The 50,940-nt window shown below is 39.8% G+C and overlaps 1 protein-coding gene across 3 annotated transcripts; it reads right to left on the reverse strand.

The window, feature by feature from the left end:
• Nucleotides 1–1,499: 1,499 nt before the first annotated feature.
• On the reverse strand, nt 1,500–42,825 carry PRIM1 (DNA primase subunit 1). Of its 3 annotated transcripts, none has more exons than XM_089680859.1 (13): nt 42,612–42,825; nt 34,341–34,498; nt 29,733–29,839; nt 28,149–28,222; nt 27,399–27,535; nt 23,743–23,801; nt 15,710–15,819; nt 15,515–15,603; nt 14,941–15,070; nt 11,782–11,851; nt 10,072–10,163; nt 9,245–9,343; nt 1,500–2,163 (listed from the first exon to the last, which is right to left on the reverse strand). In XM_089680859.1, exons 1-13 carry the CDS (start codon nt 42,718–42,720, stop codon nt 2,144–2,146), a joined length of 1,254 nt encoding a protein of 417 aa, XP_089536985.1. In that variant the 5' UTR covers nt 42,721–42,825; the 3' UTR covers nt 1,500–2,143. The 3 variants fall into 3 exon arrangements, with proteins under 3 accessions (XP_089536985.1, XP_089536976.1, XP_089536994.1); XM_089680850.1 differs by lacking the exon at nt 1,500–2,163 and adding an exon at nt 2,896–3,017; XM_089680868.1 differs by lacking the exons at nt 1,500–2,163; nt 34,341–34,498 and adding an exon at nt 2,896–3,017.
• Between the last annotated feature and the right edge of the window lie 8,115 nt (nt 42,826–50,940).

Below are 50,940 nucleotides of genomic sequence, written 5' to 3' on the forward strand. Positions count from 1 at the left end.
TACAGGGGAAGAAAAAATTCCTTCCTGATCCAACGAGAGGCAAATATTCCCTGGATCAACTTTACCTATAAATGTTAGTAACCAGTTATATTCTGTGTATCCAAGAAAGAATCCAGGCCTTTTTTAAAACAATCCAGTGAGCTGGCCAGAACCAACTCTTGAGGGAATCTATTCCACATTTTCACAGCTCTCACTGTAAAGAAACCTTTCCATGTTTGGAGATTAAATTTTTTTTCCTCCTGACGTAGAGTGCCCCCTTGTCCTCTGTAATGACCTATATGAACCACTGATGTATTTATACTGTTGATCATATCCCCCCTTAATCTCTTCTCAAGAGAATAAATTCAGTTCCTCTAATCTTTCCTCATAGCCAAGCTTCTCCATGCCTCTTATCAGTTTGGTTGCCCTTCTCTGTATTTTCTCCAGTTCCCCAATGTTCTTTTTGTGAATTGTTGCCCAAAACTGAACTGCATATTCCAGATGAGGTATTACTAATGATTTGTACCGGGGTAATATATCTCTCTCTCTGGAGTCTATGAAGACATCCTGTAAGGACGTTATTCCACTGCACAGCTTGGTGTCATCTGCAAAGACTGAAATGGTACTTTTAATCCCAGACCCTATATCAATTATAAATATATTAAAAATAAGGGTCCCAACACTGAACCTTGGGGTACACCACTGACAACCCTAGACCATTCAGAGTATGAAACATTAACTACTACTCTTTGAATAAAATCTTTTAGCCAGGTTTCTATCCATTTACATATGGATTTTTCCAAGCCCATATACTTTACCTTACACATTAGCTGTGTGGGGAACTGTGTCAAACGCTTTTGCAAAATCAAAGTATACCACGTCCACCGCCACCCCTCTGTCCAAGGTTTTGCTCTCCTCCTCATAGAAAGAAATCAGATTTGTTTGACAACTTCTGTCTTTCATGAATCCATGCTGTCTGTTGCTTAAATTATTTTTTCCAGTGGTCTTTTATTAAACTCTCCAGTATTTTCCCAATTATAGAAGTCAAAGTAACATGTCTATAATTACATGGTAAAGATTTTTACCCCTATTTAAACATTGGCACCACATTGGACTTACGCTAATCCAGTGGAACTATGCCAGTCATTAAAGAGTCCCTAAAAATTAGAAACAATGGCTTTGAAATGACAGAGCAATTCTTTAATAACCCGTGGGTGTATGCCATCCAGTCCTGGTGCTTTATTCACCTTTAATCTATCCAAATATTTTTGGATCATATCAATTGTGAGCCAATGTGGATCATTTGGAGCTGTGTCAAGACCGTGCCCCTTAGTGTACACAGAGCTGAAGAAGGTATTTAATACATTTGCCTTCAGTTTGTCCCCAGTCACCCACTCTAGATTATTTATACAATACAAAATCGGAACCTTTCCAAATCACTTTAAAACTAATGTAACTGCTGAAGTTTCTATTAGCATGAAATTAACTCCATGAAAGTATGTATGTAATGCACACACATGTACCAAACTATATGACAATTTATTTGTAAAACATACAACTTGACAGAATTTTTATTTTACAGGGTACAATTTTCAACATAAATTGTGAATCTCCTTTAGTAACACTGGAATCTCAGATTCTTAATGCACTTTCAGTTCTTCGGCAGCTGGTGATGGATGAATCAGATACAGAACAATATTTTTTAAATTTCAGACTGGCATCTAAAGCTGGCTGTTGACGCCAACGATGTGCAGGCACAATCCAGTCATGAGAGGATATTTTGCAGGTGCTTACACATTTGAATTGCCCTGGCATGCATGCTTATAACACGGGGAGTGCATCTGCGCAGCTCTTGCTATAACAACACTGGGGCAAATAAAACAGTCAAGAAAAACGTTATCATTTCACGCATGTGGCCATGCCAACATGAATTTTTAATGTACTTTTAATGTACATATGAAGCTTTGCAAAGATCCTTGGAGAAGATAAGTAGGCTTATTATAAAATGCAGTAACCCATAGCAATCAGTTTTCACCATTTACTAATCTAGCTGGTATGGGTTATTGAACTCTGCACTCTCCTAATAAAGTCCAAACGCACACAGAATATTATTTTGCTGTAAATCAGACACAGAAATGCAATCCGATGATCATGCCAGAAAAGCTTAAAATTCCCGCTTTTGATCTAAAATGGAAAAGCTTTATTTTAGTATGGTATATTCATAAACATCTGATTTCCAAATACAGAACTTACCAAAGTATGATTTGAAAAGTTAAACATAAATCAAACAAAACCATAGGAAATTTATGAATAAGTACATTGTGTGAAAGTTGAAGGGCCCAGCCATACTAGAAATAGGAACATTCACCATCATAAATTTATTTGAGCCTTGACAATAGAAAAAAAAACAAAAAAAAAAAACAAAAAAAAAAAAAACTATAGAAAACCAGAGATGTAACCCATAAATTGATGATGTGCCGACTGTGGGGATCAGTCGCGGAGAACCATTTTGTTAAAGATCCACCATCTTGTATCATACTCTGCAAATATCATTCTCTCTCCCTCCAGCCCCCTCCCTTTTTTGAATGGCATGTGGTGTGTGTGTATGCTGAGTTGTATGTGCGGGGTGCCACAACTGTAACATATCAATTTAAATCACTATTAAATCCAAAAGCATACATTTATATATTACAGCTTACTGATTCTTAGATGTGGTGGCTGCTATTAAGCTTTTCCCTACATTTTACCCCTGATGATCTGGCTGTTAGTGGCTCCACCACTAACAGGGGTGCTTATAATGGTCAACTTTTATTCATTTATTTACAGTATGAAAACCTTATCCCAAAATGAAAAAAAAACAAAAAAAACCCTTGCTGTAACTCCTAAAAGGTGTTTGCTGGACTTTAGCTTTATTTTTTTTTTTAGTCAATTTCACCTAACTCTACTTGTGCAACTAACATTACCTTCTTCTCCCCAAGATGAACAATGGTGCAGTGCAAAAAAGGTTTCCACTGCCATTCCAGTGGAATGTAGCCACCCTAAGACAGGAATTGTGTTACTGACTGAATCACCAGGTGAAAATAATGGAAAAGCTTAAATAAAAAGGAAAACAAATGCAGTCGCTGCATTTAAAGACACGGAATACAGTATATTCATTTTTTTTGTTTGTTTTGGGTGCAATACCACTTTAACCACTTTCCATCCGCCCTATAGCAGAAATACTGCTACAGGGCGGCACAGGTGCACAAAATCGTGACTATACACGCGATTTTGCAGTTCCGGGTAGAGGGCACGCCGCCATTCGCAGTCTAGGCTGTCAATCACCAGATCCCGCCTGGTTATCGCAGAGCATCTCAGATGGGGGAGAGAACTGTATATAAAAACAGTTCTCTCCCCTTTCAGCTCCTGCACATTGCTTTGTATGACTCTGCATAGCAAAGCCATACAAAGCCATGTGCTTACAGTTGAAAGCGCACACACACAGCATACTGTGAAACAGCACACAGTTAACCCTTTGATCACCCCACATATTAACCCCTTCCTGCCCAGTGCCATTAGTACAGTGTCAGTGCTTTTTTTTTGTAGCACTGATCACTGTATCGGCGTCACTGGGGATGTCAGTGACAAGTCAGTTCCCTCCAGTGTCAGAATGCTCGCCACAATCCTGCTATAAGTTGCTGATAGCCACCATTACTGGCAAAAAAAATTCCAGTATACATACACCGCCATTTGTAAATGCTATAACTTTCATGTAAACCAGTTAATTTACACGTATTTGGATTTTTTTTTTTATAGCAAAGACAAGTAGCAGAATACATTTTGCCCTAAATTTATGACAAAATTTTATTTTAAATTTTTCTTACTGGACATGTATAATAGCAAAAAGTAAAAAATTGGGTTTTTTTTCCCTCTAAATTTTTTTTTTGTTTATAGCACAAAAAATAAAAACCACAGAGGCAAATACCACTGAAAGAAAGCTCTATTTGTGGGAAAAATAGGACGTAAATTTCATTTGGGTGCAGCATTGCATGACCGTACAATTGTCAGTTAAAGTAAAGCACTGCCGTAATGGCCAAAATGGCCTGGTCAGGAAGGGTGTTAAATCCTTTGGAGGGCAAATGGTTAATGTTATTCACCATCTGTTTTTCTGCAGTAATTTGCCATAAAATGTGATCTGATCCTCATCCAAGTCACAACTATAGATAAACACAATATGCTTAAGCTGATAACACACAAACAATTCTAATTTCTTGTGTCTTTATTGAACACATTCAATAAACATTCACAGTACTTGAGAAAACAGTAAGTAAACCCATTGACTAATTACTACAAAAAAAAGGTAATTGAAGTCAATAGTTTGCACACCTGGAGTCCAAATAATGAAATGAGTTTGAACATTATCAAAGTAGATCTAAACCACACCTCCAAACATTTTAAGATTGCTGTTCATAAAAAGCTGATGCGAGGTATGCCAAGCAAAAAGCTTTCAGTTATACGATTAGGGCTGCAACTAATGATTGTTTTCATAACCAATTAGATGGCAGATTATGGTTTTTATTAATCGGAAAAATCCTCAGAAAAAGTGTGCTGTATAATTTAGTTAATATGTAAAAAGACAATTTATTCTATATGCAATGGTAAATATAAATGACCAGCTATATGGTTAGGGAACAAAATATCTAATCCACTCTGAGATTAACAGAACAGGAGATATTTATACTATTAAAAGGTTGAATATGGTACTTCGACTTTGAGATCAAAATTTTTATGCAAAGAAAAAAAAAATAAAATAAAAGATGACCTAAAACACATTTGCAGATTTTCAGACAGGATTGTAATATACTATTATGCATTACAGACTCCCTTGTCAAAGGCAGGAAGGTCGATACAAGCTACGTGTGCCTGCTGTGACTAAGACATTTAGTAGCAGCAACATGCTTTTCGTACCATCATAATGGGGTTCAAAAACAAAACATCCTTTATAGTACTAAAAGAGCAGATAATCTCTAATATAAGGGGTTAACTTATACTGTGAAAATAAAAATTATATATAGTAATAATACCAGAAAGAGGATATAAACCCATGGTGGCGAACCTATGGCACACGTGCTGCAGCGGGCACGCGAGCCAAGTCGCCCCACTACTGCCCTGCAGCCGAGCATCAGGTCCTGCACATGCGCGGTGCCTGCCAATGAAGTCACGAGCCACGACTACCTCCCTAGCCACTCCTTGGAGCTTTCAGCGTGCCTTCAGCCAGTCAGCATTGCCCCTCTGTGCCGGTGGTCAGCAAATTCAAGAGGTACTCCAGCTGTGAATGTACGATGTTAATGTACAAGTTGTTTTTCCTAAACTAAAACCTCACTATTCAGGTTTAATTGCAGCGTTGGCACTTTGCGAAAAATAAGTGGGTTTTGGGTCGCAGTTTGGGCACTCGGGCTCCAAAAGGTTTGCCATCATTGATATATAGGGTATTTTAACTAGGAGTCAGAAGGGTGGAGGGGGATATAAATCTTTTAGATTAAGGTAGTACTAAAGGCTGAGAATTGTTTGCATTGGATAATCATTTTAAATATGATGCACAATGCTGGTAAACTTACTTGAAATGTTATTGTAATGTCTTATATTGCCTCCAGTCTATCAGCCTCCAGCTTCTCTGGGTTCAGATGATCTTCCCTGCACAGAGCCTTAAAGTGATTGTAAACACTGGAATTTTTATTTTTTTTTTTAAACAACAAACATGTCATACTTACCTGTTCTGTACAATGGTTTTGCACAGAACAGCCCCAATCCTCCTCTTCTGGGGTCCTCCGCTGATGCTTCTGGTTCTTCCTGCCTTCAGAGTGCCCCTATAGCAAGCCACAAAGTATAGTATAGCGTAATCCTATAGCAAGGTAAGAAAACCGTCAGCCTTTAGAATCACTTTAACCACTTGCCCTCCTGAGGATTTATCCCTCCTTCCTGACCAGGTAATCCTTTGCTTTACGGTACTGAGTTACTTTAACTGACAATTGCCTTTTTCCCCACAAATTGAGCTTTCTTTCTGTGGTATTTGATCGCCTCTGTGGTTTTTATTGTTTGCGTTATAAAAAAGAAAGGCCAACAATTTTGAGAAATAAACATTTTTGGCTTACTGCCATTTAACATGTCCAGTAAAAAGATAAAAGAAAAAAAAAAAATCAAATTTCGTCAAAATTAGGCCAAAATGTATTCTGCAACATGTCTTTGCTAAAAAAAAAAAAAAAAAATCTCAATACATGTAAATTTAATGATTTATGTGAAAGTTTTTAAAAATGATGGTATAGATACCGGATTTTCTTTTTTTTTATTACTAGTAATGGCGGCGATCAGTGACTTATAACGGCACTGCGGCAGGCATTCTGACACTGGGGGGGAACTGACTTGGTGCCACTGACATCCCCAGTGACACAAACACAGTGATCAGTGCTATAAAAAGCACCGACACTGTAATAATGGCACTGGGCAGGAAGGGGTTAACATGAGGAGCGATCAAAGGGTTAACTGTGTATTGTTTTACTTGTGTCTGGACTTCACTGTAATCACACTGCTTTGGATGGCTGTGCTGTGCAAAGCAGTGTGCACGAGCAGACAGGGAGGAGAACTGTATTGTTTACATACAGTTCTTTTCCACGTTGGTGATGCTCAGCAATCACCGGGCGCCGGCGAGTAATCACCGGCTGGGACCCGGTGATTGACAGCCGTGGTGCAGGTAAGGCGCGCACCCCCTACCCGGAAATGCAAAATCATGTATATATACACACACGTGATTTTGCACACCCATGCCGCCCTGTAGCAGTACATCTGCTATAGGGTGGTCGGGAAGCAGTTAAATCACTTTCTTCTCCTGCCCAGGAATACATGTCCCATGAGGCATTGCTTCTCTCACATTCACAAGTTCTCAGGCACATACTGACAAGTATGAATGGTGTTCTGAGCTGTATGTGTGCTGCATTGTGTATACGGACATGTAAACAAAAAATGTATTGTATATGCAGGCTAACTAATCAGCTAACAAACTAATCGATAATTAACAGTTGACAACTATTTTTATAATTGATTATAATGGATTATGCCGATTAGTTGTTTCAGCCCTATATACGATCAAGAGTAGTTAATCTGTAGAAGGCTGGAAAGGGATACAAAGCAATCTCAAAGTGTTTAGGCATTCATCAGTGAACAGTTAGACAAAATTGTCCATAAATGGAGACAGCTTTGTACTGTAGCTTCCCTTCCTAGAAGTGGGCACCAAGCCAAGATGGCTCCCATGAGCAACAGTTAAAGGCTTGAAGACATCGCTGAAACTGGCAAACCTTATACTGTTCATGAGTCTACCATACGCAAGTGTTTGAACAGGCAGGGTGTCCATGGCAGACCACGGAGAAAGCTGCTGCTTTTAAAAACACATGCACAAAAAAAGAAAACATAAAATTAAAACAACACACACACACCTGAGTGTCTGAAGTATGCAAAAGAACACCTTGCAAAACTGCAGTGATACTGGGAAAATGTTTTGTGGACTGATGAAACAAGTTAAATTGTGCAAAAATACCAAATTATTTGGTAATCAGTGCAACTACGTCTAAATATGTACTTATGCAAATACCAGTGAAAAATGTAAATCACTATGATAATGCAGGCTAAACACTTGTTAGTGAATTTCACCTCACCCTAACATTAATACGATTGAAAGTGTAGCGCAATAAACATATCAATACAATTGTGTGAAAATAAATATTAATGTATCCAAAGTCCAAAATCTAAACATCCAATTAAATCTTCGCAATGCATGCACATCCACAGGTGACTGTGTACACTTCTTCCTTTCTTCCTTGCGCAATTAGTGCACCTCTACCACACCAGGCGAAAAGCCTGCTCACCTCCAACATATCATTAAAAGCTGTAATAAAAAGGTCAACACTTAGCGCTGTTTGAGACTTTATTTTCCCCTCTATTAAAATAACACTTAACACAATTTCATATAAAACCAGCATATCCAAAATTTCAATGCTCACCACTCCGCTAGCAAGATAGCAGCAAGCAATGGTAAAAGAAAGGTCGGCTCCTAGATGCGTTGCACCCACATATGGGCTTCTTCAGTAGCATATGACAGAGAGCACTATATTTTGGCCTATTTATTACATGGTCACATATCCATCAATCTCTGAGTATTAGTGGATAAAGAGTGGGACATCACCTGGATAAGAAACAGATTTCGGGACCAGAAGGGCTGCTGTACTGTGAATGGGATGAGCTTTTAATGATATATTGGAGGTAAGCAGGTTTTTCACCTGGTGTGCTTAAGGTGCACTAATTGCACAAGGTAGAAAGGAAAAAAAGTGTACACAGTCACATGTGGATGTGCATGCATTGCGAAGATTTAATTGGATGTTTAGATTTTGGACTTTGGTTACATTAATATTTATTTTCACACAATTGTATTGATGTTTATTGTGCTGCACTTTCAATCGTATTAAAACTTAAATTGTGTTCAACTTACCTTTATCTACTCATTGAGTATATTTAGCCGATGCCTTCTTTAACTGTATTCTGGAAAAATTCTCGATAAACATATTATGCCAGTTGAATTGTTCGGGAAGAATACTCAGCAATATATATTTGTGCAAAAAAGGGCACAGATTACCAACATCAAAACATCATGCCAACGCTGAAGTAGTTGGAGGGAACAGGATTTGGGCTTGCTTTGGTTCCTTAGGGCCTGGACCACTTGTCATAATCTAGAGGGAAAGGAGTTCCCAAGTTTACCAAAATATCCTACAGGATAATGTCAGGGTGGCTGTCTGCCAGCTGAAGCTTACTAGATGTTGAGTAATCCAGCAGGACAATGACTCTAAGCATTGAAGTAAATCTACCACAGACCGCCTTGAGAAAAGAAAAGGCGCCTTTTGGAGTGGCCCAGTCAGGGCCCAGACCTTAACTCCATAGAGATGGTGTAGAATGAGCCAGTCACACCAGACATACTGCAAATACATCTGAGCATTCCTCCTGAACGTTGTGTAGGTCTGATATAGAGCTAGCGAAAGCACTTGCTTGAAATCATTGCTGCCAAAGGAGGTCCAACCAGGAGGTTTACTCCCCCCCAACACTGAGAATGTTTAATGGAGGTGTTCAACAAAGACACAATATATAAGAATTGTTTGTGTATTGTCAGTCTAAGCACATTAGACTCCAGCAGTCTGAAAAAGTATATTTTCCCTCACATAAGTCTAAATGATCCATTTTCACTTACCACTTTTCAGTAGTAGTTCACCTTTTCGTGACTGATCGAGTTTATCAAGAAACTGTTCAAATATCTTTACATATGGAGCAAGACTTGTTCTTTTATAATCTGATAAAAACAAACAGAACTTGTATTTTACATTTAAACTTGAAGTCTACACAAAAAAAAAAAAACTAACCAATCAAAAGCGAAAAAATACAGTATGGGTAACCTGAGAAACTAGTGTAATTTCCTTGAAAACAGACTAGGGAACAGCAAAGTACTCTGGCCAAGTGTTTATTGTCAGTGGCCCGATTGTCTTTTGAGATTATAGTCCCCTCTTTTTGTCCCTGTAACAGTTCGAACAGGACAAGTAATATTGTTAGAGTATATCTAAACCCTTCCACATTTTACTGAAGCAGATAGGTTTTTAATGCTCTCTTCTAACTAGAGAAATTCCTGCCCCGACAGGAAGTGAGGGTAAAGCTCTCCAAACGGGAATACCAAAATTTATTTGACTCAAACGTCAAGATGACAAACAAATCAAAAAATTATAGCATATGCTTTCTAGACATTTTCTGTGATTGCCAGATGCTTGCATATTTGTTAAATGCAAACTTATAACTACCTACTGTATATTTACAATAATCTTTTAAAACAATGGTCAGTAGACTATGTTGTAATATTCTGCAGATGCAAGCTAATGACTAATACACATGCAACTGAATTAGGATAAAGGAATTACACATGTTTAGAAAGTAATCAAGCAATGGCTCAAAGAGGGTATCTTCAGATTCATAAGGTTCATTTCCTTGTAAAGCTTCAGTATTTTTAATATAAGAATTTCATTAGGTTACCTCTTGTTTTGCGTTTAACTTCTGGGTCTTCATCACCAGATTTTTCTTGATCCTCTTTTACATTTACATTGTCCAACTCACTACATATCAAGCTAGTCAGGAGGAGAGGAGAAAAAAAAAAAGTTAAAAGTTGCTGTACAAGTAAAACCTGTATACCAGAAGCCTGTAATTAACCAAAAAAAAAAACAAGTTAAAAGAGAAGCATCTGTCCTCCATGGCTTCTGCAATGAGAACCGAGTGATCAAACACCACTGATCACTCAGTTCTCCCCTCTGAGCAGAGCACTGTGTCAGTCACCGGCTCTCTGCTCTGCCCCTCTAGCGCTCACTGGGGTGTCTGGCTGGGGAGGGAGTGGCTGGCTGAGTCTACTAGCAGCACATCTGACAGGCTGAGCCAGATTCTGGTCCAGATATCTGGGTAGATCCAAACTGTAAAATCGGGATCTTTCCTGAGCATGGACTGGCTGAGTGATGTCTAAAGCCAACTGTCGGCTCAAAACCAGGCCGGAGAAGTGTAGGAAAGGAAATGCACTCCTGATCCATAGAAGAATAGCCAAAAAAGCTTTGACCATACTTTGTTAAAAGCAGAATTAAACCCAAAAGCAAACATTATACTGTAGCTTACCGATTCTTAGATCTGATGGCTGTATTAGTTTCTATTTTTTTTAAGCACTCTTTCTTTCTCCTATTTTCATCTGGTGATCCAGCCAGTAAGTTTGTTTTTAAGTTCAAGCTCTGCAGCAGAATGCACCAGTTTACAAGGATGAGAAAAACCACCTAACACTGGCAGGGGAGATTAAAAGGATCACCTTTTATTTAATCGTGCAAAACATTTATCACAAAAGAAAAACAAATGGTTTTCTTTACTGGTGTGAGCTGGATTTTGGCTTCAGTTTGTTTGTTTAGTGTATTTAAATACGCTAATACATTTAACACTCCCCTCCCCCCAGGCGGACAATGCTGCTGCCTGCTGTGCCTTCTGTGCTCATTCATCCAGAGTTGTGTCTCATTAATACGGGTGGCTTGTTACTGGCCAGATCACCAGGTGAAAACAGAAGAAAGCCAGAGAAAAAGAAAACTGATGCAACCACCCTATTAAATTATTGGTAAGCTGAAACATAATACATTTTTGGCTTTGTGTTTAGATTTAATATTACTTAAGTAGCATTTGTTTTTTTCTCTCCAATCTCCCCAACAAATTGCATATAGTCATACAAAATTCAAGTCAAGGTTAAGACGTCTGCCTCTGCCCCGAGACCAGCAGCTGGCTTGTGCTCCAGGGATGGTATGTGACGTAAGCAGTGTTCCCCAGCCAATACGTCACCACCTATCCCTGCAGCGCAAAGGATGTCGATACTGAATGACTCGGCCATGTTGGCGAAGCCCTGCATGGCAGTGTCAGCGGGCACAGGGACCTTCTCCCCATACTGCTGTCACAGCAGTATAGGGGGTGGTAGTGGATCGCAGAGTGGCTGCAGGAGCAGGAACATGTTATACATATTCCACCCTAAAAACATGTAACATATTCCCAAAGGTGAACTTATCCTTTAACATAAAATGTTTACATTAAAGGTATATTTAGACTTTTGTGATGTGTATAGCTTGCTTACTCCACATAGCATTAAAGACCATAAAGAGTTGAGACAAGAGGAGCACATCATGCAAGGGAAGAGTTTGGAATGCCAATTTCAATGCCTCAGCTGTTGCCTACCTTATTGTTGGAACTGCAAATGGATCAAACTGATCCAGCTTCTTAAAATCTATTGGTACAGAAATTCTTCCTGAAAGACAGATATGATGCAAAATAAAAAAAAAAAAAAATAAATAAAACGTGCTGCCATTCATCAACAATAAAGAAAATCAAATATTTCACATTGGTTTTACAACAGTCCACCCAAACTGGAAATACTGTATCAGTGCTTGTAAGTCACTTCATGACAGTTTTAGTATCTCTTGGGGACTCTGTTGGCAAGATCCTGTGAACACAAGTTCCTTTGTCTGCACACCTACTACAGCCAAGAGGTTCCCACTTTCCCTGTTGTATTTAATTTTTTTCCAATTTTAAATGCAGGGATGCATGATTTGTATCGCCCGACGCCTGAACACCGGGCAGGTGTTTCTTCTCCTTGTTTACCCTGCTGCAGGCAAGCAGTAGGTTTCCTTTTTTTTTTTTTGGCCCCAAGTGCGACCCCCCTTCCCTCATGTACTCCGGGACCCCTTGCACTTCTGCGGACCCAAGATCGGTATTGTAAGTGCCGGCAGTAGGGGGAAGGAGTTGAGCGGACACACGTCAGCTCTCCTCTCCCTCTTGACCTGACCTGGGACTGACATGTATGATGTCACTTTCTGGGTCCCCATAGACCGAATGGCCAGGAAAGAATTAATGCAGTGCTATGTGCACCGCATTACATTTCGTGGAGCACAGAGGAGACATGCAGGGTCTTTTAGGCCCCGCATGTCTCAATATAGAGAATCTGTTACCAAAATGAATCACATAGTGGTGGACTTTTATCCCCTATGTGACAACAGAAAGTAAAAAAAACCATTAAAATTCCACCTAAGCACATAAACCCATATATACACACGTACGAATGTAAACGCACACATCGGGGTGCCTACGCATTAAAACGTTGATTGCAATACACGTGTTCGATATTGCAGTGCATGACAGAATGAGAGCAATAGTTCTAGCACCAGGCTTCCGTACCATTAAACTGATGAGCTATAGGCGGCTTTAAAAGTGTCGCCTATAAAAAAAAAAAAAAATAGGGTACTAAAGTTTGTTGCTGTTTCATGAGCGCGCACAAATTTAGAATTCACATGTTTGGTATCTATTTACTCAGTACAACCTCATCTCTTATTTACCAAAAAATGGGCAATGTATTGGCTTTTGTGCTGTAAAATGAACTCGTGTGCTTTTTACTGAAATTTTGCGTTTCCTAGACTTTTGCTGTAATATCGTGTGACGTAAAATATTTGTACCACCACTATTTTATTCTCTGGGGAGTCTGCTTTCAGAAAAAATATGTTTTTGTAAGATTATGTAATCTTCAGGCATAAAATGATTGTTTATATGTGTGCACAAAACATAAAAGGGCTCTGGCAGCAAAAGGGATAAAGGATGAATTCCCCTTCAGGAACAGGTTACATCGGTTTTAGGGTAGAGCATGCAACATGTACCTGTTCCTGCATTTGGCGATCCTCTGCCTCTGTGTGACAGCAGTACGGGAGATGTTCCCCATACAAGCTGTCACTTTTTTAAAGAGTGTGGCTGTTCAGGGCACTGCCCACATGGCCGCATCATCCATTCACAGAGTTCTGTGAATGAATCAACTGAGTACCAACATCCTTTGTGGATGTCAGCTTCTCCGTTCTCAATGAACTACCATGGCACTGTTGAGCACTGTGGTAGTTCATTGATTCTTCCTGTCAGTGTGAAACTGCCTCCACAATGTACAGGCAAACAGAATACACTGACAGTCCGCAGGAGACCTGCCGATATTGCCGATATAATGCTTTACAGGCTCCAAGTATTTTTTAAAATTACCGTATTTTTCGCTCCATAAGACCATAAAAAATTGGTGAAAATGTCTGTGCATCTTATGGAGCGAATATGGAGCGGCCAGTCTGGAATTCCCACCGCGTTAGAATACCGGGCCGGCCACTCGGCTCTACTGTGCAGAAGAACCTGCTCCTCCATCCTACCTGTTTCTCAGTCCAGCGGTGTCCTGCTTCCATCAGCTGTCTTCTCTCCCTGGTGCCAGCATCTTCAGTGTGGGCACCCGGCTGTGACAGCTTGCGGCTTCATAGCCAGGTGACCACTGCGCATGCGCGAGAAGAGCTGCGCTTTGTGAATGGCCCCGTAGTCTTGTGGGACCTGTCAAGTATCCCACAAGACTACGGGGAGGGAGGACAACTCCACAGAAGTGGGAGCAGGTACCTTTGAAATTCTGGTACCCCTCCCTGCCCAAAGGTCCGCAGTCTCTGGTCCTCTCCTGTACTATGTCTGCAGTCTCTGGTTATCTCCTGTACTATGTCTGCAGTCCATTGGTTCAGAATTTCTTTTTTCTTGTTTTCCTCCTCTAAAATCTAGGTGCGTCTTATGGACCGAAAAATACAGTAAATGCGCATTTTTTTACCTGCAAAAAATGTCCATTTATTTTGTTAAAAAAAGGTGAACTCATCCTTTAATGGAGTGGACACTAGAGGCTACTTTGGCAAGTGTTTCTGTGCAAGCACCCAAGTGTTTGCATGTGCAAAGATAAACTGAGGGAAAACTTTTTTTTTTCCTCTCATTGGGGCCGTCACCTTGTTTACTTGCTTAGCAGATATGCTCAGGTCTTAGCGTTAAGAGAGCCCAACACTCCCCTTTCCTGATGAGCACCCGATCGGAGCTCGTCACACTGCAAGGTCTCTCCCCTCCCTGCTAGTCCCAGGGTGTGGTGCTGGAGATAAACAGAGCAATGTTAAAAACATTAAAAGTTTAAGTTGCCATAAAGCCCCTTTCATTTTTTAAAAGCCTATACATTCATAAAAGCACCTCAGACTTAACTGCGGTTTTGGTTAGAAATTTATTTATTTTTTTTAACCAGGACAAGTAGATTGGGACCCCGATTTAGTCCTTGGACAAAAATTTCCACACCCCTGATATAGTGAATCCAACAGCCAATGAAACATGCAAAAAGTATACAACAGAATCAGCAGTTAAAAAAAATGGAGGAGATCTCACTCCTTTGAGTTTCTAAGACATATTTGAAGCCAGGGCTGAGTCCACTGAGCCCCATATATAAACAAAAGGTCACTTTTTTTATGTGGACAGACCAGTTAATATATCCGGGAGAACCATATAGTTTGCACCATGTTTAATTACCTGTTTTAGGATGAACACTGAAAGGGCTCTTTAATAAGTGATTAACACCTTTGCTGACATTCACATCCAATCGAGGATAGCAGTACTGTAACATAACTTCCTTAGCAGCATATATACCTTTTTTAAGATCCTGTAAGATAGAAGATGAGCAGATAAATGTGTCAGTATTTTCAATTACAATTCGTTGTATACATTGCAGCCCAAAAAGGACCCTTATACCAACTTACTTTAAATACCCATTAGTTCCAGCATATGAGCCTTACCCACTACCCTGCTTCCATTAACTGTCCTTGGGGAAATGTAAAAGTTTAAGTTGTCATTATTCAGGTGTCCCCCTATAAAAGATTTTCTCCCACCTCCTGTTCTAGTGACAACTATCAAAGTAGGATGTCCTAACTTTCACTTTTTTTCCAGCAAATCACTGGAAAAATCCCTAAAAGGGAATACAATACACAGAATCTACAAAACAGCAAACTTTACAAGCCTTATTGTTATAACAAGGCCTCACAGCAGTACTAAATAAAAGTGTAGATTTAAAAAACATGTGCATTTTCCAATACATATATACACACACCGGCAAGTTCACACTTTTTTTTAGTTTCTCCCATCGCTCAACTGAAGTACGTGCTTTCTGGAAATCTTTCTGCAAAGCCTCTCGGACTGGTGATCCCATAGGTTAAGGATTTCAATTATTTATTTATTTTTTAAACAAACAATCAACACACATTGTACAATAAAGAAACGGTCAATTAAAAGAAAAAAAGGATATCTTCTGGAACAAGTGCCAACACTTTATCCCAGTTCTGCTTATTTTCCAGAATGTCTTGCCCCACCAAAGCATATTGTTCAAAATATTTCTCCACCACTGTAATGGATTTCCTAAAAAGACATAACTAGCATTAATTCATAAAGTGAAACATTGTGTCCAGTTTCTAGTGACTCTTTGCATCATACCATTAAACTAGCTCCTGATACAAAAATCTGATAAATTTCACAATTTTTTTCTTTAAACACTAAAGCACTGGGTTAAAGCATGGGTTCTCGCCCACCCATTTGAACATATATGAAAATCTGAAATGCAAGTTAAAAAAAAAAAAAAAAAGGAAGAAGAAAAAGAAAAGTATGGCTTTAGATATACTTTACTTTAAAGTGGAGATCTGCTATCTTTCAGGGAACATCTAGAAAATGTAACTGTGCGTAACCAGTATATGGTCTTAATTTTCTCAAAAAACACTAATAGAGCTCTTCCGAACATGCCTCTGTGCCTAGGCAAACTCTCTGTTCTGTAGCGCAACAGTGGTATATCTGCAGTGCAAGATCATAGAAGGCCCTATTCGCCCTGCACATTGGCCTCTGGCGTTTAGCTGCAGGCCGAAGGGCCCACTGGCAGTCTGTTAAACTTCAAAAGTCTGAAAGCTGCTGCAGCTGGACGGGATTTTTTTTTTGTGTTAACTTTGCCTAAGTAGAGATCTGTTTGTCCCAGACATGTTTGAATCCACTTACTGTTGACTTACTCTCTACCTCTGCTGGAAGCCTATTTCAAGCATCAACTACCCTTTCAGTAAAATAATACTTTGTAACATTAGTTTTTACTTTCCTTCTGCTTGTTTGAAGTCATATCCCAGTGTTTTTGATCTTAGCTTTATATTTAAAATACTGCCCTCCAGAGCCTTATTTACCTCCTTGATATATTTAAAATAGGGATGCACTGCTACCGATACCAGTATTGGTGCCAATACTAGGCATTTTAAGTGAACAACGTCTGGACTGTGCATATTATATTATGCACGGTCCATATGGTATTCACTTATGATGTTGTGTGTATTAGTTCACAATTAGGACTGCTGCAAATGGTTATTTGTTACTATTGATTATACCCATAAGCGCAGTAGCACTTTTTTCAAATACTAGGCATTTGCACAAGCATCGGTACTCATGCAAATGCACAGATACTGGAAGGGACGTCAGTGTGGAGGCAGAGAGAGCTACGTTCCCCCTCATGTCCCTCGCCGACTGCTGTATTTCTGGCGGCAAGTCCTGTGACTTGATGTACTTCTGTTGGCGAGCCCTCAGTGCTGTTACATGTCCCTTGCTGAACTTCTGATGGTGAGTCCTGTTACAGGTCTCCTGCTGTACGTCTGTTGGTGAGTCCTGTAACATGTCCCTAAAAATAGGTATCAGTAATTGGAATTGGCAAGTACTTGGAGGAAAAGTATCGGTACTCGTACTCTGCCTTAAAAAAGGGATATTGATGCATCCCTAATTTAAATGTTTCAGTCATATATCCCTTTCCACCACCCTGTACATATAAAGTTCCTGAAGTCTCTCTTGATAGGTTTTATCCCTCAGACCTTTCACCAATTTGTTACCCATCTCTGGACTTGTTCTAGCTTATCGTTCTGTAAGTGATGTCTCCAGAACTGGATCCAGTATTCTAAAGAAGGTCTAACTAAAGATCTGTAGAGGTGAATCCTTCCTCCTGCTGATGACCCCTCTAGTGATGTATCCTAGAATTCTAATCGCCTTTTCCCACTGCCTGGCCACACTATTTGCTCATTTTGCAATTACCTGAAATAAGTACTCCCAAATCTTTTTCTTCTTTAGCGCTGGCCAACACTATACAGTCCTGGCCAAAAGTTTTGAGAATGACAATTATTATTTTACCTGCAAGGAAACACGTGCAGTCATTGCTTTGCACAAAAAAGGGATTCACAAGCAAGGCTGTTGCTGCTTCTAAGACTGCACCTAAATCGACCATTTATTGGATCATCAGGAACTTCAAGGAGAAAGGTTCAATTGTTGTGAAGAAAGCTTCAGGGCGCCAAAGAAAGCTTCAGGGCGCCAAAGAAAGCTTCAGGGCGCCAAAGAAAGCTTCAGGGTGCCAAAGAAAGTCCAGCAAGCACCAGGACCACCTCCTAAAGGTCAATTCATCTGTGGGATCGGAGCCCCACCAGTGCAGAGCTTGTTCCGGAATGGCAGCAGGCAGGGGTGAGTGCATTTGTACGCACAGTGAGGCGACTGTGTCTTTCTTAGAACTTTTGGCCAGGGCTGTAGACCCAATATTGTGCTCTATCAAGGGATTCTCTTTCACTAGATGCACTATTTTACATTTAGAAACACTGAACTGCAGTTTCCTGTTTGACTAAATCTTCCAGCAATGCTAAATCATGTTGTCTGTTACAGACACCTCCAGGGATATCAACTATTTGTACACCTTTGTATCATCTGCAAAAAGGTATACCTTACTCACCAACCCTTTAATTTCACCTACATATTGATTAAAAAGAGAACAGGAGATTAGTGACTGGTCTCAGTTCTGAATGATCCTCACTTACATCCACACTCTGGTATCTATCCTTTAGCCAACTGCATATCTACCTGAACCAAGCAAGGGTTAAGTACAACTTTGTTATCAGATCATTATGTGGATCTGTATCAAATGCCTTGCTGAAATCAATAAAGGCTAGTCAACAGCACCAAAATGTTTGGAATATAGTAAAAAAAAGTTCAAATCAGATTAGTCTGCCATGAAAATTACAATGTCATGCAGCGCAGTAAACAAACAATATAAATACATACACATTTATTTATATATATATATATATATATATATATATATATATATATATATATATATATATATATTTTTTTTTTTTTTTAAACACTGAAAATGTAAAAAGAAAAAAAAAAATTATTTTCTACTTTGTTATAAAATAAATATCCAATAAACTTAAATTTCTTCATAAATTTAGGCCAAAATGTATTCTGCTACATATCTTTGGTAAAAAAAAAAAAAAAAAAATACCAATAAGTGTATATTAACTGGTTTATGTGAAAGCTATAGCGTCTACAAACTATGTTATTTATACTGGAAGGTACAGTTTCAGAGGCCCTGAAATGCCAGGATAGCACAACAGCCCTCCCAGCCCCCCTCCCCATATGACCTCTTTTAGTGTCTTTTGCTAATAAATTAGAGAATGTGAGTGTTTATATCAGTGAGGAGACCCTGCCATGTGCTGTCTTGCAAACGTTGTTCATCTGCTGGGAAGGAGTGGAGGTAGCATGAAAGAAGATGCCAGTCATCTAAAAATGAGTTGAGGTGGCACTTCAGATGGGAATAGGAGCAAAAAAGTTTACTTCTCTAGCCAAGTGTAGAGCCTGGAATTAAATGGTTCAGGCCAGTGTACCCAACACCAAGGTTAATGGGGAAGGAAAAAAACTCTGGGGATGCAGAATACTTTTTGGGCCATCATGCAAGTGGGACCAGAGGATGATGTTTGATTTCTGATGGGAAATGGTTGACTATCCAGGGTAGGCCCTGTAGAGGGAGAGAATGAAAGTCTGTTCCAGTCTGACCCAAGATTTAAGAGAATGTGAAGTGCACCAATCAGGTATTCTAGCCAGATGAGCGGCTTCATTGTATCTGACTGGGTCTGAAATCCTAACTCACCTCTGTTTAGATTTAAGGGTCTGAAATTTAATTCTAACCTTTTTTGGGCCCACAGAAAATGTAGAAAAGATGAATGCAGGTCCTGTAAATAGTGTAAAGGGTTGCAAAAGGTATATTAGTCTAGGAAGGATAGGCATTTTGGAGTATGCTACGGTTTCAGTAACTACTTTTTACCTGATGAGGTGCAAGTGCTAAACAAGCTGCGCTTATGTTACAATTTGTAAACATTTACAATCCACTTATGTGTAAATATAGACACAACAGTTAACATATGCAACACATTATCCACTTCAGCTCTGAAAGATTTACCCCCCTTCCTGACCCGGCCATTTTTTTGCTATTTGGTACTGCATTATTTCAACTGGTAATTGTGTAGTCATGCAATGCTGTACCCAAACTAAATTTATGTCCTTCACACTAATAGAGATTTCTTTTGGTGGTATTTGATCACAACTGGGTTTTTAATTTTTTGTGATATAAACAAAAAAAAGATCCTAATAAGTGCAGATTAATTGGTTCTTTTTGACTCAGGTGCCAAAATGCCAGGGCAGTACAAAAACCCCACCAAAATGACCCGTTTTGGAAAATAGACACCCCAAAGAATTTGCTGAGAGGCTTGTTGAGTCCATGTAAGATTTTATTTTTTGCCACAAATTTTTGGAAAATGACAATTTTTTTTTTTTCTTTTTACACACACAAACTTGCTACATAAATGATATATTGCTCACACATGCCATGGGTATATGTGGAATAACGCCCCAAAATACATTCTGCTACTTCTCCCAAGTATGGGGATACCACATGTCAGAGACTTTTTGGCAGCCTAACTACATAGAGGCCTCCAAAATCCAATGACCACCTCCAGCCTTTCAAAGGGCACATTTCCTCATGTTACTTCCTCATTACCGATCACAGTTTCAGAAGCCCTAAAATGCCAGGATAGTACAAACACCCTCCAAATTACCCTTTTTTGGAAAGCAGACACCTCAAAGAATTTGATGGCATTGTGGGTATTTTTCAGATTTTTTTTTCGTTACAGTTTTGAAAAAGAAAAGAAAAATACATTGTTTTCTTTTTTCATTTTGCAAAAACTTGTGGCAACAAATGAGATCTGCAAAATACTCACCATGCCCCTTAGCAAATACCTTGGAGTGTCTACTTTCCAAAAAAGGGGTCATTTGAGGGGGGGCTTCAACTATCCTGGCATTTCAAAGCCAACATTAGAAGCTTATGCCACACACCACACACTTTTCTTTTACATGAAATTTTTTCTTTTTTTACTAGAGAATTACTTTGAACCCCCATGCCGCCATTCACAGCCGCAGCTGTCAATCATTGGGCCCGGCCGGTGACTACTCGCCAGAGCCCGGTGATTACCGAGCATCTCCAACAGGGAGATAATTGTTTGTAAACAAAACAGTTCTCTCCCGTCAGCTCCTGCACACTGCTTTGCATGGCTGGGCAAAGCCAGCCATGCAAAGCAGTGTGCTTACAGTGAAGCACACAGAGACAGCCCCTAGTAAAACACACAGTTAACCCTTTGATCACCCCTCGTCAACCCTTCCTCCCAAGTGCCATTAGTACAGTGTCAGAGCTTTTTATTAGCACTGATCACTGTATTGGGGTCACTGGGGATGTCAGTGACACCAAGTCAGTTCCCCCCAGTGTCAGAATTCCCACCGCAGTCCCACTTTAAGTCGCTGATCGCTGCCATTACTAGTAAAAAAACAAAAAACAAACAAAACACCAGTATATATACCACCATTTGCAAATGCTGTAACTGTCATGTAAACCAATTAATTTACACGTATTGGGATTTTTTTTTTTTAGCAAAGACATGTAGCAGAATACATTTTGGCCTAAATTTAAGATGAAATTTGAATTTTAAATTTTTTGTTACTGGACACGTTTAATGGAAAAAAGGTAAAAAAAAAATATTGATTTGTCTCAAGATTGTCGGTCTTTTTATAGTGCAAAAAACATGCACAGGTGATCAAATACCACCGAAAGAAAGCTCTATTCCTGGGAGAAAAAAAAAAAAAAAAGACGACGTAGTTTGTGTGCAGCGTTGCATGACTGCGCAATTGTCGGTTAAAGTAACGCAGCGCCGTAACGCAAATAATGGCCTGGCCAGGAAGGGGGGGGGGGGGGGGGGTAAATCCTCTGGAGGGCAATGTTAAAAACTCAATTTTTTTTATATTTTATGAAACAGTTGGGAAACATATTCTGTTACGCTGAGTAAATAGATTCCAAACATGACATACTTTAAAATTGCGCGTGCCTGCATTGTGCAATGGCAACAAACTACATAAATATTTAATATCCATAGGCAACACTTGTCTTTACAGGTTACCACTTTAGATTTACATAGGAGGACTAATGCTAGAAACACTGCCCTTGATCTGACATTCGCGGTCATACCTCACATGCATGGTGCAATCTCTGTACACATACAGACACGGGACTTACACATTTCTTAATGATTTTGCCGTCCCCCCCCCCCCATTTTTATACTGTCCCTTTCATTATTTTTTTTTAATCACTTTTATGGTTATCCCATGGAATGTAAATATCCAGTGTGATAGCAATAGGCAGTGACAGGAACTCTTTTCTGAGAAACTAAGGTCTATTAGACTCAAGAGCTCTCTTCTGCCCCTAAAGCATCTGATCACCCCAAGATCGGTGTGATCTGATGCTTTCCCAATTTTAAAATAACGCGGTTTATATCCAGCAAAACCGAATTGACTAAATACTCGTAGGGGGGAGATTTTTTTTTTTTTTTTATACAATTTGCATTGCAGGAGCAAAGTTTATTGCTTTGAATTGTCATGAATGGGTTAAGTTCATGACACTTCAAAATAAGTGATCTGTGATTGGCTATACTTAATCACATGGTACAGGGTGCTGTGACTGGCCCATGTACCATGTGAGAGCTGCCCACAGCCCACTAGGAAGAGAAGGAAAGCTAGTATGATTCTGATTGATTTATAACTGCTTTGCTAACATTGTGATCACAAGCAATCACATAATCACTGGGTCCCGATTACCAGGATCCACATTCCACTGTGTCAGAGTAGATACAGCCACAGCGACGTATGGATACGTTGCTGGTCCTGTAGCTGCCGCCCATGTGAAGATTGGTGGACTACTGACTTTTTTTTTTTCTATCCAAAAATCAGTGGACTAATATTATTTACACTTAGAAACTTTTGAATTTTCGTTTACACATATGTGAACTGTACTTTTTCACATAGTTTAACACTAACACAATTTGTTTAGTACTTGCTCTTTATAAATGGAAAACTCATTTTGACTAGTAGGCTGTTTTTGGTTAACATTTGAACATCAGAAGTGGAAACTGGTCACTTTATTCTTATGTTGATTGGCACATAGATTGGGAAGAATTATGGCACTTTAATTGCCACACTAAACAAAAATACGATACACCAGGCCTTGAAATTTCCTTTCGCCTGCTCGCCAATGGCGAGTGGAAATTATGGTGGGGGCAAGTGTGTCCCCCAGGGCCGTCTTGCTGAGCAGGCTCGGAGCTCAGGCCGGATCTGTCATTGGCACTGGGAGCCGCCAGACTGCTCAATAGCTGAGCGCAGTGAAAGCAAAGGAAGGAGTGTGTGCTGTGCTCTCTGCCTCCCCCTAGAGTGCAGTACCAGGCTCTGTGAGTGAACAAAGAAGTACTGCAACTTTTTATAGGGGGTGTCTGCGTGTATGTACATGTGTGTATCTCTACGCATGTGTCTGCACACGTGTGTGTTTGTGTGCATGTATGTACGGGTGTTTGTGTATGCGTGTCTGTACGTGTCTGTATGTGTGTACATGTCTGTGTGTATGTATGTACATGTCTGTGTGTGTGTATGTACATGTCTGTGTGTGTGTATGTACATGTCTGTGTGTGTGTACAGATGTCTTGGTTTGTCTGTCTTTGTTGGTGGTGAGTAACTCTTAAGGCCTGGCTAGTAGCGCAGGACTTGAAATTGTAAGCCCTGCTATACACTACTTGCTCTATACTTATATAGTAAGCTAGCTAGCATAGACAGGCTATAGTGAGGCAGTAAGTACAAGTAGAAAATATGGACTCTGTGGGCTTGGTCTCTTCACTGTCTAGTTTTCATTTAACGCACAAAAAAAAGGAGCAAAACTGTTTTAATAGATAGTAAGGATGCAGCTACCTAGCCTTCATTGCACAGTTCAGCAACCGTGACATACAAATGATCTGAGCCAGTAACCAAGAGGGTGATGCACACAGAAAAAGGGGAAAAAAAAGGGAGAGGAAAACAGAAATATTTATCAAATAGACAGTAAACCAAATGGTATCATCAATAGCTAGCTATACATACCTGACAAATGGGTGAATGGGATCAGAGAGCTGAACTTTCTTTATGGTCTCCTCTCCTCCCTAGAGAAAAATAGTCACAAGCAGCTCAGATTAGCAGAAGTGAAATGTGAAACCTACAGGTTTTGTATTGTAATTAAACAGTAAGATTTTACCTACTGCAAAATGGTAAAATTTCTTTTCAGCAGTTGAAAATGGAAAGAGAAAAAAAGAAGAAGAACATGGTCCTGTTTTGATCAGTGGCTTTGCTGTCTCTTAAAATCACCTCTTAGACTAGGTTCACACTTATGCAGGTTGTGTTTGATCTGTCTCTGTGGTGCTTTTTTGCATGTGTTTGATGCTTTTTTTTGCCAACTTGTTGCTGGCCAAATTAAAACTGCACTAAATCTGCAGCGTTTCCATTGGTCTATTGAACCAAAAAGCAACAATTTGCATTAAAAAAAGCCCCTGACCTTTTCCAAAAAATGCACCCGGTGCAAAACACAGAGATGTGAACGTGTCCCATAGGAAATCATGTTAAATGGACTGTGGTGTATTTCTGCAAAACACTGAGGTGTGAACCTAGACTTAATGCTGGCTTTAGCTCTACCCTATTTTAAAGGCCCAAAATATGGGCATGCCTGTGGGAGAAGGTACAGCCAGCACAGAGCCCCCGCTCTCTCAGCTAAGTATATTAATACAATTATGAATGAACAATCAACGCTGCTTGTTCATTCATAAAGGTAAATTATCACTCAATGCTGCAGCTCCATATAAAGTATCTGCCAGCACCCTGTTATGTGCAAAGGCAGATGCAGACAGATAAAATGGAGCTGCAGCTCTAACTGCTCTTTACTATTCTGAACGAACAAGCTGTGGTGTTCATTCATTTATAATGGTGACAGATCTCTCAGCACGGAGTGTTAATCTGTGGCCGCTTTTAACCACAAGCCTACAGGGCACTTATACCCCCTTCCTGCCCAGGCCAATTTCCAGCTTTCAGCGCTGTTGCACTTTGAATGACAATTGCGCGGTCATGCAACACTGTACCCATATGAAATTTTTATCATTTTTTTGTGACAGATAGAGCCTTATTTTGCTGGTATTTAATCAACTCTGGGTTTTTTTCATTTTTTCTTAAACCAAAAACCACTAAAAATTTTGAAAAAAAAACACCTTTTCTTAGTTTTTGTTATAAAATTTTGTAAATAAGTGATTTTTCTTCTTCACTGATGTGCGCTAATGAGGCTGCAGTGATGGGCACTGATGGACACCAATAGGTGGCACTGATGGGCATTGAAAGGCAGCACTGATAGGCGGCACTGACGGGTGATACTGAAAGGCAGCTCAGATGGGCACTGATATGGCACTGGCACTGATGGACACTGACAGGTGGCCACTGCTGGGGCTACACTGATCATCAGTGTACATGTCCCCTCCGTAGAATGCGTGACAGCTCGAGAGGAGAGAAATGCCGATAACCAGCATTTCCCTGTTTACATGTGATCAGCTGTGATTGGACACAGCTGATCACATGACGAGTCAACATTTTCGGCTCTTTCCGTGCATCGGTGATTCACTGTGTCTCCGCGTGCTCCGGGAGCCACACATGCGCGGTTAGAATGGGAGGATGTCATATGACGTCCTCCCAGAACGAAAGAACCACTTTGTGTCCGTCATATTACTATATGGCGGACGGGAGGTGGTTAAACATACACAACCCCAGCTCTGCGTGATCTTTCACTTTAACGAATCAACAATCAGTAAAGCTGAGCCAGTGCCATGTATGACACAACTCGGCAGCGCTGGTCGTTCATTTACAGGGGTGAGCAAGCCTATGCTTACTAATGAGCAGCACCTGGCATTCCTGTGGCTGAGCTAGCCTCTCTGCAAAGAGCACACAGAGAAAACACACTGTCAATAAAAAAATCAGTTTTCGTTAAAAGTTTTGGCTGGACTTACACATTTAAAATGAATAACCAACATAAAGATCCTGCTTAAAGGACCAGCATCACAAAAAATAATGTAGCTTGATAACTGTAAGACATGAACACATACTTATAATATTCAGTATATGGATTCAACGTTTCTCTTTGTTCCTGCAAATTTACAGTATTTGTCTTCCACATTTACATACAGACTAAGCGGTCCAGAAAAGTTAACGGGGCAGAGACAAAGTATAACCTTTGTTCTCCCAGGGAGGAAAAGAAGTAACAATCCCGTGTCTCAGTATGTCCCAGCACTGTTAAACATACAAAGTATATTAGAATGATGTAAACATTTGCATCAATATTTATTTTCTAGTAAAGTCTTGTCTGCATAGCGTGTAATTACAACCCCAATTCCAAAAAAGTTTTGGACACAGAATGCAATGATGTGCGAATCTCAAACCCATAGTTTTAAGTACAATGGAAAATATAAGACATACTGTATCAAAATGTTTAAACTGACAAAATGTACCATTTTAAGAAGAAAAAAAAAAAAAAAAAAAAAAAAAAAAAAAAAAAGGGAAATTGATGGCAGCAAAACATTTCAAAACAGTTGGGACAGGGCCACGTTTACCACGGTGTAGCATCCTCTCTTCTTTTAACTCGGAATGTTGTTCTATTCTTGGCCGATATAAGATTCATCGGTTCAACAAACCTGGGTCATCTTTATCATATTTTTTTGTTTCAAGATGCGCCAAATATTTTCTTTGTGAAAGGTCTGGACTGCAGGCAAGCCAGTTAGGCACCCAGACTCTACAACTATGTAGCCATTGACGCAGTATATGGTTTAGCATTGTCCTGCTGAAATATGCCAGGCCTTCCTGGAAAAAGATGTTGCCTGGATGGGAGCATATGCTGCTCTAAAACCTGAATATATCTTTCAGCAATAATGGTGGCTTTACAGATGTGTAAGCTGTCCATTCCATATGCATTAATGCAGCCCCATACCATCAGAGATATAGGCTTTTGAACTGTGCAGATACCGTAAGGTCCCTCTCCTCTTTAATCCAGAGGATGCTGTGCCCATGGTTGTCAAAAAGAATGTAAGATTTTGATTTGTCTGAGCACAGAACAGAATTATATAGATTCTCTGAATCTTTTTATATTATGTACTGTAGATGATATTTAAGGTCTTTAAAATTTTATGTTGAGGAACATTATTCTGACATAGTTTGACAACTTTTAGATGCAGCTTTTTACAGACTGGTGAACCTCTGCGACACTCTTTAAGATGCTCTTTTTATAGCCAATCATGTTATTGACATGTTGCCAATTAACCTAATTAGTTACAAAAATGTTCTTCCAGCTCTTTTTTTTTTAGTAAAACCTGCAGCCCTTTTTTTTTTGGCCCTGATCTAATGCTTCTATCAATTTCAAAATTACTTTTTTTTTTTTCTTAAAATTGTACATATAATATGTGGTCTATTGTGAATAAAATATGGGTTTGTGCGTCTCAACTTTTTTTTTGGAATTGGGAATACATTACCTATATCTATTAATACATACACCAATTTTTTTTTCCAGAATGTGGTGTTAGCCGGCAAGTGTTCTTCAATACTATAAAGCTGCATCTTTCCTAAATCTGGTTGTGAATTCATATTTTTGGCCATCTTGGGCTAACTAATGAGAAACAATATTTTGCATTGCAAACATAGCTACAGATAACCACAAAAGACGATCATTAATACTCTACCTTCACCACACTTAAATACTCTGCTACTGCAGATCTTTCAGCTTGGGAGAGCTTCCTGGCAGATTCATCACACACCCAGCAATGGACTCCTCTCCTGCCTGAATATACCCATAATCGATACTGGAACCCAAAGTCCTCTAAAAAAAATTAAAAAAAAAAGAAAGAAAGAAAAATCAAATTATTCTGAATTTGCGTACAATGCAATGCAATTTCAAGCTGGCCAATTGCATCAAAGTTATTCTTGTCTGGTCAGTTGCTACTCTACTCTGCAGACGTTTTACCTCTTGCTTTCTAAATAGTATACTCCTAAGAACAGTACCAGCATAAGGCAAAAGGGACACTGCTGAATGCAAGTGGCAGATTCAGCAATGCATGTCAAGAATGGGAAGCGACAAAGTTTAAGAGGGTGGACAGCAACAACAATATAAGTGTATGCATGCATGCTCACATACCTAAACAAAAGGATGCTATTTCTTAATGATTTCAAGTTCCTACAGTAGCTAAGTTTGTTAAGCTGAGGTTTTGTTTGTAGAAGTGATGCTTATAAAAGACTGAAGCTTTATGAAAGCATATGTAAGAGGCAGATTAGTTGTATTAGCAAAAAATGTGTTAAATAAAATTGAGACAAGCTTACTTCTAGCACATATTTGATAATAAGGCGATAGAAGTAGCACTGTGAAAAATACTGTAACTCTCAAAGCATTTTTACTGATTATAGTAAAAGCTCTAGCCTCATACAACACTACTTACCTGCTAGTGCTCTATCCAGTATTCTCATGGCAATGGTCATTAGAGTCCAGCACTTATTGCATATATCTGCAGAACTGGAACATCATGAAGTAGGTTACTGTATACTAGTAGTAGTTAAAACAAAAATTCAATGTAAATAGTTGTGAAACATTAATTAAATGATCAGCTAGTGACAATGTATTCACCATGATGGGGGGTAAAATCATGTACAATCAGCTCTTGCATAACATTTAAAAATAGAAACTTGGTGTAAAATTCTGTTAAAGAGCACACTAGAAGCAGTGTGTTGTTGGAATGGAGGACCAAGCTGGCTGAAATCGGATACCTGGGGCAATTGCTCTTAGGTCCCCAAGTACATTGTTAGCTGATATCACTTGAAGGGCAAGTCTGCTACCCTCATCTATGGAAACGAAAAGAATGGAATGCAGAGGCTAGGAAGCAAAACCAAAAGCACAAACTTTTACGAACAGTAGAGCTTGTCAAAAAACACATGCACAGCTAGAACATATTCAAAATAACTGGGGGTTACATAAAGTGCACAAGTTTAGTTGGATAGGGGAATTTTGTTAAAGAGCAATAATAGGACCTGCAACATGCAAGCCCGAAGTAAGACTACAAAAGCGTGTACAAGTTCATCCATAACAATATGGCTTCTCAAACATGGTAAGCAATTAAGTGATACAGTGACTTGCCATATGAATGGACTGGATGTTTTTAACACTGCTCCTAAAGGGAGCCTGACTTTTTTGTTCTGCCTCTAAACGTCCCTGCATGTTAGCCTGTGTGTCCATGCACACATTAGGAGTTTAGAGGCTGGGATGTTTAAAAGGCAGAAAAAAAAACCACTTTCCGTGCATCCAGGAGCAGTGGCAGTTTGGCAAAAAATGTGTGTTTAGCACTTGAGTGTTAATTTTAATGGCCAGAATAAATGATATACTAGCCAATGAAATTAACTCCCAAGTGTATGACACGCTTAAACGTGTTTACAGGCAAACGGTTTTCCTGATAAAACGCTGATACCAGGAGGAAGGACGTCTAGGAAAGATATCAAAAAGGTCCAGTGTACATGAGGCCTCAGTCTTCCAAGTAGGTGGGGGGGGGTCTAGATTATTAACATGATAGAGTTGAAGGGGTTGTTGTACAATAATTAGTTGGAATCAAAATGTATTAATGTGCAGTGGGGACAAGAGGCAGGGATTTGAGACACCGAAATCAAATACAGAGGGAATATTCTCTCATGTCTGACCATCTTTAGTTTGATTCATTTGGAAAATGGTTCACCATTTCACAACATGATGTCCCCAAAATTGTTACCTGAAAAGTGGATTTTTCAAGTGAGCTTATATTGGACTGTCAAATAACTATTGCTTTTATTTATATTACAATTCATTTGTTATAAAATGAAAAGTATGCTGTGACCATAAAACTACTTTAAGCACACTGAAATTTGGTGCGCAGGTATGCACATAAGCCAAATCTAATTCACAATTCAATGTCTGCAGTATACCTTATATTTTTGTAACTTGGGGCAGTACAACACAGTTGGTACCACAGACTCAGAAAACGAGAGAATATAGCATTTACCTGCAGCACCTCCGAACATCATCATAATCTGTCATATCAATATCAAACACCAACTCCTTCTCTTGTGCTTGAAATGTTCCCGATTTCACTGAGTTGTGCAAGCTGGGCTGTGGAGAGAAATTCATAAACATAATTTCCAAACTTGTCAAGATACACACAACCACTATTTTTAACTGAGGAACACACACACACACACACACACACACACACACACACACACACACACACACACACACACACACACACACACACACACACAGAGCAAGCCTCTATTACAGTGTTGCCTTTCTTATTGAGGGGAAGAACTTGCTGTGTCTGTCTTTCAAAACTATTAGCAACTATTTGGCCTTTGTGAGTATAATTTTTATTCATTTTATTAATAAACTGCACTTGAGGAAATACACAAGACTGGTGCATCATTTTTGTCTCAGTCATTTAGACATTTTAAGGCATTTTAGGCAGCATATAGTAAAAATATCAGATGCTGAGAGTAAAGAAAAGTCCTGAGTGGGCTATGAGTTGTAGCTTGCACAGGACTATGGACTCCCTGCGCAAAACCACTGATCGACCCATGGAGTGTGTCACATGCTTCTCCATATCTGGAAGTACCAGACATTCCTTCTGGTACTGAATGGAAGAGCGATAACAATGTAACTGTATGTTGTAGAAGGGTTGGGTATTAAAGAACACCTGAATATGTAAAAATCAGTTTAGACTAACTTATTGCCATCCTGGGCAAATTTGACATTTTTTATATACATATTAAAATCAATATTTACTTACAAGATTACTTCGATCTCAAAAAATTTTTCTGAAAGCAGAGGCCCTGAATAATAAAATGGTGGCTGTTCCTACCTTCTCCCCCCCCCCCCCCCAATTTTGCACAATATTTGCACAGCCATTTATTGAATGCAAACATTCAGAAAAAATTACACTCAAATTAATTTTAGTGCACACAAAAGAACGTAAAACACATTTTTAAAATAAAATATAAAAGATGATGTTGCATTGATTAAATAATTATAACTTGTCAAGATTTACTGCATGCCTGTGAAATAGCAACAAACTGCAGTACCTAAAATTGTCTGAATGCCTTTAACCACTTGCCCTCCAGAGGATTTACCCCCCTTCCTGACCAGGCCATTTTTAGCAATATGGCGCAGCGTTACTTTAACTGACAATTGTGCAGTCATGCAACGCTGCACCCAAATGACATTTATGTCCTTCCCCCCCCCCCCCCCAAAAATAGAGCTTTTGGTGGTATTTATTCACCTCTGCATTTATTTTTTACGCTATGAAACAAAAAAAAAAAAAAGACCAACAATTCTGAAAATATATATTTTGGTTTTTGTTCTATAAAACATATCCAGTAAAAATATTTTACAAATCAAAACTTCATCATAAATTTAGGCCAAAATGTATTCCGCTACATGTCTTTGCTAAAAAAAAAATAAAAATAAAATAATAATCTCTATGCGCGTAAATTAATTAGTTTACGTGAAAGTTGTCTACAAATGGAGTTATATATACTGGAATTTAATTTTTATTTTACTAGTAATGGCAGCGATCAGCGACTTATAGCAGGAGTGCAGGGGGCATTCTGACATTGCGTGGGAACTAACTGCCACTGACATCCCCAGTGACACTAATACAGTAACCAGCGCTAATAAAAAGAACTGACACTGTACTAATGACACTGGGCAGGAAGGGGTTAATAACCAGGGGCGATCAGAGGGTTAGCTGTGTGCTTTTTACTGTGTAAGGATGCTGCTTTGTATTGCTCTGCTATGTACAGCAAAACAAAGCAGCATGTTGGAGCGGATAGGAAAGAGATCTCCGTCCGGAACCTGGTGATTGACAGCCGTAGCTGCCTATGGTGGCACGCGTGCCCCCTACCCGGAGCTGCAAAATCACACACACACAGGCACACGATTGTGCGGCCCTGCAGCAGTATTTGTGCTATGGGGCAGCGGGGAAGCAGTTAAATGCCTTTATAGGTTATTAGGAAATGAAGGGCTCTGCAACCCTACAAAATGGTCGGGCAGCTATAGAGCTGCTCAGATCACTTTTAAATGAAAGCAGATTACCAGCTAAGAAAAAAATATTAAAAAAGGATAATGGCTGCAGCTACAATCCTAGTATAACCACTTGCTGTCCATTACATATACATACATTGTACAGCAAGTGGTTACGCAAGCATCAAATGTCTCTTAACATCGATACACAATAACAGAGAATACACTATCATGCCAGAATTTTTTTATCTAAAAATGGCACTTATTAGAATTAGGACTGCCCAATGCGCAAGAGTGTCCATGGCATGTGTGTGTTAGAAAGCAAAAAAAATAAAGCTATAATAGGCAGTACAACAAATGTTATGAAAGTTATAAATAGCTAGATGTATGAACGTCACAGGATTTAACCACTTCAATCCCCTTCCTGCCCAAGCCAATTTTCAGCTTTCAGTGCTCTAACACTTTGAATGACAGTCATGCAATACAGAGCTTTCCTTTGGTGGTATTTAATCACTTTAATTATTTTTTTGCGATATAAACAAATACTGGAAATTTTTGAAAAAAGGTCTTCTTTTCCATTATAAAAATTTAGCAAATAAGTAGTTTTTCCCCTTATAAATTAGAGTCTACAAGCCAATATATGTATCACTGAAAATGGATCAGTCCTGATGTACTGAGTGCCTATCTCATTACTCGAAGCCCTAAAATGCCATCACAGCACAAATAACCACCCAAATGACCTTATTCACAAAAATCAAGGGGGCTTTCATTCATCTTATCCATCTGCTGCACCAAAACAGAACCCTTGGTATGATTCTTGGCGTGTGTGTGTGTATGTGTGTGTGTGCGTGCGTGCGTGTTCTGGATAAAATAGGGAATCCGGTCCACCTTTACATCCTGGCTGAGAGCTCAATATCGGGGACCCTCTGCCACAGTTCAGTATCTTTCCCGACAATCCTCCCCTTTTCCAATTCAAAGGGGAGCACGCCAGCGGTGTCCTTTATCCCTTTTTTTTTTTTTTTTTAAGTCCGCAAACGTGCAGACTACAACGAAAAACCCGTAAGTGTTTCACAAAAAAGTGCAAGTGCAAAAACACCACACAAAAAGTGCACTTAGGGGTGTGCTTTGTCCTACCCCCGAAGGGGTTGGACCACTACCCTGATCCCCCGGGGCACAAAGCTCCTGACAGGGACAAGGTTCCCATTTGGTCCTCCTGGCCAAAAGGCCTGGTGGACCACCGTTCCTTATGCCCAGCCGAAGCCGGACATCCAGTACTTGGTTAGGGGGCTCTCCCGAAGAGAAAACCCCCTAGGGATCAGGGGAGGAAGGAACCGAAAGGCCACACATCCTCCCCCTAGACTTCAGGGCAGGCCCGATGACCCACACCCTCCATCATGTGAAGAAAACACACACATAAGTAAAAGTGACAAACGTGGGAGTGTAAAAATAAATAAATAAATTAAATAAATCTATAAAAATAAAAAAGTGGTCGTGCCCAAATTGTGCACTGACCAGGCCCTGAGGCCTGTAGCAAAAAAAATTGCCCAGAACTTGGCCAAAAGGCCCGGTCCTAGAGGCGCAGTGCAAAAAGTGTTTAAACGCAGTGACCATAATTAGTGGGTGGATTTTGTAAAGCTTATCATAGCAGACTGATCTCAGGGAAGGCACTGTGAATTAGCGCCGAAATGGAGGAAGCGCACGATCATGTCATAGCGTGACCTGGACGTTACAGCTAACTACATGGGCATGTGATGGATGGGATGGGTGGACCAGTAAGCATGCAACTCATTTTTTTTGCAAGCCCCATGTTTGTGAGGCCCAAAAATAATTGGAACTCCTCTACTGTAAGACGTTTCTATTCAAAAGGACGGGCATAGAATAAATTGGAGTTGTTTACAATGTTTGCAAAGATTGACCTGTTTCACAATCAAGAGAAGGAAATGGTCGGTGGAAAAAAAAAAAAACAATTTTCAATGTTGACCTGAACACCTGGTTGTACAGTAATAGGGGGGATTGTAGCTCATCCTGAGTTAGAAGGCAGCTATAATGGGTTCGCAAGTGCATCTGGGAGATATGTACAGACCCTAAATTTTTGGGGTCTGGTGTGATACTCCAGTACTAGTACTGGGCCTTTCAACCAGGGGTCTAGCGCTGTTGGCGTTTGCCGATTCACCAATGGGGTATATGGCGTTGCTGGTGGTTGTCTGGTCTTCAGAGTGTCTGATCCTTTTAGGAAGGACTGTTTCTTCCTCTGATTTGGTCACTGACCCATTACTTTTAACAGGGTAGCACCCTGTACTATGAGCTTCAAGTCTGGGAGGATGTCATATGACGTCCATCCAGGAGGAGGAAAGTCCCGCCCGGCCGTCATTGTACTATAGGTCAGGCAGGAACCGGTTCAACATGGAACAGTGAAATTCCATACAATCAGGAAAAAGACAAAAAAAAAGGTAAAAAATAATGTAAACATCAAAATTACATGGTCTAATAAAGCAATAATGTGTAATAATACGTTTTGAGTTACGCAAGGATAATAAACACTATATTCTATAGAACTGTTAGAAAAAGAAAAAAAAAACCATAGAGTGGTCACCTTGTGGGAGTATACTGCTCCAATATCTATTTTGTATGGATTCATCTTCTGCATTTCCTTCTCCAGTTCACTCTGGTTGTTGAAGGACTGATATCGTACATATATGTCATCTTTCAGGGTGAAACTGAACTCCCGGTGCTGAAAGTAGTTTTTCACAACTGAAAGAACACCCAGAAAAAGGGTACATTATCCAGTGTCTTTTTTTTTTTTAAATCAAAACAGGTAGAAACTTTCAGTTGATTTTCACTTCCTATTCTTTTTGACCCCCTGCCTCCAAAAATACTATAAAACTCCAGGACATTTTTAAGTAGATGTATCACATTATTACCAAGTATAGGATAAGCAGGACCAGTACAAACCTTAACCACTACAGTACTGGGCACTTTCACCCTTCCTGTTCAGGCCAATTTTCAGCTTTCAGTGCTGTCACACTTTGAATGACAATTACAATACTCATGCAATACTGTACCCCATGTGAAATTTTTATCATATTTTTCACACAAATAGAGCTTTACTTTGGTGGTTTTTAATCACCATTTAAAAAAAAAATTATTTTGCTAAATAAAATGGAAAAATGACCGAAAATGTAGGGGAAAAAAAAAAAAGTAAAGTTACACTTAAGGCAACGCCTTTTCCAGGAGTCTTTCAGGACAGCACCTTGGGAGACCTCGGCTCCTCCCCACCTGAGTAAACACCTCCACCCAGAATAAAAGTGCAGCCTCCCTCACCGACCTCAGTTCATGACTTAGCACCTCCGGTCACCTGGGGAGACACAATACAAGACATGAAAAAGAACCGTACCGTGTAACCAAAAGCTAAGAAAAAAAAAGGGTAGGTAACTGGTGCTGTCCTGAAAGACTACTGGAAAAGGCGTTATATTAAGTGTAACTTTGCTTTTTCCCCTTCCCGTCTTTGGACCACTGCTTGCAGAACCTTGCGTACAAAGGCCTGCTGCTCTACCGAGACCAGGTCAAGTCTGTAGTGCTTAAGGAAGGTGTTGTAATTGGACCAGGTAGCAGCCCTACAAATCTGTCCTGGGGTTGCACCAGCCAGCTCAGCGTACTTGGCCGCCATGGCCCGGGTGGAGTATGCCACGATGCCCTCTGGGACTTCCAGACCCTCGGTCAGACATGCCTATCTAATTGCCAGTCTTAGCCACCTAAAGTGCGCCTGGAAGCTTTACAACCCTTCCTTGCTCCTGAAAACCAGGCCTCTAGGTTCCATCTGCTTACTTGGGGACAAAGGATCAGACCCTGAGAAAGCAAGTCCTCTCGGCATGGCAATATCCAAGGGGGGTAGACGGCCAGGGCTGCCAGGGTCGAAAACCAAGCCAGACTGGGCAGGAGCAGGGCTATCAGGATCAGGGAAGTTCACTCGGATCTGAATTTCCTCAAAACTGCTGGCAATAAGGAGATGGAGGGGAGTCATAACACAGGGAAAAGTCCCACCGCTGCGCTAGTTTATCCACTGCCAACGCCCCGTCCCAATGGTTTAGGGAGAAGAAAACTGGGACTTTGGTATTCCGGCCCGACGCAAAAAGGTCTATGGATGGAACCCCCTACTCCCCTATGATGGCCTGGCAGATCTCCCAACTGAGCACCCATTCTGGTCCCTCAGCTGCCTCCTGCTGAGAAAGTCTGCCACTTAGTTCAGATCCCCCTTCAGGTGGACGGCGGATAAGGAGGCTACATTGGTCTTGGCCCAGGTGAGCAGTTCCAAGTCCAGGGACCACAGAGTCTTGCTTCGATCGAGTTCCTCCCTGTCTGTTGACATACGACAGAGGAGTTGTCTGAGAGGACCCGCACGTGTTGTCCCCATAGATGCTCCCGGAAGGCCACAAGGGCCCGCAATAATGCTTTGAGTTCTTTCCACCAGTTCGAGGATCTGTCCCACTCTTCTGGTAGCCAAGAAGCCTGCGCCCCAGACCCCTCTAGATGCGCTCCCCAACCTCTGGCGCTTGCGTTTGTAGCAACTTCCTTGGAGATAGGCAAGACCCATAACAGCCCCTGAGCCAAATTGGCTGACCACCTCCGCCACCAGAGGGCCCTCTTCACTCGAGGGGGGTACCTGTACCAAAGAGTCCAAAGACTCCTGCGGCAATCCCAGATGTCCAGAATGAACAAGCTGGAGGGGCCGCAAATGCAAACCTGCCCTCTGTACCGCCGGGATGGACGAAGTTAGCAGGCCCAACACCAACATGGACTATATTAGGGACACGGCCTAGTTCCCTAGCAGCTGCTTAATTCCCCTGTCCAACTTTAGGATTTTCTCCTGGGGTAAGAAAGGTCTTCTGAGGGGTGGAATCCAGTTCGTAGCCCAGGTAAAACATCCTTTGGGCCGGGATCAAATTTGACTTGGCTAAGTTTATTAGCCAGCCTAAACTCGCCAGGTGTCTCATCACCAAGGTTATGTCCCGTTACAGCTGTTCCCCTGAGTCTGCAAACAATAGGAGATCGTCTAGGTAAGCCACCAGCGGATTCCATAAAGAATCTCTTGTATTTTATGGATTCGTTCAAGAGCCTGAGGTTCAGAATGAGCCTGTACTTTCCTGGAGGGCTTTCGGACCACAAAGACATGGGATTAGAAACACCTGCCGATCTCTGCGGAGGGGACCCTGATGTCGACCCTCTGCTCTTCCAACTCCTTCAAAGAAGACAGTAGGGAAGAGGTCTTCTCTGCACATCTTGGGAGCTCCATCACTAATAACCTCTGTCGCGGCAGTTTCCCCTTCTAACTATACCCAGGATAAAGGGACTGGAGGACATCGCTTCCCACTGTGGGAGGAAGACCCCCAATCTTTCTCCCACTGGGGGAACACTGTCATTGCAATTTTTGGGGCTGCTCAGGACAATGGGGGCAGGGGGAGGGGAAAAAAAAAAAAAAAAAAAATAAATAAATAAAAATCGCTCTTGCCCTGCCTCTTCCTGTTTACCCCCAGGGCTTTTACTGGGGACAAAATCCCCCCCCCCTTTTTTTCTGAAGGGGAAAGGCTTTTTTCCTGTCTGCGGTGCGATCCAGCACAGTCTTAAGACCTGGGCCAAAAAGAAAATCCCGTGATCGGGATGTCACAAAGTTTAACTTTGGAGATGTCCCCCTGCCATGTCTTGAGCCACAGGGCTCTGCGGGCAGAGTTAGTTAGGGCCACTGACCTCGCTGTCATTCTTACTGACTCTGCTGAGGCATCCGCAATATAGCCCACCCCCTGTAGCAAGGTCTGGAAGGAGGCCAATATCTTGTCCTTCAGGGATCCTTCTACAAAATGGGACTGTAGCTGTGTGAGCCAATATTCCATGTTTCGAGCTATCATTGTAGTGGCCATGGCAGGCTTTAGGTTGGATAATGTGGAATCACAGGACTTTTTAAGAAGGGAATCTGCCCTTCTATTCATGGTATTAGAGAAGACTACCATGTCCTCAAAGGCTAGATCCATTTTCCTGGCTACCTGAGAACATGCCACGTCCAGCTTGGGGCTTTTATTCCACATCGCGGACGAATCGTCAAACGGGAACCTGCGTTTGAGAGATTTAGCAAAGAAAGGCTCTCTCTCCGGATCCTGCCACTCCTTTATGGTTTCTAGTAGCACTTTGTGTACAGGGAAGACTCTTTGCTTTTGTTCCTCCATAGCCTGATACATTTGATCATGCAACGTGACCGGCTTCTTATCTTCCTTAATCTCCAAGGTAACAAATGGCTCCCAGTAAGTCATCAACCTCCTCCAGGGACAAATTGTATCTAGAGTTGCCTCTAGACATGCTCGAGGGATCCTCCCCTTCAGAGTCTGCCTGGGAATTTGAGTCTGGGGATGGGTCCTCCTTCACCAACTCGGCTCTTGGACCCCCCACCTCCTTATTAGTTGCTGGGGAAACCTTGATTTGTTGGGGGGGAGGGGGTGTGGTCTTTGCCTGAGGCAGAGATAAATTCTCGACCAGAGACCTAAAGGAATCAAAGGTAGTTGTCAGTTCTCTGATTTAACCAGGTCCCCCTGAGAAAGAACTTCCTCCCTGATCAGGCCCTCAACACAAGACTCACACAGCACACTTCGTCCAGGAGTCTTTGAAGGTCACTTTGCATGAGGGGCACTTCTTTTCAGCCCTGCGGTGCGGCTTGGACTTCTCCCTGGCTTTCTCCTGAAAACAAGGCTCCCATTAACCAAAGACATGGACTGGCCACCCCCTTCTGGCAGGGCGTGGGAGTCCTCCAGCTGAGACCCCTTCCCACCCCGTGCTCTAGCCCCTCTGACCACCAGGAGGGCTGAGGACACCCTCTGGAGCTGGGGGCCAGACAGGGAAAAAAAAAAAAATCTCCTCTGAGGCTGGCACGGACGTCACCTGGTCCCGGCGCTTCTGCTCCGGACATGTTCCAAGGTGGTAGTCTGCCCTGAGGTCTTGCGTCGCCCACCTCTGCAGGATGCAGCCTTCAGCACCAACGCACTCTGGTCCACGTTTCAAGGGACGCGGCCATTAGCCTCGCCCCGGGAGGAAGTCCCGCCCCTCCACCAGAAGTGATGTCCCCCATCATCGGGCCCAGCCAGGGCTCCATTTTCCGGCACATTTCGTGGGGGCGGCGGTACTTCTCCCTCGGTCCCCCTGGAAACCGAAGAGTGGACGCCCAGCACGGAGCAAGATGCAGGTGAGGGACACCCCCCCTCCCCCCATCTTCCAGGCACAGTGCGGTCCTTCCAAGACCGTATCTTCCCACTGTAGAAAACACCATTACTGAGGTCGGTGGGGGAGGCCGCACTTTTATTCTGAGTGGAGTTGTTTCCTCAGGTGGGAAGGAGCCGAGGTCTCTCAAGGTGCTGTCCTGAAAGACGGGGAGAGGAAAAATGTGTTTTTCTTGGTTTCCGTTATAGAATTTTGCAAATAATCTTTCTCCATACATTTAGGCCATGCTACATTTCTTTGGTGAAAATAACTCAATTCAGTGCATATTTAGTCTGTAGGAAAGTTATAGAGTCCACAAACTATGGTATATATCTGAAAATTGATCGGTCCTGATGTACTGATGGCCTACCTAATTTCTTGAGGCCCAAAAATGTCAGGACAGTACCGATATCCCCCAAATGGAAAGTAGACAGTACAAGGTATTTAGTAATAGGCATGGTGACTTTTTTTTGAAGTTGAGAACGAAGGCATTAAAAAAAATTTTTTTTTTTCCACAAATTTTTCATCACCATTGTAGTACAGCGTCATCATATACCTGATATGGCAGTGCTCAAGAACAATGGTGACAGTATGGAGATTTTTGTTTTATTATTTTATATTTTAACAATTTTTTTTTTTTGATTTTATTATATTTTTTTTCTAACACACTGTGACCAGAGCAAAATAACATTACCGTAGTAACATTGTACTACTCTGGGGAAGTGATCAGGATTATGACTGCTTATACCAGTGAATTCCACGGATATAAGCAACCATTTTTACTGACTGAAGTTGATTCATTCAGTGTGTATTGTTGTGATTAGCTGTGCTTGGCCACAGCTAATCACATTGTACAGATGGGTTGTAATTGGCCCTGACTGTACCATGTGTTCATTGTGCCCAATCACAGCTAACACCACAACTGTACACAATGAATAAATCGAAGTCATTCATCGTACCGGAAGCGGCCCAGTACAGTGATCTGTCATCAGTTGTATCTGGTTGACACAGCCAGTGACAGATCGCAAGACAGTCATGCACGAGGCCCATTCCAAGAGAATGTCAAATGATGTCCCACAGACTGTCATTTTACAATAGGCCGAGCAGGAAGTGGATAATAGAAGAGATCTTTTCAAAACAAGCTTAAAGTGCTATATATCTCAGAACCTCTGGCAAGTTCAAACCCCTTCCCACTCCTATGAAAAACTGAATTTCTTTTCAGTTCAGGAGTGTGTGTGTGTGTGAGATCAGAACCCTGTGTAGTCTTTACTTGTATTTTCCCCCTTTATATTGTAAATCGCTGCGTAAATTGTTGGCGCTATATAAATCCTGAATAATAATAATTATAAATAAAATTTTCCCTGCAAGAGCATAATGTGCTCTGTTGCAGAAACACTGAACATCTCCTAAACGGTGCACATTTAGACGATGTTCCTTGTACCTACAGGGAAGCTTACCTGTAAGTACAAGTGCTTTAAGGCCAGTGTCAATGAGCATTTATACTCAGTTCACATCTGTGTGGCCTGCACAAATACCTGCAGCCGTACCACCCGCATAGAGGAATGTAGAACCTGCAGTTGGATGCCATTAATTCAAATGGCATGCCCCCGCACTTGAAATCACATGCGTACTGGGAACCTTGGTTCCCTTGAGGGCTGCGATTTTCAAAGTAGTGCAGGGACTTCTTCCCTGCGTGTCCCCGGGCATGGGGGTCCATTCAAATGAATGGGCTCTTGTGCCTGTGCAAATTGCGGCCCGCATGACCTCACAGATGTGAACCAGGACTTAGAGAAATTTACCTTTACTAAGGCTAGCCACACATTAGTACAATTTTGTTCAAAATCTTTAATTTTAGGAACATTCAATTTTTTGTCAGTGGGATCAAAGCAAGGTTAGTTTTGCATGGAACACCAGCGCATCTCCACACATGCAAACACAGCTCTTGCACAGGATTACATTTAACTGCTTCCTTACCACACTATAGCCAGATGACAGCTACAGAGCGGTCGTCCAGTTCTGGGAGGGCGTCATATGATGCCCTCCCTGACCTGGACACAGCTGATCACATGACATGGTAAAAGGTCAATCACAGCAGCCTTTTACCACGTGATTAGCTGTGTCCAATCACAGCTGACTATCATGCCAATTACAGCTGACCACCATGTAAATACACTTGTTATCGGTAGTATTTTCCGAAAGTGCTGCCAATATCCAGCAACTGTCAAAAGGAGACATCTGCACTGATAAGCAGGGCACTGATTATCAGTGTAGCCCCAAAAGTGCCCAGCAGTGCTGCCAATCTGTGCCTATTAGTGACTCCTCATCAAAGTCCATCAGTGAAGGAGAAAAATTACCTGTTTGCACAATCTTATAGTAGAGACAAAGAAAACCTTTTTTTCAAAAATTTCACTCTTTTTCAATTTATAGTGCAAAAAATAAAAAACCCAGTGGTGATTAAATACCACCAAAAGAAGGCTCTATTTGTGTAGAGAAAAAAAATGATAAAAATGTCATACGGGTACAGTGTTGCATGGCCGCACAACTGGCATTCAAACTGCAACAGCACTGAGGGCCAGTTCACACTACATGTGTTTCAGTTGCTTTTTTTCTGCATACAAAACGCACAGAAAGGAGGTTACATGGCTGTCAAAGTCATAGTTAATGCGGAGTGCCACTTAACCTATCAAAAACTAGAAGTCAGCAGCTACAAAAACTGTAGCTGCCGACTTTTAAAAAACAGACACTTACCTGTCCCCCGCAGCCCGATTTACCGGCCGTCCTGTGTCCCAGGCGCTGGCATCTTCGGTGTGGGCACCGGGCTGTGATAGCTTGGGGCTTCACAGCCGGGTACCCACTGCGCATGCGTGGGTAGCGCTGCACTTCATGAATGGTCCTGTAGTCTTCTGGGACCTGTCACGTGTCCCAAAAGACTACAGGGAGGGAGGACACCTTCCGCTTCTGATCGCCTAGGCGATCGGACCAGAAGTGGGAGCGGGTACCTGTCAAATTCGGGTACCTGCTCCCCAAAGGTGCCAATCCTTAATGGGGAGCGGGGGACCTGTCCTTAAAGCGGAACTTCCCCTTTTGGGTGGAGCTCCACTTTAACATCAGTGCTTTGCAGTTCCATTTGTAGAAAAAAAAAAAGAACATGCTGCATTTTTTCGGCACAGAAAAACGCATCAGAAATGCACCGGAACACACGTCTCTATTTAAATTGAAGAAAGGGGAAAAAATGAACTGTAATGTATTAAAAAAAACCACACTGGAACGCATCGAAAACACACCAACAACACGCATGCAAAGCGCATCCAGAACACATCCGGCCTGCGTTTCTATAGTGTGAACCGGCCCTGAAAACATGCCTGGGCAGCTGTGTGAAGCAGGCCTTACAGCCAAAAATACTATTCCATCTGCTGTGATCCAGAAAACCTGTCTGGTAAAGAATCACATAACAAATAGAGACGATTAGAACATTGATTATACAGTGGCAGCTACATCCATGGCGCTGTATGTGCAGCTATCCGCAAAATACAGAGTCCCATGTGGACAGCAGTCAGAGAACAGACAGCGGAGGTCTCTGAGGACAGAACACAGCTCACAATGACATAGGACGCTGCTGTGTGCTCACCGCCACCGTAGTTGAGCCATCTGTAGTACTGGAAGAATGGGAAGATCCTCCGGTAGTAGAGCGGCAGCAGGTCCGGCAGGCTAGCGGGGTCATACAATGACAGGTCCATGAGGAGACACGGCGCGACACGGGAATCTGACAGCAACAACACAAAGTGCGCGGGAAAACGAGAGCCAATCCCAACACCGCTCTCCCGGCACTACGTCACCACCAGGAACTAGAGGGCCGAATTTTCGTATTACTTCCGGGGTGTAGGCGGAGCCAGAGGGCTTGTTCTTGGTCCTCGGTGGGTGAAGGCGTCCGGGAGTGTTCATAATGATGTTGGCTTGGGCTGTTAGTTGTCACGTGATACGTAGTTAGTGCTGCTATTGATTTATAGAACAGCAACCGACGGTATGTGGATTACAGTAAAGCGTTATGTCGTTAACCACTTGACTTCCAGAAGCTATTACACCCTTTATGACCAGGGATATTTTTCTGCTATTTAACACTGTGCTACTTTATAGCCCTCACACACAGCACTGCCCTATCTGCCAGGACAGAGGACCTGATTTTTTCTGCTGCAGTTAAAGTGACCTCGCTTGCACTTTGGTAGCCCATGTGTTGACAAAAGTATATAGAATAAACCTCCTGCGCTACCTGCCTGTACAAGGAAAGTGGGAGCGGCGATAACCTGACTATATGCCCAGATAGAAAAAGGTGGAGATTCCATGACTACACATTATTTACTTCAGGTACTTATATAGCGCTGTCCATTTACGCAGTGCTTTACACATATATATATATTGTACATTCACATCAGTTCCTAACCCTCAAGGGGCATACAATCTAAGATCCCTAACTCACATTCATATACATACTAGGGCCAATTTAGGAGGCAATTAACCTACCAGCATGTCTTTGAAGTGTGGGAGGAAACCGGAGTACCCAGAGGAAACCCACGCAGGCACAGGGAGAACATGCAAACTCCAGGCAGGTGGTGACGTGGCTGGGATTCAAACCAACAACCCTAGTACTGCCAGGCGGAAATGCTAACCATTTAGCCACTGTGCTGCCCATAATAAATCATAATAAACAGTAACTCAGTAATAAACAAGTGAAAATATTAGACCACACATATGTAATATTATAGAACTGAAGAAACCAAAGAGAAAAAAGAAACAAAGCCACGGACTGACCAGGAAAAATGGTGAACAAAGTGTGATAAAGTGTCCAATGAAAATGTGAAAAAACCTCCTAAATATAAAGCCCCCACCCTGTCTGCCTGTAGGCGATCTTTGAAAACTCACTTCTTCAGGGAAGCCTACCCCACCTTCACCTAAGAACTGTACTTGAATCACCTCCACCAGATCATCCCCCGCAGCTATCACCTTTGTATCACCTCCCCCTTCCTTTAGATTGTAAGCTCCACGAGCGGGGCCCTCATATTCCTTCTGTACTGAAATGTATTGTAATTGTACTGTCTCCCTTATATTGTACAGCGCTGCACAAACTGTTGGCGATATATAAATCCTGTATAATAATAATAATAATAATAAAGTGTAAATGTGTTCCCAGATGTCTGAAAGTGACATCTAATAATGCCTAATAAAAACTGGTGAAAATAACGGGAACCAATCAGGAAAAGTGCTGAAACAGTAATAGAAACACAATAGATAATGAATGATGTCAAGCCGTCTTGAAGGCAGAAGGCTAAAAGGGATAAAAGTGAACTCCCAGATGCCCAAAAGATGGCATCAACATATGTGACCCTAAAACCTAAATGCACAAATATATGTGCAATAACACTATCCGTGGGACCAAAAAGGTCCTAAATCATTCTCATAAATAAAGTGATATTGATGTGACACTACAAAAGTGACCTTCAGAAACAAATAAACTACTGGAACAAAACACGTGCCCCTCTAAAATGACCTCCAATTCAATCCCATATGTGGGAGAAAACCATGAATGATAAAAGCCCCTTGTGTCCAAGATGTGTAAATATGACCCCCACAAACCACCAATCTCAAAAAAAGCAGTAACAATAATGACAATGACCGCAAGGAAAGTTCACGTAAAGAACAAGTCCTATAATTGTGGAACAAATGCGGGTAACAACTTCAGATGCAGGTGGTCTCAGGAAATGAATCCGTCACCAGCTGGATTTTTTTTTTTATAGCACAAAAAATAAAAAACGCACAGGTGATCAAATACCACCGAAAGAAAGCTCTATTTGTGTGAAAAAAGGACATAAATTTCATTTATGTACCGTATTGCATGACCGCGCAATTGTCCAATAAACTAGCGCAGAGCTGTATAGCAAAAAAATGGCGTAAATTGCAGTATCTATACCATATTTTTTAGACGCTATAACTTTCACACAAAGCAATCAATATACACTTATTGGGATTTTTTTTTTACCAAAAACATGTAGCAGAATACATTTTGGCCTAAATTTATAACTAACTTTGAGTTTACTATATATTTTTTATAGCTGAAAGTAAAAAATATCGTTTTTCTTCAAAATTTTTGGTCTTTTTTTGTTTATAGCGTGAAAAATAAAAAGCGCACAGGTGATCAAATACCACCGAAAGAAAGCTCAATTTGTGTGAAAAAAGGACGTAAATTTCGTTTGGGTGCAGCATTGCATGACCGCGCAATTATCAGTTGAATTAGTGCAGCGCTGAGTAGCAAAAAGAGGCCTGGTCATTAAGGGGGGTAAATCCTCAGGAGGGCAAGTGGTTAAAATGTATAGCCAGAATGCCCACTCACATGTAATACAAAAATCAATAGCATTTAAACCACATGGTTTTGTTGGGTGTACATTATTATTAGAGATGAGCGAATCGAACCAGGCGAAGTGGAATTCGTTTCGAATTTCAGGAAAAATTTCCCGATTTCCCGATTCGAAATTTTTCTTCTTCATGAAAAGAAGAATGAGAAGAAGAATGAAAAGAAGAATGAGAAGAATGAAAAGAAGAATGAAAAGAAGAAGAAGAATGAAAAGAAGAATGAGAAGAAGAATGAGAAGAATGAAAAGAAGAAGAAGAATGAAAAGAAGAAGAAGAAGAATGAAAAGAAGAATGAAAAGAAGAAGAAGAATGAGAAGAAGAATGAAAAGAAGAATGAAAAGAAGAATGAGAAGAATGAAAAGAAGAATGAAAAGAAGAAGAAGAATGAAAAGAAGAATGAGAAGAAGAATGAAAAGAAGAATGAGAAGAAGAATGAGAAGAATGAAAAGAAGAATGAGAAGAATGAAAAGAAGAATGAAAAGAAGAAGAAGAAGAATGAAAAGAAGAAGAAGAATGAAAAGAAGAATGAAAAGAAGAAGAATCTTTTCATTCTTCTTTTCATTCTTCTTTTCATTCTTCTTCTTCTTCTTTTCATTCTTCTTCTGCTTTTCATTCTTCTTTTTATTCTTCTTCTTCTTTTCATTCTTCTCATTCTTCTTTTCATTCTTCTCATTCTTCTTTTCATTCTTCTTCTTCTTCTTTTCATTCTTCTTCTTCTTCTTTTCATTCTTCTTCTTTTCATTCTTCTTTTCATTCTTCTTCTTCTTTTCATTCTTCTTCTTCTTTTCATTCCTCTTCTTCTTTTCATTCTTCTTCTTTTTTTCATTCTTCTTTTCATTCTTCTCATTCTTCTTTTCATTCTTCTCATTCTTCTTTTCATTCTTCTTCTTTTCATTCTTCTTTTCATTCTTCTCATTCTTCTTTTATTCTTCATGAAAAGAAGAATGAAAAGAAGAATGAAAAGAAGAAGAAGAATGAAAAGAAGAATGAGAAGAAGAATGAAAAGAAGAATGAGAAGAATGAAAAAAAGAATGAAAAGAAGAAGAAGAATGAAAAGAAGAATGAGAAGAAGAATGAGAAGAATGAAAAGAAGAATGAGAAGAATGAAAAGAAGAATGAAAAGAAGAAGAATGAAAAGAAGAAAAAGAATGAAAAGAAGAATGAAAAGAAGAATCTTTTCATTCTTCTCATTCTTCTTTTCATTCTTCTTCTTCTTTTCATTCTTCTTCTTCTTTTCATTCTTCTTTTCATTATTCTTCTTCTTCTTTTCATTCTTCTTCTTTTCATTCTTCTTTTCATTCTTCTTCTTCTTTTCATTCTTCTTCTTCTTCTTTTCATTATTCTTTTCATTCTTCTCATTCTTCTTTTCATTCTTCTCATTCTTCTTTTCATTCTTCTTTTCATTCTTCTTCTCATTCTTCTTTTCATTCTTCTTCTTTTCATTCTTCTTTTCATTCTTCTCATTCTTCTTTTCTTCTTCATGAAAAGAAGAATGAGAAGAAGAATGAAAAGAAGAAGAAGAATGAAAAGAATGAGAAGAAGAATGAAAAGAAGAATGAAAAGAAGAAGAATGAAAAGAAGAATGAGAAGAAGAATGAAAAGAAGAATGAGAAGAAGAATGAGAAGAATGAAAAGAAGAATGAGAAGAATGAAAAGAAGAATGAAAAGAAGAAGAAGAAGAATGAAAAGAAGAAGAAGAATGAAAAGAAGAAGAGGAAGAATCTTTTCATTCTTCTCATTCTTCTTTTCATTCTTCTTTTCATTCTTCTTCTTTTCATTCTTCTTCTTCTTTTCATTCTTCTTCTTCTTCTTTTCATTCTTCTTCTTCTTTTCATTCTTCTTTTCATTCTTCTTCTTTTTCTTTTCATTCTTCTCATTCTTCTTTTCATTCTTCTTCTTCTTTTCATTCTTCTTCTTTTCATTCTTCTTTTCATTCTTCTTTTCATTCTTCTCATTCTTCTTTTCATTCTTCTTTTCATTCTTCTTCTCATTCTTCTTTTCATTCTTCTTCTTCTTCTTTTCATTCTTCTCATTCTTCTTTTCTTCTTCATGAAAAGAAGAATGAGAAGAAGAATGAAAAGAAGAATGAAAAGAAGAAGAAGAATGAAAAGAAGAATGAGAAGAAGAATGAAAAGAAGAATGAGAAGAACGAAAAGAAGAATGAAAAGAAGAAGAAGAATGAAAATAAGAATGAAAAGAAGAATGAGAAGAATGAAAAGAAGAATGAGAAGAATGAAAAGAAGAATGAAAAGAAGAAGAAAGAAAAGAAGAAGAAGAATGAAAAGAAGAATGAAAAGAAGAAGAAGAAGAAGAAGAATCTTTTCATTCTTCTCATTCTTCTTTTCATTCTTCTTCTTCTTCTTTTCATTCTTCTTCTTCTTTTCATTCTTCTTTTCATTCTTCTTCTTTTTCTTTTCATTCTTCTTCTTCTTTTCATTCTTCTTCTTTTCATTCTTCTTTTCATTCTTCTTCTTCTTCTTTTCATTCTTCTTCTTCTTTTCATTCTTCTTCTTCTTTTCATTCTTCTTTTCCTTCTTCTTTTCATTCTTCTCATTCTTCTTTTCATTCTTCTTTTCATTCTTCTTCTCATTCTTCTTTTCATTCTTCTTCTTCTTCTTTTCATTCTTCTTCTTCTTTTCATTCTTCTTTTCATTCTTCTTCTTCTTTTCATTCTTCTTCTTCTTTTCATTCTTCTTTTCATTCTTCTTCTTCTTTTCATTCATTCTTCTTCTTCTTTTCATTCTTCTCATTCTTCTTTTCATTCTTCTCATTCTTCTTTTCATTCTTCTTCTCATTCTTCTTTTCATTCTTCTTTTCATTCTTCTTTTCATTCTTCTCATTCTTCTTTTCTTCTTCATGAAAAGAAGAATGAGAAGAAGAATGAAAAGAAGAATGAAAAGAAGAAGAAGAATGAAAAGAAGAATGAGAAGAAGAATGAAAAGAAGAATGAGAAGAAGAATGAAAAGAAGAATGAGAAGAATGAAAAGAAGAATGAAAAGAAGAAGAATGAGAAGAAGAATGAAAAGAAGAATGAGAAGAAGAATGAGAAGAATGAAAAGAAGAATGAGAAGAATGAAAAGAAGAAGAATGAAAAGAAGAAAAAGAATGAAAAGAAGAATGAAAAGAAGAAGAAGAATCTTTTCATTCTTCTCATTCTTCTTTTCATTCTTCTTTTCATTCTTCTTCTTCTTTTCATTCTTCTTCTTCTTTTCATTCTTCTTTTCATTCTTCTTCTTCTTTTCATTCTTCTTCTTCTTTTCATTCTTCTTTTCATTCTTCTTCTTCTTTTCATTCTTCTTCTTCTTTTCATTCTTCTTCTTCTTCTTTTCATTATTCTTTTCATTCTTCTCATTCTTCTTTTCATTCTTCTTTTCATTCTTCTTCTCATTCTTCTTTTCATTCTTCTTCTTCTTCTTTTCATTCTTCTTTTCATTCTTCTTTTCTTCTTCATGAAAAGAAGAATGAGAAGAAGAATGAAAAGAAGAATGAAAAGAAGAATGAAAAGAAGAATGAAAAGAACAATGAGAAGAATGAAAATAAGAATGAAAAGAAGAAGAAGAATGAAAAGAAGAATGAGAAGAAGAATGAAAAGAAGAATGAGAAGAATGAAAAGAAGAATGAGAAGAATGAAAAGAAGAAGAAGAAGAATGAAAAGAAGAAGAAGAATGAAAAGAAGAATGAAAAGAAGAAGAGGAAGAATCTTTTCATTCTTCTCATTCTTCTTTTCATTCTTCTTTTCATTCTTCTTCTTCTTTTCATTCTTCTTTTCATTCTTCTTCTTCTTCTTTTCATTCTTCTTCTTCTTTTCATTCTTCTTTTCATTCTTCTTCTTCTTTTCATTCTTCTCATTCTTCTACTTCTTTTCATTCTTCTTCTTCTTCTTTTCATTATTCTTTTCATTCTTCTCATTCTTCTTTTCATTCTTCTTTTCATTCTTCTTCTCATTCTTCTTTTCATTCTTCTTCTTCTTCTTTTCATTCTTCTTTTCATTCTTCTCATTCTTCTTTTCTTCTTCATGAAAAGAAGAATGAGAAGAAGAATGAAAAGAAGAATGAAAAGAAGAAGAAGAATGAAAAGAAGAATGAGAAGAAGAATGAAAAGAAGAATGAAAAGAAGAATGAGAAGAATGAAAAGAAGAATGAAAAGAAGAAGAAGAATGAAAAGAAGAAAGAAGAAGAATGAAAAGAAAAATGAGAAGAAGAATGAGAAGAATGAAAAGAAGAATGAGAAGAATGAAAAGAAGAATGAAAAGAAGAAGAAGAATGAAAAGAAGAAGAAGAATGAAAAGAAGAATGAAAAGAAGAAGAAGAAGAATCTTTTCATTCTTCTCATTCTTCTTTTCATTCTTCTTTTCATTCTTCTTCTTCTTTTCATTCTTCTTCTTTTCATTCTTCTTTTCATTCTTCTTTTTCTTTTCATTCTTCTTCTTCTTCTTTTCATTCTTCTTCTTTTCATTCTTCTTTTCATTCTTCTTCTTCTTCTTTTCATTCTTCTTCTTCTTTTCATTCTTCTTCTCCTTCTTTTCATTCTTCTTTTCCTTCTTTTCATTCTTCTTTTCATTCTTCTTTTCATTCTTCTTTTCATTCTCCTTCTTCTTCTTTTCATTCTTCTTTTCATTCTTCTCATTCTTCTTTTCTTCTTCATGAAAAGAAGAATGAAAAGAATGAAAAGAAGAATGAAAAGAAGAAGAAGAAGAATGAAAAGAAGAATGAGAAGTAGAATGAAAAGAAGAATGAGAAGAAGAATGAGAAGAATGAAAAGAAGAATGAGAAGAATGAAAAGAAGAATGAAAAGAAGAAGAAGGAGAATGAAAAGAAGAATGAAAAGAAGAAGAATGAAAAGAAGAATGAGAAGAAGAATGAGAAGAATGAAAAGAAGAATGAAAAGAAGAATGAAAAGAAGAATGAGAAGAAGAATGAAAAGAAGAATGAGAAGAATGAAAAGAAGAATGAAAAGAAGAAGAATGAAAAGAAGAAGAAGAATGAAAAGAAGAATGAAAAGAAGAAGAAGAAGAATCTTTTCATTCTTCTCATTCTTCTTTTCATTCTTCTTCTTCTTCTTTTCATTCTTCTTCTTCTTTTCATTCTTCTTTTCATTCTTCTTCTTCTTCTTTTCATTCTTCTTCTTCTTCTGAGGATGAGGATGAAGAAGAAGAAGAAGAAGAAGAAGAAGTAGGATGAAAATAAGAATTCCAAGCCGGCAAAAAGTGTATCTGCAGAGCTCCGCTAAGTGTATCTGCAGAGCTCCGCTATTTCTGACAGTTCTCTGACATTCACTCCATACAGCGGTTGAAACATTGTATCTATTTGTTTCCATAAATGGAAACAAATAGATACAATGTTTCAACCTCTGCATGGAGTGAATGTCAGAGAACTGTCAGAAATAGGCTATTTCTGACAGTTCTCTGACATTCACTCCATACAGCGGTTAAAACATTGTATCTATTTGTTTCCATAAATGGAAACAAATAGATACAATGTTTCAACCGCTGTATGGAGTGAATGTCAGAGAACTGTCAGAAATAGCGGAGCTCTGCAGATACACTTAGCGGAGCT

This window comes from Staurois parvus, unplaced genomic scaffold, assembly GCF_062004578.1.
Source record: "Staurois parvus isolate SC_StPar_1 unplaced genomic scaffold, SC_StPar_1.0 ptg000017l, whole genome shotgun sequence".
NCBI classification, from domain to species: Eukaryota; Metazoa; Chordata; class Amphibia; order Anura; family Ranidae; genus Staurois; species Staurois parvus.

Excerpts from the sequence above, each read along its gene's own strand:
- PRIM1 (XM_089680850.1), bottom strand. The coding sequence starts at position 42,720 with ATGGACCTGTCATTGTATGACCCCGCTAGCCTGCCGGACCTGCTGCCG. Across the intron at positions 23,802-27,398 it reads AGTATTTAAGTGTGGTGAAG|GGAGGAGAGGAGACCATAAA; the intron begins GTAGAGTATTAA and ends ATTTTTCTCTAG. Across the intron at positions 10,164-11,781 it reads TTTGCAGTTCCAACAATAAG|CTTGATATGTAGTGAGTTGG; the intron begins GTAGGCAACAGC and ends CCTCCTGACTAG.